This window comes from Artemia sp. Qi Xiang Cuo, chromosome 10 (genome assembly GCF_049724085.1).
Source record: "Artemia sp. Qi Xiang Cuo chromosome 10, ASM4972408v1, whole genome shotgun sequence".
Lineage (NCBI taxonomy): Eukaryota > Metazoa > Arthropoda > Branchiopoda > Anostraca > Artemiidae > Artemia > Artemia sp. Qi Xiang Cuo.
The window spans coordinates 19,040,773-19,112,861 of record NC_142803.1 but is presented as its reverse complement, the minus strand read 5'-3'; the positions used below and the strand labels follow the sequence as shown (position 1 = coordinate 19,112,861).

Sequence of the window (72,089 nt, the reverse complement as noted above, 5' to 3'; positions counted from 1 at the left end):
CTCTTCCCATAATAATTTTAATCCACGACGATAACGATCCCGTAGAAATAAACTAAAATTAGGGTTAGGATTTTTTCCAATCATAGTAGGGTAAGTATTCTCCCACTGATCACATTTATCATAGTGATAATTGGAGCACAGGTGCCCTCTAGGGTGAGAGTTACACTCCCCCCCAAGACATTAATTAAATCCTTTAATTTGTACTGAATAGCCTCTATGTAACTTACAAGGATTACATAATTTACACTTTTCACTATAGTCATCAATAATTGTACAATTCTCACATTGAGTCCAACTGCTAAGAGTGTACATGCACAATGGGCATATATAGAACATTTTTTGATTTCTGATGTCAACTCTCTCACAGCTAAAAAGAAACTGATTGTCTTTGCTCGATAAATTCAAAGTGTAGGAAAGGGAGAGGGGTAACTCTGTGACGTTATCTCATTCAAAGGAGGAGCCATCTACATGGGCAATGATTTCAAAAGTATATCCACAATATGATTCCGCCTTGTTCCAATTAATATATCAATAAATTGAGTATAAGCATTTGAATCACATTTTAAAAGTTTCATACAATAGTCCAATGGTGGAGAATCAGTTTTCATTATATTGTCAAGTGTTGCCTGAGAGAATGTCCTGCGTTGAAGTGATAACTCGAGAAAATCATCATCCAAAATCAAATGTTTTTCCATAAACACTAGATTTGATCTAATTCTCTCTTTCTCGAATTTATTCATTTTTCAATCCTTTCACTCTGACTGTTGACTCTAGACTGACCCTGATTCGTCAGCCCTAACCAGAAAAGCATGTACAATTAGTGATAGAGTTTTTTGTCTTCAATATGTTTCACTAATGCACTTAAAACACATTGAAGTCTATTCACATGTGCTGTATCAACCTTAGCAGCGAAATATAATTGATCTTCCATTTTAAATTTGCTCAATGATATCACATATCTTGCATATACTGCATCCCATTCCAGACAAAGCCGCAATCCTTTTGTAATTTCCATCGCAGTGTCTAGTGCTCTTGTTTTATTACCATCAACTCCACTATCAACTTCTAATAGGGTAAACATTCCACTCACCATCAACACAAATATACATCCAAATAAACTATTCTCTTTGAATTCTATTCACAGACTGATAAAACTTTAGCAAAAATCCTTTCCTTATATTCCCTCCGCCGCTACTATGTAACCAGCCCTCTGATTGGCTGAGAAGGAAACACATGATCTAACTGTTTCCGGGAAACTCATAACATTTGCTGAGAGCAACAACATGAAGGAAGTGTCATTGACCTGTCCCACATTAGACTCAATAATCCATCAAAGTGAGAAAGTTCCTGTTTTTTTATTCTCACTGACAAAAGCCATAAAACAGACATGAACTGCTGTTGACATCCAGAAAAACATCAAATAAATTGACCCACACACATAACCATCCAAGAAAACATCCATAAATGTGACAAAATTCCTGTTTTTTCATTCTCACTGACAAAAACCATAAACCACGTGGTTCTATGCCCATATATGGTGTGCATTGTAGGTGGCAGCATGTGTGTCGTCTGGGGCTGGTACCCCCCTCTCTACTCTCATACGAATTTTGTTTCCAAAATTAGGTCTCTTAACGAATTAAATAAAAAAAAACAAGTTCTTTCAACTGAAAGTAAGTAGCAGCATAAAAACTTAAAACGAACAGAAATTATTATGTAAATGAGGGGGTTTGCCCCCTAATCAAAACATTGCTCTTTACGCTAAAGTTCGAGTTTTGCTTCAATTCCTTAAGAATGATCCTTAAATCATAAAGGCCGTTTAATTAGAATTATACCCCGGCGTCACACCGATGAGAGAAGACCAGCGGCGGCGGTACCAAAACAGTGCGCCACTGCCGCGCCACCGGTAAGACTTCTTCGGCACGCCACTGGTAAGATGTCGGCGGCGCGCCGCCGGTAAGATGTCGACGGCGCGCCGCCGGTGCGATCAATGTGGACCGGAAACATTAATGTTTTCATCATTCTTTCTCAAATCACAGCTAAAATTTACAACAGATTCAAGCCTATTAATGAGTTCAAAAATTCACAAGTTGCTAACTGGAAACTGGTCTTCTTCGTTATTCATCAAGAGAAGTAGAAATTTGGTTCAAACGAAATGGCTGTGACGTTTCAGAACCCTTGCATAATACGAGTAGTTTAAGTGTCTATTAGCTATGTATTCTTAACATAAATAACTATCAAAATTAGTATTTTTTTTTTCCATTGAGCATTATTGCATACAAAACCGCAAATACCGTATCACAAAATTCGTCAGTTACGTATCTGGGTAAAAACTTTGAATATAGCTTTGAACTTAGAAGCTTAATTTTTTCAAAATGCCCTTTGCCTACATCTGTTTTGTCACCTTTAAAACAGTTGAAATGGGCAACTTCGATATTCATTGTTTTTATTGCTCTTTTGGATTCCTAAAAAACCTTCTTGTATTAAAAACTGGTTTTTAATAAGAATTTAAAGAAATGCATTTTAAAGTTTTTTTTGGCTTCTTTGTAGAATATATGTCATGTAGGCTAAGAATGAACTGCTGTTTTTTTATTGCTATTGGCTGCTCTTTCGGATATTATTCATTTTTTCTTTTAGGGATTCATTCCAAATTATAAACTCATAAATACCTAATAGCAGTCAAATTATAAACTGCATCTAAAAGGAGTAAATTTATCAAATTGAAAAATAAATGATGAACACTTCACATGAGAGTACTTCAATTACAGTGAAACAAAAAAACACTTAATGGTTTATTCGGTATGAAGAAAAATGAAGTGCCAGCTATTTTCTTAGGTAAAAATGAAAATCTCATCCGTTTTAAATGTAATTAAATGAAACAATATGTAGACTGAAGTAACTCCAGAAAGATGTTGAGATTTTATGCCTAGTTCGTCACTTTTAATCCAAGCAAAATGTTGGGACACTTAGTAACAGTTATTGAGTTTAAGCTTTGATTTCCAAATGCTCACAAAAACTGTGTGTGTGTGTGTGTGTGTGTGTGTGTGTGTGTGTGTGTGTGTGTGTGTGTGTGTGTGTGTGTGTGTGTGTGTGTGTGTGTGTGTGTGTGTGTGTGTGTGTGTGTGTGTGTGTGTGTGTGTGTGTGTGTGTGTGTGTGTGTGTGTGTGTGTGTGTGTGTGTGTGTGTGTGTGTGTGTGTGTGTGTGTGTGTGTGTGTGTGTGTGTGTGTGTGTGTGTGTGTGTGTGTGTGTGTGTGTGTGTGTGTGTGTGTGTGTGTGTGTGTGTGTGTGTGTGTGTGTGTGTGTGTGTGTGTGTGTGTGTGTGTGTGTGTGTGTGTGTGTGTGTGTGTGTGTGTGTGTGTGTGTGTGTGTGTGTGTGTGTGTGTGTGTGTGTGTGTGTGTGTGTGTGTGTATGTATGTATGTATGTATGTATGTATGTAAATATGTATGTATGTATGTGTGTGTGTGTGTGTGTGTGTGTATGTATGTATGTATGTATGTATGTATGTATGTATGTATGTATGTGTGTGTGTGTGTGTGTGCCTGTGTGTGTGTGTGTGTGTGTGTGTGTGTTTTCGGTGGGAGAAATAGTTAATATCACAATTGTGTTTTTTAGAAATCTATATCTGACCCAGCCTCTTGAGGGGCGGTGAGAGCAAAAACTAGAATTATCAGATCCCCTGCCAAAAGTTGTTATCAGACTAATCAAAATTTATGGAAAGTAAAAAAAAGGTTGTTAGTATGGCCTTTCTGATGTCTTGACAACTTTTATCTTCTGGTAGGAAACCTTAAACGCGAGTTTTACAATCCTCCCTCCTATACGCTCCTCTCATTCCCTTAGTAAATTTTATAAATCGTGGAGCTGACTATTAGAAACAGTAGGCTACTACAATATGGTAGAAAAATGTTAAAGGTGTCGTTGTAAACCTCTTGATCATATAAATGGCTCCTTGTAAGTTCATCTCGGTAACTCCATTATCAAAAATGACATGCATTGGTGCAATTTCTGGAGTAAAATTGGTGATCGGCATAACAAGGGCACTATACAAATTTACGAGGTTTTACTAACGCTTTACTGAAAACAGATCGTATTTGGCGCTATAAGATAATTGTAATTGAAGACTAAAATCAACTGATTTGTTTGCCAGCAAAAGACTATTAAGATCTTTGTGAATAAATATTTCATTTTCAGCAGGGTATTTAAGAACATTTCTGCTCCAAAACATGTTTTGCTGTACCGATTTTGTGTTTTCAGTAAATCGCTAGCTTTTTTCAGAATTCTACAAATCTAGGGCAATATCACGAGTTAGTTTATTTGAATTAATATTGCAGAGGTATGTTGCTTAAACTAAAAATCGACAATTTTCGCTCCTTTTAAGTTTTGCCTTCGCTCTTTTCTTCCGTCAGAAAAACCTTTTTTTTTACTAATTCAACAAAAATACGAGTTGCTTGTTGATACTCCATATGATCCAGGCAATTTGAAACCAACAAATAGGACACTTGTAATAATCAAACAGTTCGTGGTAACGAACTGTAAGTAAGGAGCGACCCGGCTCAATGGTAACCGAAACTCTAGAAAACCGGTTTTTGATACTAATAGCTACACCAAAAGAACTAAATTTCGATTCTAATTTAAAATATATAACTTTTATCAAGTTTATTCCTACCCATCAAAAGTTACTAGCCTGAGAAAATTTGGCTGATTTTCGAAAAAAGGGGGAAAGAACCCCTAAAGGCTATAGAATCTTAATGAAAATCACATCATCATATTCAGCGTATCAGAGAACCCTACTGTAGAGTTTTCAAGCTCCTATCTACAAAAATGTGGAATTTTACATTTTTTGCCAGAAGAAAGATCACAGATGCTTGTTTATTTTTTTTTTTTTTCCCCAGGGGTGATCGTATCGACCCAGTGGTCCTAGAATATCGTGGGAGGGCACATTGGAACGGAAATTAAAAGTTCTAGTTCCCTTTTTAAGTGACCAAAAAAATGGAGGGCAACTAGGCCCCCTCCCACGCTTATTTTTTTCACAAAGTCACCCGATCAAAATTTTGAGATAGCCATTTTGTTAGGCATGGTCGAAAATATGATAAATATGTCTTTTAGGGTGACTTAATCCCCCGAAGTTCCCAGAGGAGGGCTAAAAGTTATGAACTTTACCCAATGTTAACATATAGTATTGGTTATTGGAAAGTATAAAGAAGTTTTCAGGAGTTTTTTTTCTGGTCGTGGGAGGGAAGGGTGGGTCGGTGGTTATGTTGGAGGATCTGTTCATGATGGAAGTTTTCATGGGGGAAGGGAAATTGCCATGAAGGGGGCACCGGACTTGCCAGCATTATTTATTGGTTATTGGGAAGTATACAACCATTTTCAGGAAGGATTTTTTCTGGGGGGGGGGCTAGAGGAGGGGGTTACTCTGGAGAATATTTCCGCGGAGGATGTTTCTTTGGGGCAAGAGACATTTCTAGGAAGGGGGCGCCGGATTTCCAAGCATTAGAAATTAAATCGATCATTAGACGATCAGAAATTAAATAAAAAAAACAAGTTTTTTCAACCGAAATGTAAGAAGGAATATTAGAACTTAAAACGAACAGAAATTATAACGTATTTGAGGGGGTTCTCCCCCCAGTAAAAACCAACCACGTTAAGCTAAACCTATTTTATTGATATCAAAATAGCTATCTATTATAAATAAAAGGCCATTGTTTTTCAGGGGTTTGTGTATAAAAATTTTTTTTAACTTTTAACGTAAAGAGCGTGGTATTGACTAAGGGGAGAACCCCATCATATACGTAATAACATATAAGTAATAAAAAAACAACAAAAAAAACAAGCGATACGGCTCAATAGTAATCGAAACTTTTAAAAACGGAATTTTGATGTCAATAAATGTATCAAAAGAATGTGCTTATAATGCTGATTCTAAATATATAAATTTTATTAAGTTTAGTATTACTCATCAAAGGCTACAAGCCTGAGAAAATTTACTCGATTTTGTAAAGAGGGGGGAAGCATCCCCTACAAGTGAAAGAATTTTAATGAAAATCACACCGTCAGAATTCAGCGTATCAGAAAACCCTACTACATAGGTTTCAAGCTCATATCTGCAAAAATCTGCAACTTTGTATTTTTTGCCAGAAGAAAAATATCCGAATATAGAAGTTAGTTACGTAAGTTAATTTGTAAAGACATCCATTTAGCAAAAGAAAAGTAAAATTTTTATGCAAATAAAAGCTGCATTAACTAAAAAACGATCAGATATTAAATAAAAAAACAAGTTTTTTAAACTGAAAGTAAGGAGCGACATTAAAACTTAAAACGAACAGAAGTTATTCCGTTTATGAAAGGGGCTTTCCCCTCTACAACGCCTTACTCTTTTCGCTAATATTATACTCTCTCTAACAACTTTATTTTTTAAAACAATGAAAAAATTTAGTGTAAAGAGTGAGGTATTGAGGAGGGACCAGCCCCTGTCATATACGGAATAATTTCGGTTCGGTTTATGTTTTATTGTTGCTCCTTACTTTTTTTTTATTTAATAACTATAAGGGTTGGGAAAGACCGGATGAGTCCTACTTGGGATCCGGATGAAACGAACGATACGCAAACCACTCTGGCAGCTGTTTTTGTTTGAGTAAGCTAAAATCAGGCGTTACCCTGACCGTAAGCGCTAGTTTCGCATTCCATAGCTGTCCGTTTCCACGTTAGACAGGTATTCCGCATTACCCGAAGAAATTTAAGGGTTTTCTAAAGGGACAAGGCCATATTCAGGGGTAGGGGGCTTGAACCTTCGGCAACCTCACCCCCAAAAATGTTGGTCCGAGTCGTAGAAACGTAACAAAAATGCATAGCAAATTTTATGCGTTTTTTGCGTACCCCCTTCAAAATTCCGCTACAAGTAGGTTTTGCTGCATTACCGATAACTGTCTCTTTTGCGTTTTAAAATGCTTTAAAAAAGGACTGGTCAACAATTTGCGTTTTAGAATAGATTTTACCTTTCTTATTTTGAATATAATTTTCTATTGGAATGGCGGATCGTACCGACCTTTTTTTTTTTTGGTTTATGGGAAACACTGGTCAGACTTTAGCGTAAAGAGCAGGGGAGATAGGAGAATGGCAGCTCCTTTAAAATAGAGGATTATATATAGTGTAGGATTAAGGTGGGAGGCAACCCAATGGATATATAGGATTATTATTTGTTCGTTCTACGTAACGTAACTTCGCTCCTTACTTCCATCAAAAAGCTTTTGTTTTTTCAGTTAATCTGATACTGAAAAGGCAAAACACATCTTTATAAACTTTTGAAGGTTTCCTAATAGCTTAGCGTTAAATATTTTTCTTCTGTACGGCTTTATTTAGACAACTTATTTATAAATAACTTAGAGGTCACTATACAAAAACTTATATGTAATATATGTGTGCTCGCAGAAAAAGAGAGGGGTTGGGGTTATTCCCCTTCACCTTTTAAGAACTTTACGATCTTTTTTGGCATTATTACATTCTAAAGTAATGCGCCTAGTTTAGAATATTTTGAATCCCCCTTAACAGTATTTTTGTGTAAGTGCCTAGAATAGTCTCTCAAAATTTCCATGCCACAGGAACCAGAAAATGGAAAAGACGAAATGTATCTTTGACGCTAACATGACAGTGTTGCCATGCTTCTGGTATTATCGATCAATATGGTTTTCTGGTAGCTTCTAACACTCCACTGGGTGCCCTTATAAAGATAGAAAAAACAATAGTGGCCAAATTCTTGCTTTTTATTCTATTGTTTTACTATAGAAATCCTATTCTAAATGTGTAGCATGGCTCTGGGCTGGTGTTGAGATTTACCCGGTCATTTTTGAGAAAATCGGCCTCTATCCTTTTCTTCTATCTCTACTGGTATCGAAAGGATGGAGAACAACGCATACCGCAGGCTGATATCCGCCATTTTCATCCTCTGCTATTTCAACATATATCAGTTTCATTCTATCAACGGAAAGTAACATAATTTTCAATGAAAAAGTTACTTAACTCGTTGCTTTCGTTGCAAACCTGTCTCAGACCAACATGAACTAGTAGACAGAAGAAATCAAAGAGACACTTGTAAATTTCGCGTTAAAATATGCAAATAATAAATGTGGCATTGAGGTCAATGGCATTAATGACATGGCAATGCGCTGTATTGGTCCATACATTTTAGCAGAAACCGTTATTTTTACAGTCAGAAAGCTAGGGTCTTAAAAATAGAGTCAAATATAGAAACCTAGTTTATATAAAATTATAAAGGGCTGACCCTTGGGATGAGGGTGTTCCTTGCATAATCTGTCTTTTATTTTATCTGTCGTTGTTCAGGAATTACTGATACAATTGGTCGCACCATGTCTACGTTAATACAAGCGGTCATTCTGTAGAAGCGCCCGCTATCCCTTTTTTTATTCCACTAACAACTCACGGCTGCACACGGCCACATGAGACCAGCACACCTTCTCATGCTTCTCGCCTACGACAATCTATTAAAAGCTTTATTTTTTACCCTCTTCCCATGATGTCCCAAGTTCTTTTAAATCTCTCTTCATGACCTTTTCCTACCCTATTCAGGGACGAGTTGCTTTTCGTTATGACCCCTAAAATCTGGATTTCTAATCTTTTCAAAACCCGGATCCCTTAAAAAGATTTTCACCGTGAAAGCCTATTACGTCATTTGTGTTTGATTGAAAAATGTTTGTGCCTTCAGCAGTCCTTGGAAAGAACCAATAAAAATTATACTAATATTTGATATACAATGGCATTTATTTCTGAAAAGTCAGCAATTCAAGATTTTTTTCGGTATAATATTAATTTTTATTTTTCAGTGTTGCAAATGTAAAAGAAAATATTTTTAATACAATTCATTTTCAGTAAAGGAAAATGGCAGAAAAGGCTTTAACCTTTTGCGGTTAGTGTAGGGGGGGGGAGCAGCAGTCAAACTCCTTTTTCTAGTGATTTTTGTTCGTTTTAAGCCTAAGTTGAAAGTTCAATTTAACTTTTACTCATTTTAAGATTTATTTATTCATTTCTATTAATACGTGTTATCTATATGTTTACTATGATTGTTTATTTGATTTCTGTTCGATTTTGGTTTCATTTAATCTTTAATAATACTTTCTGCTGGTTTTGAATTTGAATTATTATAGTATTTTTTTCTGCTAGTCTTAAGTTTAATATTACTTTTTACTTTTCTTTGAGGAACCTATTTGTCGGATACTTTTATAATGAATATCTGTTTGTTTTTTATTGCCAAAGTTTTTTTTATTGGTTAATATAATGAATACTTCTCTAGTTTTTATGTTTCTGGCGTAAGAATTAAATATCTGATTCTAACATATTAGTTCTGATTAGTGTCTTTTAATTTATTTAAAAATCTCCTCAACATTCCCTGAAAATTTGGAACAAGTGCCACTAATTGTGCATGAACTATGATACCCTTACCTAAACCAGGATGTGCATTGTTATATTTGATTAAACTCAAGACCCTCATCAACATTCCCTGAAAGCGTCAATTGAATGCCCTCATCTATTCTGGCGATATTTCAGACATGCGATTTTGACAACCCCAATGCTTATGGTTTCTTTTGATTTAGTTCAAAATCCCATTCGGTATTTCCGGAAATTTCAAACAGTTCGTGGTAACGAACTGTAAGTAAGGAGCGACCCGGCTCAATGGTAAGCGAAACTCTAAAAAACGGTATTTTGGTAACAATAGATACATCAAAAGAATCAAATTTTAATTCTGATTTCAAATATATAAGTTTCATCAAGTTTAATCTTACCCATTAAAAGTTACGCGCCTGAGAAAATTTGGCTGATTTTCGAAAAAAGGGGGAAAGACCCCTTAAAAATTATAGAACCTTAATGAAATTCACGCCATCATGTTCAGCGTATCTGAAAACCCTACTGTAGAGGTTTCAAGGTCCTATCTACAAGAATGTGGAATTTTGCATTTTTTGCCAGAAGAAAGATCACGGGTGCGGGTTTATTTGTTTGTTTGTTTTTTTTCTTTTCCTCAGGGGTAATCGTATTGACCCAGTGGTCCTAGAATATCGTAGGAGGGCTCATTGGAACGGAAATTTCAGGAAGAATTTTCTTCTGGTGGGGGGGCTGGAGGAGGGGGTTACTCGGGAATATCTTTCCGTGGAGGATGTTTCTTTGGGGCAAGGGACATTTTTATGAAGGGGCGCCTGATTTCCAAGCATTATTTAAAAAACGATCAGAAATTAAATAAAAAAAAACAAGTTTTTTCAAATGAAAGTAAGAAGCAACATTAGAACTTAAAATGAACAGAAATTATTACGTTTATTAGGGGGTTCTCCCCCAAGTCACTACCTCGCTCTTTACGCTACAGTTATTTTTAGTGCTTTCAAAAGAGCTATCTATTCTAATTAAACGGCCTTTGTGATTCAGGGGTTTAAGAATAATTTTTTTTTTTTAACTTTTAACGTAAAGAGCGTGGTATTGACTAAGGGGAGAGCCCCATCATATACGCAATAACATATACGTAATAAAAAAAAAACAATAAAAAAAACAAGCGATACGGCTCAATAGTAATCAAAACTTTTAAAAACGGAACTTTGACGTCAAAAAATGTATCAAAAGAATGGGCTTATAATGCTGATTCTAAATATATGAATTTTATTAAGTTTAGTATTACTCATCAAAGGGTAAGAGCCTGAGAAAATTCACCTGATTTTTTAAAGAGGGGGGAAACATCCCCTAAAAGTGAAAAAATTTTAGTGAAAATCACACCGTCAGATTCAGCGTGTCAGAAAACCCTATAACATAGGTGTCAAGCTCATATCTGCAAAAATCTGCAACCTTGTATTTTATGCCAGAAGAAAAATATACGAATATAGAAGTTCGTTACGTAAGTTAATTTGTAAATTGCGTTAGAGGCAAATTTAGAGACAACCATTTAGCAAAATAAAAGTAAAATTTTTATGCAAATTTTGTTTACTTATTCAATGACGGTGAGCCAAAATAAAAGCTGCATTAACTAAAAAACGATCAGAAATTAAGTAAAAAAAACAAGTTTTTTAAACTGAAAGTAAGGAGCGACAGGAAGTTATTCCGTATATGAAAGGGGCTGTACTGTCCTCAACGCCTCGCTCTTTACGCTAAAGTTTGACTCTGTCTCACAACTTCATTTTTTTAAACAATAAAAAACTTACAACTAACTAACTAACTTACTAACTAACAGCACTATTATTATTATTATTATTATTACACATGTTAGTATACTCAATGCACTTTGACCTACATCAGCCCCAAAGCTTCATCCTCTCATTTCGAACGAGCATATCATTTCATCCTATTCACATTAGCTTTTCTTTGTTGATTCTCTATATATTTAAACATTTCTGCTTTCTCTGTATTTTCTATATCCTGTCAATTCTATATCTATCAATGGTGTATCTAGGATCTTTGTTCGGAGGAGGGGGGGGGGGTTTATCTGTTTTCGGGAGATTTAAAAAAAAACTTTCAGAGGATTGCACAAAAATTTGTTAATGATACATTTTTTTAAATTTTTTTACGACAAAAATTTCTGGGGTGGGGGTAAACACAGTGACGAAACATTTATTTTAATATTTTACATTATCCAAGCTATGCGCTCTGTTTTAAATCATTAAATAAAAATCTAGCTCTTCAAATAAAGTAAAGAGCAACTTAAAAGCTTCCAGAAACTATTTCAAAAGAAGATGAAGCTGCCAGCCCTTCAACTCCCTCTCTTAGTACCAAGGAGTGCTTATGTTTTAGAAAAAGCAACATATTTTCCACAGTTCTGTTCATAAAAGTAATTTTTCTTTAATAATAAAAAAATATTGTAATCACTTGGAAACAAATTAATGTTTAGCACCAGAATTAATGTCCCAATAAAATGGCCGGTCGAAAACAAATCTAATTATCTAATCTCAAAAATAATAAACAAAGATTGGTGTCATGAGACCGTTTTAGTCAGTAATGAGTGCCTGATAGCGCCAACCTGAAAATTACCGGTTCACATTATCAGTGAAAAAAAAAACCATAAAAACTTGTCATTTAGTCTCTGAATTTACATGCGTAAGGATGACTTTTACAATTGTGCAAATTCCGGTATTCTTGAAAAGCAAAAGAAACTGCTTTCTTTTAGTATTCATTGGGATTATTAGTCTATGCGCTGTTTTTCAGTGGAATATTCAGGATAAGTCCAAAAATATACATTTTCTCCTGAGTGATGTTAGAAGGTCAGTCTATGATTACTGCTATTCTTTAATGAAGCGTAAAATATACGTAAGCGCTTACTCAGGAATTTGATATTCTAACTCTACAGACGATGATGACTGGCTATGTCGTCGTAATATCTAGAACTTTTATATATATTTTTGTTTCACTGTCTATTAAGAGGACCTATCCCTATTTGGAACTCTTATTTGTTTAAACCCAGGAATTTATTTTGACCAAAAATATGCCATTAAAAACTGAATCTATCATGAGAAAAGCCCCTGAAGCCCTTATCAGGGGTGGATACAGGATTTTTTTAGGAGGGGGGGGGAATAGGTTGATCTGATAAATCAGCGATAGGAGCAAGTTTAATTAACGCAAATTTGCGTTAGTTAAGTAAATTATACTACTTTAGACTACGTTAGGGGAGGTGGGGGCAACCCAATCGCCCCCTGGGTCAGTTACTGGCCCTTATTTCTGTATAAGTGCCTGAATATAGGCTGTCTTCACAAAATAAAAAAATCTATTAGAGCAAAAATGTCTGTTTATGAAAATTAATGAAGTTTGATCGTTAAAGTTAACCCAATGCTGTAGATACATTTAGGCTTTAATAAGCCCTTGAAAGAAAAACACTTACGGACACTTTTCGAGAGATATCTACTGGAAAAAATTGCTTCTTTAAGGTCTTATAAAAATACCTCCCCCCACCCAAGTGAAATTTCTATGGTTTAGTTCACACACAGCGGTATTATAAAACAGAGAAAACTTGGGTTTAAAATCGAATACTACATTTATGTTTGTAAATTGCAAATAGTCTCAAAGACCCATATATATATATGCATATATATATATATATATATATATATATATATATATATATATATTATTTGAAAAAAAACTACGTTTTCTAAAGAGTTAAAGAGGCTGAGTCACAAGTTCGAACCTTAAAACGTACAGGGATTAGGAGGTGCAGTTGGGGGGATACCGCCCCCAAACCCCCGCTTCTGTATATGAAAGGGGCTGTGCCCTCCTCAACGCCTCGCTCTTTACGCTAAAGTTTTTATTGTTTAAGAAAAAAAGAGTTGTAAGAAAGTCAAACTCTTTATAACGTCAGAAAGTCAGAGTTGTAAGAAAGTCAAAACCCGAAACTCTTTATATATATATATATATATATATATATATATATATATATATATATATATATATATATATATATATATATATATATATATATATATATATATATATATATATATATATATATATATATATATATATATGTATATATATATATATATATACATATATATAGTATAAAGAGCCCGGAGACTTCGCGGCCGAGCCCCAGCACGCGGCAGGCTTCTACATACGGATTCTCATTGTCACTTGTCTTCTAACCGCAGATAATTTGAGCCTTTACTTGATGTCATGACATCACCGAATGTTCAATGAAGCCACCCTGGGAAAAATACAAAATTGTTTCTAGAAGTTGTGTTCTATTTAGATCACTTTTATGGCCAGAAATGCCAATTTGTCAGTTGTAAAACAAAAAGAAAACTATATAGCCAATTTTGAGGCCTTACCCCGTCTTGGCAACGTGACAGGCTTGTTTATATTGATTCTTATTATCAAATATCTTGCAATCACAGACAATGTGAGCTTCTTTTTGATGCCATGGCGTGGTCAGTGGTGAGATACAACCACCAACGTAATATTTATTTTTCACTTTCATTTTCGACTCGTTCCGATTTTTGCTGCTGCTTGTCTTCTAACAGCAAAATTTTATGTTTTTCACTCCATTTTTGACACGTTCTGATACTTACTTTTTTGCGATTGTTTGTAATTCTTACGACTGATTATCTTTTAACAGCATATTTCCTTGTTCTTGCTGGGGAATGTCTTTTGACCGTACATTTCTTTGTTGTTCACTTTTGTTGTTGAATAGTTTTAATTCTTGTTGCCGCTTATCTTCGAACCATATGCTTTTTTGTTCTTTACTTTTCTTTTTTACTCGTTGTAAATGTTGCTGACGGAAATATTCTGACTGTCTATGTTTTCAAGGCCGTATTTGCACATTAGGGGGGGAGGGTAAAGTATAGCATATATGAAATACGTAACCTAACCTAGGTACCTCCCCCCAAAACCCCACAAAACAACAGTTTAAATATCGTAAACGCAATAAAAAGTACAATATTCTTCAGGTAGTGAGACAACTTCCAACGATTTATCTAGTCCATATTTGTGATTTTTAAAGGCATGATAAACATTGATGACCTTATCCATGTCAAAACCCTAAACCTAATCATAATTGCTTTCATTTTTAATTTGTTTGGTTCATTTTACTTCGGCTGGTCTTTTGTCATTGTGAAATACATATCGCCGAACCTTTGTTTTTATGCGAGAATATCCCAAGATATCAATTTTCCCGAGAAAATATGGAGCCGTTTTCGAGAAAAAAGATAAATAAATAATTATTACTCGTGTATAAAGATAGTATATATATATATATATATATATATATATATATATATATATATATATATATATATATATATATATATATATATATATATATAGTGCCGAGAGCCCGGAGACTTCGCGACCGGGCCCCGGCACGCGGCAGGCTTCTACATATGGATTCTCATTGTCACTTGTCTTCTAACCGCAGATAATTCGAGCTTTTACTTGATGTCATGACATTAGCAATTTTTCGATAAAGCTGCCCTGGGAAAAATACGAATTGTTTCTTAAAGTTGTGTTCTATTTACATCATTATTGTGACCAGAAATGCCAATTTGTCAGTTGTAAAACGAAAAGAAAACTATATAGCGAGAAAGTCGGTCTGAGATTTAACTCCCAAAAGTCGGAAGTTTTGCTTTATAATTGGAAGAATGACCCTCCTAGTAATATCACACTAGGTGATTGCTCAGTAAAACCAGTTGATAAAATAGTATATCCTCATTACGTTCCTCATTACAGCATACCCGTTCCCTCCTGATCTCACATCTTGAACGGCGAATATCCAGCTCCTATGCTTTGATCGTTAAATCCACTCTGAGATTTAACCGTCCACTACTGGCAAGTATTTACAACGCTACCGCTGTGCCACATATATTATTATATGTGACCCCTTTCTGGAATTTATTGGCAAACCGTGAAAAGTCTAAAATCCGCTCTTTATTTTTCCGTTTTGCAAAGTACCTACTAAAATTGCCACCTTGGACAAAAAATAGTTTTCTGATTCGGCGCTATAACCTAGCGGACCCAAATCTAGCTGTTGAGACACTTATTAGCCGGCAAAAAACAAAACCAGCAATTCTAAAGCACGAGTGGGCAAGTTTGCTTGTTTGATTTTCCCTCTTGCTTCCCTTTTTATTTATTTCTTTTCTTTTTTTTCTCCTTTCAAAAGTTGTTGTCTTTGTTGCTATTTTCGAAGAAGTTGTTGTTCCTGTTGTAATCTTTGAGTATGCTATCTTTCAGTTTCCACTTTTCGTACTATTTTGTATACTATTTAAGAAGTTGTTGCTTTTGTTGTTTTTATTATCGTTTTGTTTCCTCTTTTCGTATTTTTGTACACTCTGTCATTGTACATTTATTGTATACGACGGGTTTTCAATATATATTATATTATTATAGCCGATTTGGAGGCTTTACCCCGTCTTGGCTACGTGAAGGTAAGTTTCTATTGATTCTTACTGTCAAACATCTTGCAACCGCAGAGAATGTGAGCTTCTTCTTGATGCCATGGCGTCGCCAGTGGTCGTCATGGCGTGCTGTTTGTCTTATAACAGCAAAATTTGATGTTTTTCACTCCATTTTTGACACGATCTGATACTTGCTTTTTTGCGATTGTTTGTAATTCTCACTACCGCTTATCTTTTAACTGCATATTTCTTTGTTCTTGCTGTGGAATATCTTTTGGCCGTACATTTCTTTGTTGTTCACTTTTGTTTTTGAGTAGTTTTAATTCTTGTTGACGCTTATCTTCGAACAGTATGTTTCTTTGTTCTTTACTTTTCTTTCTTACTTGTTATAAATGTTGCTGACGGAAATATTCTGACTGTCTATATTTTCAAGGCCGTATCCAGGGGGGTAGGGTTTTTGACCCCACCCCCCGAAATGTTTGTCTGGCTCGTAAAAGGTAACAAAAATGGACATTAACAAAATGTGTATTGTTTTTTTTGTGTGTGTACCCCCCCCCCCCCCCCCAAAAAAAATTGGGTAAAACCCCCTCGGAAAAAAATCCTGTGTACGGCCTTTTATATTTGTTCTTCATTTTCGTTTATCATTCCTTTAGACTTTTTTCAATACCCTTTGCCTTAGTTGCTCGGACTGGTGTTGTCATGTTTGATGATCAAGGTTGTTCTTTTATCCTCTAGACATTATGAAATAACTTAAAAGGCCTTTTATAAATAGACTAATTACTCTTTTTATTTTATACTTAGCTGTGTTCCATTTGTAATGTTGCATGTGTTATATATATAAAAAAGATACGCTCACTCTTTGGGGGGGGGGGTGTAAATGATGTAATCAATTTTCTTGAAATATAATCATAAATATGCTGTCAATCATATGATTTTTCTTGTCAAACATATGTTTCCTGTGTAATTTTGCCTGTATCATCTCGATAATTTTTTTTCATAAATTTGGCACACTAACATTTTCTGTCCTGAAACAATGATCTAGGTAGGACACGACTTTTGGGAAAATTACTTTTTTCCCATTCTAGCATCCGTAATAGTTTTTCTGTAATTCCTTTTTAAAATTGAAATTGATAGACAGACAAGACAAAAGGTTCGCCGGCATGAGTTAATATTAGCGATTAATATGTCTATCTTTTTTTAATTGACAAACCAGACAAAAAAGTTAGTAACCAATTATTACCAAAATTATAATGGTTGACACAAGATAAGTTATTCCATTATGGTCTTGGGACTCTTTTTTTTTATTTAAGTGTTTCTGCAGACGTGGAAATTTCATTGTTTGTTTGGTTTTATTTTTGCCGACCGTGAAATGTTATGGCATTTACTTTGAACAAGCCAGAAATAGAACAAAATCTTGCAGATTCTGCACTTACCAGGTATACCCGTGGGAGAGAGAAATTGACCTCTAGAGTTTGAAACTTTTAGCTATTATAGAAAATCTCACAGTCAGCCTCTATCCTATTCATCTCACAGACAATCTCTAGCGTATTACCTCTGACTCATTACATATATCCCTAAAAACATTACGCTTTTAGAGACAATTTATTAGAGGCGACCATTTACAGATAATTTAGCTATTAAGAGGTTTTTCAGCACAGAAAAAATCCCACCAAATCAGACCAAACCCAGAAGAACTATTCGTTCATCAGAATCCAGTGCAAATGCTGTATCAAACAGTTCATGGTAACGAACTGTAAGTAAGGAGCGACCCGGCTCAATGGTATATAAATTTCATCAAGTTTAGACCTACATATCAAACTTTAAGTGCCTGAGAAAATTTGGGTGATTTTCAAAAACATGCGGAAAGACCACCTAAAGGCTATATAACCTTAATAAAATCCTACCATCACATTCCGAGTATCAGAAAACCCTCCTTTAGAGTTTTCAAGCTCATATCTACGAAAATGTGGACTTTTACATTTTTTGCCAGAAGAAAGATCACGGTTTGCCAGAAGAAAGATGCGTGTTTATTTGGTTTTTTTTCCCCAGGGGTGATCGTATCGACCCAATGGTCCTAGAATATCTTGGGAGGGCTCATTGGAACGGAAATTAAAAGTTCTAGTTCCCTTTTTAAGTGACCAAAAAAATGGAGGGCAACTAGGCCCCCTCCCCACGCTTATTTTTTTCCCAAAGTCACCCGATCAAAATTTTGAGATAGCCATTTTGTTCAGCATGGTCGAAAATATGATAAATATGTCTTTTAGGATGACTTAATCCCCCGAAGTTCCCAGAGGGTGGGATAAATGTTTTGAACTTTACCAAATTTTAACTTTTAGTTTTGTTTTTTGGTATTTATACATATGTTTTCTGTTGTTTTTTTTTGTGTTTGTGGTTGGTAGGGTTGGGACGGGGGTTATATTGGAGGATCTGTTCATGATGGAATTTTTCATGGGGGAAGGGAAATTGCCATGAAGGGGGCGCCGGACTTGCCAGCATTATTTATTGGTTATTGGGAAGTATACAACCATTTTCAGGAAGGATTTTTTCTAGAGGGGGGGGGGCTAGAGGCGGGGTTACTCTGGAGAATATTTCCATGGAGGATGTTTCTTTGGGGTAAGAGACATTTCTATGAAGGGGGCGCCGGATTTCCAAGCATTATTTAAAAAACGATCAGAAATTAAATAAAAAAAAACAAGTTTTTTCAACTGAAATGTAAGAAGGAATATTAGAACTTAAAACGAACAGAAATTATAACGTATGTGAGGGGGTTCCCCACCAAGTCAATACCTCGCTCTTTACGCTACAGTTTTTTTTTAGTGCTTTCAAAAGAGCTATCTATTCTAATTAAACTGCCTTTGTGATTCTGGGTTTTGTGAATCAAATTTTTTTTTAACTTTTAACGTAAAGAGTGTGGTATTGACTAAGGGTATAACCCCCTAATATACGTAATAGCATATACGTAATAAAATAAAAACAATAAAAAAACAAGCGATACGGCTCAATAGTAATCGAAACTCTTAAAAACGGAATTTTGATGTCAATAAATGTATCAAAAGAATGTGTTTATAATGCTGATTCTAAATATATAAATTTTATTAAGTTTAGTATTACTCATCAAAGGCTACGAGCCTGAGAAAATTTACTCGATTTTTTAAAGAGGGGGAAACATCCCCTACAAGTCAAAGAATTTTAATGAAAATCACACCGTCAGATTCAGCGTATCAGAAAACCCTATTACATAGGTTTCAAGCTCATATCTGCAAAAATCTGCAACTTTGTATTTTTCGCCAGAAGAAAAATATACGAATATAGAAGTTAGTTACACAAGTTAATTTGTAAAGACATCCATTTAGCAAAAGAAAAGTAAAATGTTTATGCAAATAAAAGCTGCATTAACTAAAAAACGATCAGAAATTAAATAAAAAAAACAAGTTTTTTAAACTGAAAGTAAGGAGCGACATTAAAACTTAAAACGAACAGAAATTATTCCCTATATGAAAGGGGCTGTCCCCTCCTCAACGCCTCGCTCTTTACGTTAAAGTTTGACTTTTTCTCACAACTCTATTTTTCAAAACAATAAAAAACTTTAGCGTAAAGAGCGAGGCGTTGAGGAGGGGACAGACCCTTTCATATACGGAATAATTTCTGTTCGTTTTAAGTTTTAATGTCGCTCCTTACTTTCAGTTTAAAAAACTTGTTTTTTTTATTTAATCGTTTACAAGGCTATAATTTCCTCGAGGGGCGCGCTTCTCAAAATAACCCTGCAGTGCTGTTAGAAGTCAATGTTTTGGTTAGGAAAACACAAAAAGGTCCACCCTAATACCACTAAGAGGCTACATAAGCAGGACTACCCTGTCGGTGATATGGATTGAGAAAGAAATTTATGACGGAGCGGTGACCCCTGATCATTCCAAAGCACAGGAACAGCTCCAACCTCTTGTACCCAGTCTTCACATCGGGGCATATATATATATATATATATATATATATATATATATATATATATATATATATATATATATATATATATATATATATATATATATATATATATATATATATATATATATATATATATATATATATATAATATATATTACAGGCCATATGTACTTCAATACTTTGTTGCTCTACTAACGTTGGTGCTGTGTCTTTATTTAACACAAAAAAGTGCTTGGAATAAAAACTCTAGACGATATTTAAATTTATACTTTCGAGAATTACTATGAAAAGGAAGGAAGGGGCAAGTCCTTTACCCCCTGCTCATAACACTAATATGTCGCTAGTGCTTTGCTGAAAAAAAAGTCTTTAATAGTTTCTTTTACAATTTCGAAAAACTTTTTTTAATTCTGGGAATGTTATTTATCACGAAGCAATAACATTTGGTGCTAGAAATTATGTGCCAATGGATTAGCTGACAAATAATGAAAGCATATAATCTTACACAAAAACGATGGAGTAATATTTGTTTTGTGAAACTGTTCGAGTGAATAATGAGCTTGTGATAACATCCAATTTAAAACTACAAGTTCAAATGACAAGAATAAAAGGAAATTTCCTTTAGTTTTCAGATTTATGGACTCAAACTTCAATGCTCTCGAAAAGCAAGAAAAAAACGAAACATCTGGTATTTTTGTGAATTTTCTATACACTGTCTATTAAAAAGGATTTTATCCCTATTTTGAACTTTTACTTTATCGTCATGGAAAGGCAGTGTGGTCTCCGAAATTATCTATATCTTTTTAGTGGATTCCAAAATATATGAAGGCTCATACGAGTCAGTTTATTTTAGTCAGGATGATACTACCACCACTAGTACTAACAATTCATTGCAGAAACAGGCCGCCTTAAGCCAGCCCGGCTACACACGCTCATTTTTTACCCCAAATTAAAATTACATAACAATTCTTTCCTAAAGAAAAAATAATAAATATCTCATAATTCTCTCCATAATAATTAAAATTACTGGTTGAACGATATCTGATTACCCGAAAAGTTAGTGAGCTAGGTAAATGAAACTTTCACGGATAAATCTGCACTATCAACTGTGGAGTAAGAAAGTTTTGCCTTATCTCCCAACATCCTGATCTCCCCGTCTCTAGGGCCACGACTGGAAAAATATTATCCTGTGCAAACGAAAGTTTTAAAATTAATCTAAAGCCAAAATCTCTGGGATACAATTTTCATAATCCCATTGTATCAAAGTACCATTATTTTCATCATCTCAGAAAAGAATTCCAGAAAAACCATTCCCAAATTCAAAACTAAAATTTTGTGCTTAGGCAAATAAAACTTTCCGTAATAGATCTTAAAGCCAAAAATAAGATCTAGTCAAAAATAATTATTTCGAAAACAGACAGCAAAGATAAAAAACAAAGTCAAATTTTGAATTATGTGGTTTTGTGTATTAAAAAAAAATTAACTTAGAAAACAACAAGTTGTTTCAGCTGAAAGTATAGAGCATCATTAAAACTTAAAAAGAAAAGAATTAAGAAATTATTACGTATATGAGAAGGACTGTCACCTCCTCAAAACCTCGCTCTTCAAACTAAAAAATTAGTACTCTAAATATGTTCTTATTGTCTTAATTAAATGACCCTTGCTTTTCATGAGTCGTTATTAAATAATTGGGACATAATTCCAGAATTATAAAAAAAGCGCGGTGTGAGAAGAGATTAAACCCCATTATTTACCTAATACATTTTGTTCTTTTTTAAGTCTATTATTGCTTCTTACTTTCAGTTGAATTCATTTTTTGAATTTAATTTCAGATGCTCTTTAGCAATTATTATCTTCTTCTTCTCTAACTTCTTCTTTGATTCGGAGTGCAAGCTTGTATACTTTTTTTTCAAGCAAAATTACTACACTAAGAACTGCAGTTCTTTGAAAGTAAGCGTGAATTTCTGTAGCCTTTTTATTTGTTTCTTGTTTGAAAAAAAAATAAATAAATAAAAAAAAACATGGCGTTTGCAGCAATATTAATTTGCGGTAATATTAGCCGTGGTCTATTTTACCAATTTTATCAGCAATGACATTTTGACTCTTTTTTTGTGTGCGTGTTTTTTTATTTATTTTTTTTTATTTGGGTTCAAAAATTTCAAGATTATTTTTAGTGAAAAGGCACAACCTGTACATTTTTTTTTTTTTTTTTTTTTTTTTTTTTTTTTTTATCTGAGTTTTCCAAATAAAAATCACGGTTGTTTTGAATTTTTTTTGCTCTTCTGAGTAAAACTGCACAGTTCTTGGTGCTAGTGTTCCTGAATTGCAGCTAAACCTATGTTAAACTGCGGAAGTTACCAGTTTTCCATACTCCTTCCCTTAGACAGTAACTGATAACAGTTTATAGGGACTTGAAAAGTATTTCTTTGAACCATTTTCTCATTGATTCACAACTCGTCGAATGTTTTTTCAAATCATAAAGAGTAGCATAGTCTGTGGTTGTTTCAAAAATAGAGCTCTTGAAACTGAGAATAGCATAAGCAAAAGAGTAGAAATAAATTAGAAAACTTCAATCTAAGAGAATTTTACCGTTTGAACAAAAATCCAAACTAATGTGAAATGGCAATAACTATTTCGATATCAAAAGCTTCAAATCTTCCATTTTGGTAACGAAAAAAACATAGTCGTTATTTGTAACATATTTTGAGAACTAAAGTAATGAGCCGATGGGAAGGGGGTTGATTTCCCGCAGGACAAGTTGAGCTTACCAAAAAATAATGAAAACAATCAAAGAGTTATAGTGTTTAAAGTTAAAACATGTATGTATGATTTCTGTTGAAATTCGGTTTTTATAAAATCAACAAAATGAGCAAAAATTAAAACTATGATTGCAATCACTTAAATTTGTATCCAACCGGTTATTGACTTATTGGCAGCAAACCAGTCCGTGTTTCAGTTGTTGACCCATCGACCAAAAGCAGTGTCAACAAAATGTACTTCAGAGAACGTTTCGTCTGCGGTAATTTAAAAAGCGTTATTTGGCGGTGTTTCCGCGTTAAAAGCCCTTTTGGAAAACTTAATTTTACATTCCATCATTCTCCAACCAAGTTCCTTCGAATAATTCTGTCTCTTTCATCGTATCTTTCGTGGTCCTCAAAATTTTTGGAATCTTTTCCTCTTTTCTTTTGCGGTCCTCAGAATTTTTAATATGTATAATATATATATAGGTACTGGTGCATTAGATGGTCACTTCTAAAAAGTCAAGTTTGGTTAATGCTAATGAAATAAAATAAAATAGGATGAATATATAATAGTTTAGAAACAAATTTGGGCTATATATTTGCACATTAGGGATGGGGGGATTAGTTGGGTAAAGCATATCATATATTAAATACGTAACCTAACCTAGGTACCTCCCCCCCTTAAACCCCAAAAAACAACAGTTTAAATATCGTAAACGCAATGGAAACAAATTTGGGCTATATATTTGCACATTAGGGGTGGGGGGGGAATTAGTTGGGTAAAGAATATCATATATTAAATACGTAACCTAACCTAGGTACCTCCACCCCCCCCCCCCCCTAAACCCCAAAAAACAACAATTTAAATATCGTAAAACGCAATGAAAACTACTCTGCATTCCATTTCTTAATAGCGGTTTCTTTGAAAATAACCGGTCTCTGGCGGGTTTCTTCTGTCATTGCATGACTGGTTTCCTTGCATAGTATATAAATGTGACCATCTATATATAGCATAGTATATAAATGTTACCGTGAACATCCGATATCTGGTTAATGTCTACAGAAATCTCTTTTTTTTTCTGCTTGGTTTTAATTACCTTTGTGAGTCAGGTTCTCCAGTCTTACGCAAGCAATGATGGTAAAAGTTAAAGCAATGTTATGTTAATTTAGGTTAGATTGGGTAAAATTTGGTTATAAATATCAAAAATGAGTTAAAACCTAACCTAACCTGTCATCATCATACCCTGCATTAAACTAAAAAGTTGATTGGCAATGCTGACTCATTCCAAGGCGAAAAAAGTATTTCAGACATTCACCAGTGAATATCGACATTCACGGTAACACAGGCTTTGGTGGCAGTAAAATACAAGGAGCAAAATTAATTACTGCTGTAAGGCCATCTCCTTCATTAGTAGGTCTTAAATATATTTTTTTGTTTTTTACATGAGGTGTAGTGATGAAGACGAAAGGGATAATGACAATTTTGCTAGAAGCAGGAAAAACATGACTCAGCACATGCAGTCACGAATGCAGTATTCGCCCTTAATTTAGATGGAAATATTCTTGATCAGTGGGCGGAATTCAGAAAAAAAACAGATGCAAGTTGGATGGAAAACACAAGAGAATAAAGCAAAAGATTGTGTAAACATACATTTTCCAAGGGGAGAAAAGAGATACGGATGGAAGTAGGATATAGATACGGGTAGCTAAATTTCTTAGGTAACTACGAGTAACTAAATCTTCTGGTCCCAGAAGAACCCATGGATAGCAGAACTATAGATCTAGCTCTAATTATGAGAGGTAGCTAGGAAAGTATAATCTTAACTCCTTTTTTGTTTTATTAATTACTATTTATAATTATTCTTATATTTATTATTTCTACTATTATTATCATCATTATTTTTTATTTTATTGTTATTTATATTTTAATTGCATTCCTTTTTAGTTTTATCTTTATTCTAATTATAGTTTTAAACATTTTGTTTTAGGAAACTCACTTCAATAGAGTTTTCCACAGAGCCGACTTGTGAACCAAAACGAAAGATAGGATTTCTGAAGATGCATAAATGCGCCAGCACAACCCTTCAAAATGTTTTTTTTAGGTAAGCTTATTATGTTCAGCTTACTAAGCTTATCTATATTTCAATCTTTTATTTAAAGGTAAGATTTATTAGGTCAATTTAGGCAATCTTATTGATTAAGTAACATTTGGCATCCTTTTTTAAAAATCTGTTTTCCAAATGCCTTATCTCCTTTAAATTACTCAATGCATAATAATGTGAAAAAGCAAAACAAAATCATCCAAAACTATACAATACAGGGCCATATCCAGAAAAAGTGGCTATGGAGTTCGAATCCCCTCCCCCTCAAATTGTTTTTCTAAGTCGTAAAAACGTAACACAAATGAAAATAAACACATTTTTGATAAGTTTTTTAATTGTTTTTGTAATCCCCCGTCAGATATGCGTCAGATCTGGACGACCAGATCTGACTGCAGAGGGAGGGCTGCAAGATTGATTGTGGGCACCAAAATATCCCTGTTTTTATCCTACTTCCATTAGAAGCTGATTATGGAATGGCAACTATTATTTCGATTTATCTTAAGAGTAAAAGTTTATTTTACAAATCTAAGGAAATTTTGAAAAGAGCCAGAAACCCCACGAAAATGGTGTCGGGTCAGAATGAAAAACATGCCATTGGAGTCATCATGGTCAGAAAACCCATACAGATGAATTAATGCCCCCTAATTTGAGCAACAGGGAAAATCCCTTTTTTTGCCTGGGATGCACTAATGTATCTCCCTTTTTTCATTTTTTCGTCGCAAGGTGTTTACGTTGAACTAGTGCTTTTAGGATGTTTAGAAATGGCTCATTTGAAAGAAAATCACCATAACTAGTGCCCTTCATCAGTAACAAAAGAGATCATGTCACAACGAAAGGATTTATCTGCCATTTTGTGCCGTAAAATATAAGTTTTTTTCCAAAGAGGTTGAAATGCCAAAAAATTTTAATATTCCCAATCGTTATGATCGAAAACCCTGAACTGGAGGTTTTTATCCCCATCTAGAAAAATGTTCTTTTTTTGCATGGTTAGCATGCACCTCAACATTAAATTCTAATTTCTTTTTCTGTATGTGCTTATGGATTACCGCAAGATCTGAGAGAGTTGTTTAATGGTTCATTTAGAAGCTAATACCTCCTCCTACGTGTTCGAATAGTTCTGTCTTAATGACTTCATCGTACAGTGCCATTGGAGTGCAATAGCTTGAAAGCACAATAACGGTGCCAGTATAGTCTCTGTGGCCGAAATGTAAACTGCAAGTTTACAATCCGTCTTTCGTAAGCTCTCCCACCCAGCCACCTTAGTAAAGAAAACCACAAAATGTGTCAAACAGTTCGTGGTAACGAGCTGTAAGTAAGGAGTGACCCGGCTCAAACTAAAACTGAAAAAAATCGATATTTTGATATCAATAGATACATCAAAGGAATATAAGTTTTACGCTGATTTCAAATATATAAGTTTCATCAAGTTTACTGTTACCCATGCAAAGGTATAAGCCTGAGAAAATTTGCCTTCTGAAAAAAGGGCGAACTTTCTGAAAAAAGTGGAAACAATCCCTAAAAGTCATATAATCACACCATCGGATTCAGAGCATCAGATAACCCTACTGTAGAGGTTTCAAGCTCCTATCTGCAAAAATGTGGATTTTGCAATTTTTTTTGCCAGAAGAAAGATCACGGATGCGTGTTTATTTGTTGTTTTTCAAGGGGTGATCGTATTGACCCGAAATATTGACTTTCGAAATTCAAAGGGAAATTGAAAGTTCTAGTCCCTAAAGAACTTTCATTTTTTCCAAAAGTTACCCAATTAAACTTTTGAGATGGTCATTTTGTTCAGCATAGTCAAAAAATCTAATAACTATCTCTTTTAGGATAACTCAATCCCCCACAATCCCCGGGGGTAGGGCTGCAAGTTATGAACTCTACCCGTTGTTTACACATAGGCTAGTTTTGGTTATTGGGAAGTATACAGCCATTTTCAGGAGGGGTCTGGTGGAGGGGTCGGGGGACGGGGTTACGTCGTAGGACTTTCCATGACGCAATTTTTCATGGGGGAAGAGTATTTTCCATGAAGGAGGCTCCGGATTTCCCAGCATTATTTAAAAAACGATCAGAAATTATATTAAAAAAAAGTTTTTCTACTTAATGTAATGAGCAACATTAAAAAAACAGAAATTATAACGTATATGAGGGGTTTTGCCCCCTTGTCAATGCCTCGTTCTGTACGCTAAGGTTTTTTTAAGACTTTCAAAAGAGATATTTATTCTGATTAAACGGCCTTTGTGATTCAGATGTCATTCTTAAAAAATAGGAAAAAAATTCCAACTTTAGCTTAAAAAGTAAGGTATTGAGGAGGGGGAGAACCCTCTCTATATGTGGTAATTTTTGTTCGTTTTAAGTTTTAGTGCTGCTCCTTGCTTTCAGTTGAAAAAAAACTTGTTTTTTATATTTATTCTAAAAGAAATTTGATAAAACAAATGTTATTTGTTTATTTTCATTTTCAGGAAAATAATTCAGCTTTTTATGTGCAGATACTCAACGATTCAAGTAACAACACTCCCCTCAGACTATTTAATTATGTGACAAAGTTGCACATATCTTGAAGGAAATTTAAGGAAGGTAGGAAATAAAACCTACAAAAATAGAAAAAAAAATTCTTACAGAAATTGAAAATTGATTAGAAATTATTGTTTCGCAGATTACGTAAGAAATGTCTATAAAACCAGCTAAATACATTAACTCATGACACTTTCCAATACTTGTAGAATTACAAGAACTTGCTGGAGATTTTTAGAGAATTAAAATGAAAAGGATATCAATATTATTGTCGGCAAAAGATTACTGGCAGACTTATAAACTATGTTTCATTTTTCGTTGCGTACTCATGGAATTTTCTACTTCTAGGAGCAATGACACTCATTAAGGAATATTAGAAAAATGTATTTTTCAAGATTTTGAGGGGTATTTTTTTCAATTTATTCAACGAAAACTCCAAAAAAGCCATCTTTCAATGAAAATACCTCAACAAACATTTTTTAAATCAAGTGGGAAGGTACCTACCACAACCATTTGAAGCCTATGCTTTAGAAAACCATGTTTTTGTGAGGTAATTTCTGTTTTTTTTCTGGGAAAATATAACGAATCCATTTATCTGAGTTAGTTGTGTAGGTATATCTAGTGTAGGCCTAATCTACAAAGCGACAATTTTTATTCGTTGTAAGTTTAAAATTCATTAAATTTAAATTTACTATCAAAAGTTATAAGTCTGGAAAATTTGCCTAACTTTCAAAAAAGTACAAAATACCCCTAGGGGCAAGCGATCATGATGAAAATTAAACCATCGAATTCAGTTGCCTATATGAAAGAACCCTATTAGGCTATAGAAAATAATGAAAATACCTCAACAAACATTTTTTAAATCAAGTGGGAAAATTCATTAAATTTAAATTTACTATCAAAAATTATAAGTCTGGAAAATTTGCCTAACTTTCAAAAAAAGTACAAAATACCCCTAGGGGCAAGCGATCATGATGAAAATTAAACCATCGAATTCAGTAGCCTATATGAAAGAACCCTATTAGGCTATAGAAAATAATGAAAATACCTCAACAAACATTTTTTAAATCAAGTGGGAAAATTCATTAAATTTAAATTTACTATCAAAAGTTATAAGTCTGGAAAATTTGCCTAACTTTCAAAAAAGTACAAAATACCCCTAGGGGCAAGCGATCATGATGAAAATTAAACCATCGAATTCAGTAGCCTATATGAAAGAACCCTATTAGGCTATAGAAAATAATGAAAATACCTCAACAAACATTTTTTAAATCAAGTGGGAAAATTCATTAAATTTAAATTTACTATCAAAAATTATAAGTCTGGAAAATTTGCCTAACTTTCAAAAAAAGTACAAAATACCCCTAGGGGCAAGCGATCATGATGAAAATTAAACTATCGAATTCAGTAGCCTATATGAAAGAGCCCTATTAGGCTATAGAAAATAATGAAAATACCTCAACAAACATTTTTTAAATCAAGTGGGAAAATTCATTAAATTTAAATTTACTATCAAAAATTATAAGTCTGGAAAATTTGCCTAACTTTCAAAAAAAGTACAAAATACCCCTAGGGGCAAGCGATCATGATGAAAATTAAACCATCGAATTCAGTAGCCTATATGAAAGAACCCTATTAGGCTATAGAAAATAATGAAAATACCTCAACAAACATTTTTTAAATCAAGTGGGAAAATTCATTAAATTTAAATTTACTATCAAAAATTATAAGTCTGGAAAATTTGCCTAACTTTCAAAAAAGTACAAAATACCCCTAGGGGAAAGCGATCATGATGAAAAATTAAACCATCGAATTCAGTAGCCTATATGAAAGAACCCTATTAGGCTATAGAAAATAATAAAAATACCTCAACAAACATTTTTTAAATCAAGTGGGAAAATTCATTAAATTTAAATTTGCTATCAAAAATTATAAGTCTGAAAAATTTGCCTAACTTTCAAAAAAAGTACAAAATACCCCTAAGGGCAAGCGATCATGATGAAAATTAAACCATCGAATTCAGTAGCCTATATGAAAGAGCCCTATTAGGCTATAGAAAATAATGAAAATACCTCAACAAACATTTTTTAAATCAAGTGGGAAAATTCATTAAATTTAAATTTTCTATCAAAAATTATAAGTCTGGAAAATTTGCCTAACTTTCAAAAAAAGTACAAAATACCCCTAGGGGCAAGCGATCATGATGAAAATTAAACCATCGAATTCAGTAGCCTATATGAAAGAACCCTATTAGGCTATAGAAAATAATGAAAATACCTCAAAAAACATTTTTTAAATCAAGTGGGAAAATTCATTAAATTTAAATTTTCTATCAAAAATAATAAGTCTGGAAAATTTGCCTAACTTTCAAAAAAAGTACAAAATACCCCTAGGGGCAAGCGATCATGATGAAAATTAAACCATCGAATTCAGTAGCCTATATGAAAGAACCCTATTAGGCTATAGAAAATAATGAAAATACCTCAACAAACATTTTTTAAATCAAGTGGGAAAATTCATTAAATTTAAATTTGCTATCAAAAATTATAAGTCTGGAAAATTTGCCTAACTTTCAAAAAAAGTACAAAATACCCCTAGGGGCAAGCGATCATGATGAAAATTAAACCGTCGAATTCAGTAGCCTATATGAAAGAACCCTATTAGGCTATAGAAAATAATGAAAATACCTCAACAAACATTTTTTAAATCAAGTGGGAAAATTCATTAAATTTAAATTTACTATCAAAAATTATAAATCTGGAAAATTTGCCTAACTTTCAAAAAAAGTACAAAATACCCCTAGGGGCAAGCGATCATGATGAAAATTAAACCATCGAATTCAGTAGCCTATATGAAAGAACCCTATTAGGCTATAGAAAATAATGAAAATACCTCAACAAACATTTTTTAAATCAAGTGGGAAAATTCATTAAATTTAAATTTGCTATCAAAAATAATAAGTCTGGAAAATTTGCCTAACTTTCAAAAAAAGTACAAAATACCCCTAGGGGCAAGCGATCATGATGAAAATTAAACCATCGAATTCAGTAGCCTATATGAAAGAACCCTATTAGGCTATAGAAAATAATGAAAATACCTCAACAAACATTTTTTAAATCAAGTGGGAAAATTCTTTAAATTTAAATTTACTATCAAAAATTATAAGTCTGGAAAATTTGCCTAACTTTCAAAAAAAGTACAAAATACCCCTAGGGGCAAGCGATCATGATGAAAATTAAACCATCGAATTCAGTAGCCTATATGAAAGAACCCTATTAGGCTATAGAAAATAATGAAAATACCTCAAAAACATTTTTTAAATCAAGTGGGAAAATTCATTAAATTTAAATTTGCTATAAAAAATTATAAGTCTGGAAAATTTGCCTAACTTTCAAAAAAAGTACAAAATACCCCTAGGGGCAAGCGATCATGATGAAAATTAAACCATCGAATTCAGTAGCCTATATGAAAGAACCCTATTAGGCTATAGAAAATAATGAAAATACCTCAACAAACATTTTTTAAATCAAGTGGGAAAATTCATTAAATTTAAATTTACTATCAAAAATTATAAATCTGGAAAATTTGCCTAACTTTCAAAAAAAGTACAAAATACCCCTAGGGGAAAGCGATCATGATGAAAATTAAACCCTCGAATTCAGTAGCCTATATGAAAGAACCCTATTAGGCTATAGAAAATAATGAAAATACCTCAACAAACAGTTTTTAAATCAAGTGGGAAAATTCATTAAATTTAAATTTACTATCAAAAATTATAAGTCTGGAAAATTTGCCTAACTTTCAAAAAAAGTACAAAATACCCCTAGGGGCAAGCGATCATGATGAAAATTAAACCATCGAATTCAGTAGCCTATATGAAAGAACCCTATTAGGCTATAGAAAATAATGAAAATACCTCAACAAACATTTTTTAAATCAAGTGGGAAAATTCATTAAATTTAAATTTGCTATAAAAAATTATAAGTCTGGAAAATTTGCCTAACTTTCAAAAAAAGTACAAAATACCCCTAGGGGCAAGCGATCATGATGAAAATTAAACCATCGAATTCAGTAGCCTATATGATAGAACCCTATTAGGCTATAGAAAATAATGAAAATACCTCAACAAACATTTTTTAAATCAAGTGGCAAAATTCATTAAATTTAAGTTTACTATCAAAAGTTATAAGTCTGGAAAATTTGCCTAACTTTCAAAAAAAGTACAAAATACCCCTAGGGGCAAGCGATCATGATGAAAATTAAACCATCGAATTCAGTAGCCTATATGAAAGAACCCTATTAGGCTATAGATGTTTCAACTTCCTGTGTACAAAAATGCTAGATTTGCCATTTTTTCCCCAAAAAATGATCATTAATGTTAATTTGTTTGTCTATTTTTTCCCAGGGATGATCATATCAAACCGATGGCCCTGAAAAATTGGGAGAAGGCTCATTTTAATAGATATTAATAGTTCTAGTGCCATTTTCAGAAGCAAAAAGATTGTGCTACAGCAAATTAGCGTTCTTTGTCATTTTCTCAATCAACAATTCAAAAATCAACAATTTTGCCCAAAGAATGTGTAAAAAGGCATCGATTGGAAACTCTGAGATAGAAAATCGATCTAAAATTATCAAAAACTATACATTGAGCTTAATAGTTACATAATTGGTAATGTAACGCTATGGTACTTTCGTTCCTATAGATACAGGTAGTCTATATAAAATAAATTGTTAATATAATCATTTGTTTTAAAGCTTGATCATGCTATGTTGATTCATTGAAGGCTTGATAAATTATGTAGAGTCATATGTAATTGTATATCAGCTATTATGAAGGAGAGTCGGTAGTTCTTTGTGTAGGTGGGAGCAATTTATAGTTTGTCTAAGGCCCAGTGAGCCTGAAATACACCCTAGGCACTGGTATCAGGAACTTTGGTTTTACTTAAATTTAAATAGGAATATTGCTCATCTCTTATTTATGAAAATTTTAAAAGTCGTCTTGTTTTTCGGGTGGGCAAAGTTCCCTGGCCCTCATGTCGTATGTCCATAGGAGACGTTTGAAAAAAAAAAAATTAAAAAAAAAAGTGTTAAAAGAACTGTTCTTGAAAGCTGTGGAAAAGATTACCTCTAATTCTTTTGACTAAAATAATTGAAAGGGTGTGCTTTTTCAGGGTTTTCGAAACATTGCTATACGAATATTAAAATTAAATATAAAAACAGGGTTGAAGGAGGGTGTTGTATCACCCCCGATATATCCAAGAGCCTTTGATAAAACAGTCCGTATTTTATATCAAAGTAATCGAAGAACAACCCTTGTCAATAGAAACCTGAACTCTTACAAATGAGGTTTTGATTAAAGTATACGTAATAATAAAATCCGTTTCTTGTGCTGATTGCAAATATGGATAATCTATTAGTTTTAAGGTTTCTCATTAAAAGTTATTAGTACACTGAAATTGACGGATCCTCGAACTAGGACTTGCACTCTATTAAAAAGGGGTGCGGTCTTGATGAAAATCATGCAAAAAAACTCGACATGTATGGGAACCCTAAAGCAACTGTAGACAAATTTGAAGTTTTTTACTTTTCAAGAGAAGGACTCTCCAGTATCTGAACCTCAATAGCCTGTATACCTGGATAAGACATAGAACTTTCTTAACCATTTCGAGTGTCCTTTCAAAAGAACCCTTAAAGATCTATAGTGGTGTATTTCAGTAACAAAAAGATCAGGTAAGAGGCACGAAATTGCCACATTCTAGCATTTTAGCCAGTGAAATAGTAACTTTAGCCCAAATAGGGCAAAAATGTTATCAGGCAATGATTCTGAGCACCATTGAAACGGTATTTACATAATTCCCTAGTCTCAGAGGCTATTGTATCATTCGCCCTAAAAATAAACTTAGCCCATTAAAAATGAGCCGTTACCATAAGCTGTTTATCCAACTAAATAACGACTCTAGGGCATCACATAGTTGAAAATTATCTATTAGGGTATCTGCTAATAGATTCTCTTATGTAGAGGGGGGCACTTGAGTCCAACAAAATCATTTTAGGGCCATATTTTCCAGCAGGTGTGTGTGTATATATACATGTAATAATATATGTTTATATGTAAAATTTCATTTTTGACAATTATACTTTAATTCACTTAAAATATAATTTTTGACTAAAAGTGCCAGATTTGTAAGGGCTGTAGCTCTCTTCACACATAGGTTATTCCTGAATATGGTATTAAAACGAACAGAAACTATTCAAATAAATATTACGACTTTTTTTTCAAATAAAAGCAAAGAGAAACATTAAACCTTAAAACAAAGAGAAAATATTCCAAATATAAGGGGGTTGCCTACTCCTCGTGCCCCCTCCCACTCCTAAAGATTGAATTTTGTCACATACTTTATGAGATACTGCTTATGTACAAGGGCAATCGGAATAGAAAAAAAGAATTTCCTCAGTATCTCAGGAATCAATCAGCTTAGTGAAGTAGCCTACATTTGCTTTAAACAATACAATTCTTGCTTCAAATGTTCTAAAAGGCTACCAGTAGCATATTTGTAGCACCTACAAATGTTTTCAGTAATATAAAGCTTTATAATATAAAGTAATATAATGCTTTATAATATAAAATGATATAAAGTAATATAAAGCTTTATAATATAAAGTAATGTAAAGCTTTATTGCAAAAAAAAGAGGTTAAGCAGTAGATAGCCCTCCTCATATTCGAACTACTGCTCTTCTTAAGCTTTATGTGGTTGTTTACTTTTACTTGAAAAAAAATTTGTTTGTTTATGTGCAAGTTCCTTTTAGCACTTATGCACAAGAATGGAGGTTTTGATACACAAAAATGGAGGTGTACAGGCCTATTTCTTCACGAAACATCTTAAAAATTTCCCTCACGTTTCTCATGTTTTCCGATTTTTTCTAGGCTAAGCATCTCCCTCCTCCCGAAAATATAGAATCTCTCTCCTCCTGAAAATGCATCTCCCTCCTCCCGAAAATGTAGCATACCTGTGCGCACTGTATCTGCACGGGTAGATGGCGGAGTAAGTATGACTCTCTTGTTGGACAAGTACTTGTTTTGTTAGTTTTTGGAAAGGCACGCCAGCCTGCCTAGAGTCTCAGGAAGGTTGACAAAGAATTTAAAATTGACATAGGACCATTAGATTGCGTGGAATGACAGGCAAACAAGGCACGCCCGCCTAGGGTCTTAGGAAGGTTGACCAAGAATTTCGAATTGACACAGGACCATTAATTTTGGAATAACAGACAAACAATCGTTTAAAGCCATCTTCATCTTCCAAATAGTAGCTATTCATTGCTTAAGCTCAGCCCCGCATTCTGAGTAAATTGCCCGTGTGTACTATAGATAGATAGATAGATATTTATTGCAAAACAAAAGCCTCTTTGGGCCATGGCAAAAACAAACACAATTGCATATTAAGTCAAAATACATGATAATCACATATATAACAAAAACTAAGCATAGCCCACAGCAAATAAAAATAAAATTACATAGCAATTGCAGCACAAACGCACACACAATACTGTAAAACTAACTCACATAATTACACACAATGTCACACACATAATAATAATAATAATAATAGTCGTGTATTCAAAAGCCTTTCTACAGGGCCATATACACTATACATCAAGATCAAATATGACAGGAAAACAAAAGTAAAACTCCCTTCAACATTTTTATTCCAAACCATAACAAATCTTCTTCACAATAGTTCCTTTCTTATCTTTAGTGCCTGATCAACAAATCAACATAATCTACACATGAGGCTAGGTACCGTCTGAGACAACATGCCCCGAATTGAAAAATTACACAAAAACATATATTTACACAAAAACATTTTCAAACAGTTCGTGGTAACGAACTGTAAGTATGGAGCGACCTTGCTCAATGGTAACCGAAACTATAGAAAACGGAATTTTGATACCAATAAATACATCAAAAGAATCAGATTTTAATGCTAATTTCGAATATATAAGTTTCATCAAGTTTAGACCTACCTATCAAAAGTTACGCGCCTGAGAAAATTTGGCTGATTTTCGAAAAAAGGGGCAAAGACCCCCTAAAAGCTATAGAACCTTAATGAAAATCACACCATCATATTCAGCGTATCAGAGAACCCTACTGCAGAGGTTTCAAGCTCCCATCTGCAAAAATGTGGAATTTTGCATTTTTTGCCAGAAGAAAGACCACGGATGCGTGTTAATTTTTTTTTTATTTTTTTCCCCCAGGGGTGATCGTATCGACCCAGTGGTCCTAGAATATCGTAGGAATGAAAATTGGAATGAAAATTAAAATTTCTAGTGCCCTTTTTAAGTGACCATAACAAATGGAGGGCAACTAGACCCCTCCCCCCCTCACACTCATTTTTTTCTCAAAGTCACACGATAAAAATTTTAAGATGTTCATTTTGTTCAAACTAGTCGAAAATTTAATAAATATATATTTTAGGATGACTTAATATCCCAAAGATCCCAGGGGACGGGCTGCAAGTTATGAACTTTGTCAATTGTTTGCATATTGTATTGGTTATTGGGAAGTATACGGACATTTTCAGGAAGGATTTTTTTCTGGTGGGGGGGGGGGGATGGAAGAGGGGTTTAATAGGGAGAATATTTCCGTGGAGGATGTGGTAAGGGACATTTCTACGAAGGGGGCGCCGGATTTCCAAGCATTATTTAAAAAACGATCAGAAATTAAATAAAAAAAAAGTTTTTTTTAACTGAAAGTAAGAAGTAACATTAGAACTTAAAACTAACAGAAATTATTACGTATATGAGGAGGTTCTCCCCAAGTCAATACATCGCTCTTTACGCTACAGTTTTTTTTAGTACTTTCAAAAAAGCTATCTATTCTAATTAAACGGCCTTTGTGATTCAGGGGTTTAATTAATTTTTTTAACTTTTAACGTAAAGAGCTTGGTATTGACTAAGGGGAGAACCCCCTCATATACGTAATAACATATACATAATAAAAAAACAATAAAAAAAAACAAGCGATACGGCGCAATAGTAATCGAAACCTTTAAAAACGGATTTTTGATGTGAATAAGTGTATCAAAAGAATGGGCTTATAATGCTGATTCTAAATATATAAGTTTTATTAAGTGTAGCATTACTCATCAAAGGCTACGAGCCTGAGAAAATTTACCTGATTTTTTAAAGAGGGAGGAAACATCCCCTACAAGTGAAAGAATTTTAATGAAAATCACACCGTTAGATTCAGCGCATCAGAAAACCCTATTACATAGGTTTCAAGCTCTTATCTGCAAAAATCTGCAACTATATCTGCAACGTATTTTTTGCCAGAAGAAAAATATACCAATATAGAAGTTCGTTTCGTAAGTTAATTTGTAAATTACGTCAGAACCAAATTTAGAGACAGCCATTTAGCAAAAGAAGAGTAAAATTTTTATGCAAATTTTGTTTACGGTGAGCCAAAATAAAAGCTGCATTAACTAAAAAACGATCAGAAATTAAATTAAAAAAAAACAAGTTTTTTAAACTGAAAGTAAGGAGCGACATTAAAACTTAAAACGAACATAAATTATTCCGTATATGAAAGGGCTGTCCCTCAACGCCTCGCTCTTTACGCTAAAGTTTGACTTTGTCTCACAACTTTATTTTTTAAAAGAATAAAAAACTTTAGCGTAAAGAGCGAGGCGTTGAGGAGGGGACAGTCCCTCTCATATACGGAATAATTTCTGTTCGTTTTAAGTGTTAATGTCGCTCCTTACTTTCAGTTTAAAAAACTTGTTTTTTTTTTATTTAATTAATGCATAGAACGAATTGTAGGAATGTCATATCTATTTTTTTTTATTTTTAGGAAAATAAATAATAATCTTTTCATCATTTCATCATAGTAGGCTTGTGACAAATTATAGACAATAGACGAATAAATTAGAAAAAAGAGCAGGTGGTAAATGATTGCTTAAGGCGTAGGGACAGTGTTGATCTGGTTATTCAAATCACACTACATTAGATAAATTAGTTGCAGATAGTGATACTCATGACTGAGTGTAAAAATAGTATCTTTGCAATTATATTGCATTTAAATTGTAATTGTACATATAAATTATAACCTATCTTTGTAAAATGTATTAGTGAAAATCTAAAAGTATTGCAAACCGTAATGTTTAATTGCAAGCGTGAAATATCTTAAAATTGTAATTTAAAATATATTGCATATTTTAATTGTGTCTATATTGTAATTATATCTTACATTTAAATCGTATTTTATATTTATGAACTTCTTATACGAACTTTAAATTTAGGCAATTTATTTGAAATCTTCATCAAAACCTGTCACAGGCAAAAAGAAATTATTTTGGCTGAAAAAGAGCCAAAATGCGATCGAGAGAAAAATTTGAGATAGCCAATAGGTTTGGAATTATCGGACAACTATGAACTTTGCTTCGTAATTTTAGAAGCCATAATACCATGCGGTGATGCATTCGTACCTAAAAATGCACATATTCTTTACAAAATAAACAGTTAATATAGCTTTATTTAACTAAGTCATGCAGATACACAAGGTGGGAGGCAACCGAGCTTTATTTTCAAACCGACAAATTTCAATCAGATAAATAGGCTAATCAAAGATTTAGATGGAGGGATAAAATTTAATAGCTAATCTTCCCTGATTCTGAGAAATATGGCTGGACTACGCTTGTAACATGTATGCTGCGGGGTAATGGCTCTCCTCTTATTGTAAAAATATTTTAAGATAATTGGGAAATTAGATTATTAGAAATTAGATTAGATAATTAGAAAATTATATATATATATACATATATATATAATTTTACAAAAATAAAATTATTATGCTTACCTACACAAAAAAGAGAGAGGGGTGGGTGATCGTGAGCACCATTGGAGACTCTTTGTTTTACTAGATGGGTGGGGTCAAGTGTTACCTACCAGTCTGTTGTTTTATCATGATTCAAATGGAATATGCTCCTTCTATTTCCATATATATATATATATATATATATATATATATATATATATATATATATATATATATATATATATATATATATATATATATATATATATATATATATATATATATATATATATATATATATATATATATATATATATATATATATATATATATATATATATATATAATGGAAATTGCATTATTTTTCAGTTTTTTGGTGAAAATTTACATTTTCTTGCTACAGGAACCTTTCTTTTAAAACTTCTTCCCACTCTTTTCTCTAGAAAAATTTCCAATAGCTTTTCCCCCTTAAAAAAAAAAGAAAAAAAAATGTAAGCTCACAAATGTGTCCGAAATTATTACCTGAAGAATACCTGAAGAGGTTTTCGCACATTGTCACCTTTGAAAAATGAGTCAAATATTCCTTACTGTAAATTGCATAAGAGCCCAGAAGCGGTAATTACAAGAAAAACGAATATGGGAATTAAAAAAAAATAAATAAATAAAAAGCTTTGGAATCTAAATTAAGTTGCTTTAAGGACAGCTGAAAATGATTCGCATTTTTCTTTTCCGCAACTTTTCTGGCTCGAAGCCTAAAATACTTGTTTAGAGACTATATTGAATAAGTTTGGCGCTGCAGGGCGCCATCCTTTGCGGTTTTATGCCAAACTAACTTCAAACAAAAACATGATTTGTAGGTTTGTAGCTTAGTTGATGCAATCTTACTAGTTCTTCTGATCAGTTTTTTTTGGGTCTCTTTTCACGCTGTGTAACCACTAATATGGTTAATTATAATTTTACGTCCAAAATCAAAAGACATTCCCTGAAAAACCCAGTTACGAACGAATATTTTTCTAAGTGTTTTCACAATTTTGCAGGAATACGAAACACCCAATAGATGCATTAGGACAGTATTTTCTAAACTAGGAGGCGCCTCCTTAGGGGGGCCACAGACTAGTCTAAGGGGAGGTGCAAACATTAGTCAGGATTGACAAAAAAATCTAATGAAAATTAAAACTACGCAGTCGTACAAAATAGCTTAACCCTTTCGTGATGCTGCTAAACACTCCTTTCAGGACGATGAATTAGACGATCTTTGCGAATAATTATTTTCTCAAATACGCACTACAAAATTCACATTACAAGTAGAAGAAGGAGCTGAAGTAGCTAAAACCGCATATTTAAGGGTTTTTTGCGCCGTCAAACCGAAAACTGTTAGCTAACATTTTTCCCAACAACCGTTTTTCCTTCGTCCAACTAAAAATTGTTACCTAACATTGTTAGAGGATTTCTCTAACAAATAGAATACTTCCTGAAGGAAATTGTTGGGGATTTTAAAGCAGAATATTCAAAAATAAGCAAAATTGGTACTTTTTATGCTTATAATAATGATAGAGAATCGAGGACTGCTACTATTTCTTATTTTTTTTTCCTTTCTCCTTTTAGTTTTTTAGAAATTTCTTTTCTGGTAATCTCATCGAAAAAAAATCAATTTTTCCGTTGAAAAAACAGGAAAACAACGAAATGGCCACGTAGTAATAGCAATTTCATAGAATCAAAAATTTAACAATTTCCCTTATGCAATCAAATTAAATTTTTTACTAGGTTTATCCACTTCCTCCACACATGGGGTAATTTATGTAAATGCAATAAACATTTACTTTAGGAAAGCTTAAGCACTGGTGTTTTAAGTTTCACCTAGATTCAATGTACTTTGCCAATTAATAAATATGTTTCGTCACCTTTGTTTCACTTGCTGGCATTAATAGTTGTATTATTTTTCTATAAGATATGAACACTTTGAAATATTCTATTAATTGAATTTCAAAGCTTTGGTGTCAGTTGGGTACTATCAGGCTGAGATAAACTCAGAACAACACATCTTGGTGAGAATTTTTCTTTGAATTTTCTGTCCAATATCATGTTTCTGCGAATTGTGAGCTAACTATTTCTGTTAGCTAACAATTCTGTTTCAGCCGTCCAAACAAATTTTTGTTAGCTAACATTGTTAGCTAACAGTTGGACGGCAAAAAACCCTTTAATTGGATATTTTCGATGTGTTGAAGAAAACAGGTTAACTGAGGATATATTTTTTTTTTTACAAACTCATTCCTGACAAAGCCACATCCAGTAAAATCCCCACGAAATTCAGTATGAGAAAATATGAGTGAGGAACTTAAAGACGTCTCTTCAAAAGTAACGAAAGCCACAAACTGCATAAAAATATTTTATTATAAGTGAGATTATTTACAAAGCTTTGTGACAATATTTGAACTATTTATACCTCCCTTTTGTAGTATTGTGTAGAATGCTGGATACCTCGTGCCAATTCAGAGGATATATTAACTCAAGGTGGAAATTACAATTTTTATTGAAAAGAAACTAAAACGAGGACGCATGTATGTTTAGGGGTTTAATTTTTATTATTAAACTGACATGTTTAGTGGATATTTTAGGAAAATTAAGTTTTTGAATAAATCGATGCAAGGACCAAAGATCCATCTATTGATTCAAAAAGATAATGTGAAAGCATTCATAAAACATAGAGCAATCAAAGGCAAATTTGGCAAAGCACCCATCAAGACTGAGGGGGAGCCCCCAAGATTCTATAATAAGAAGCTCTCGTCTTAGCGGTTTTAAATATAAAAAAAACAAGTTTTTTCAACTCAATGTAAGAAGCAATATTAAAAATATAAAATGAAAAGACCTTTCGTTCTGCTTTTGAAGTACTGCCCCTCTAATTCGTTTACGGGGGACCCTCAAGATTCTATAATAAGAAGCTTTCGTCTTAATGGTATTAAATACATAAAAAAAATTCAACTCGAAATAAGGAGCAGTATAAAATATAAAACGAACAGAAACTATTGTGTGTAAGGGGGGGGGGGGGTTGCTCCGTCCTCAAAACCTCCTTCTTCACGCTGTAGTTTTTCGTACTTTTCAAAAAGCTTATTTTGTTCTAATTAAACGACCCTTGTGTTTCAGAAGTTTTTATTAAAGAACTGGGACAACATTTAAACTTTATCGTAAACATAAGAGGTGTTGAGGAGGGGGCAACCCTCCTTATATACGTAATAATTTTTATTCATATTAAGTTTTAATGTTGCTCCTTTCATCGAGTTGAAAAAAGCTAGTTTTTTTAATATTTAATTTCTGGTCGTTTGTTAAATAATTCCGGGAAATCTGTCTTCATCTCCATTGAAAAATACCCCCAGGGAAAAATTCTTTAGATACTTCAATCTCGGGGAAAATTTACCCCGGAAAATTACCCTTAACGTCTCCACACGTAAAATTGAGTCGGTAAAGGGAAAGTAAGACAAACAAAAAGAATTTCGTATAGGAATATTTTTCAAATTCCGCCTATTTAAATTTCCCCTGAAAGTTTACCCCCCGGAAACTTGCTGTAAAATCTCCAAGCAGAAAATTACCCCCCCCCCCCACCCACCCGAAAGTTGTACGCCCAATTCCGAATAACTTACACTACACGCACACAATGGGAAATTTTATAACTTAAACACCTTTCCCCAGGGGCCATGGGGGATCTTATTTCAAAAGGCATAGACTTTCTTTTCCGTTTGAATGAGCCCTCTTTCAATGTTCTAGGATAATTGGGTCGATACAATCACCCCGGGGAAAGAACAAAAAAATCTTGCGAAAGTGCATAAGGCTGTTTCTCTTCCTCATGCACTATACCTGATTTCTTCCTTGGGCATTTTGAACCAATCGGATAAAATAGAAATCAGGAGTGCTTATTTTAAATATTTAAAGTTCCTTTTCGGGTTCCTGAATGGACTAGGAATATACAGCTTGTCAGATCATCTTGATGCTGCAGATAAGATTTTTTCCAAGCTTACAGAATATCCGTCGAACCACCCTTGGAAGGAGGGTGGTTCGCTTTTTTGTTTTTATTCTAGTTTGCTGTTTTTGGTGTGTTATTATCATTTTTATATTTTATTTATTTTTATGGTTCACTTAAAGAGGTTTACCATCCCTTGAGTGGCTTATTTTTCAAAATGTCTGGTTTATTCGTGTTTTTAGTCTGTATTTGCTCCTCTTTTTGTATCTGTGTCTTTTTGTCTTTCTTTTTGTTACTCTCCATTGCCATGATTTGTATTTCTGATGGGTTATAAAGTACATTCATTCACTCATTCATTCATAAATTAAATAAACATGCATCCTGATCTTCCTTCTGGCAAAACATTCAAAATTCCACATTTTTTCAGATAGGAACTTGAAACCTCCACATCGGAGTTCTCTGATACGCTGAATTTGATGATGTGAACTTTATTAAGATTCTTAGACTCTTAGGAGGTGTTTCCCCCTTTTTTAAAAATCTGGCAAATTTTCTCAGGCTCATAGCCTTTGGTTGGTAACACTAAACTTAATGAATCGGCCATATTTGGAACCAGAATAATAAGCTCATTCTTTTGATAAATCTTTTGACATCAGAGTTCTATTTTTTAGAGTTTCGGCTGCTATTGAGCCGAGTCGCACCTTAGTTACAGCTCGTTACCACGAACTCGTTGACAAAAATATATCTCTTAAAAATTTTTTTAACCCCAGGTCTTTAAAGCATTACGATATTGAGACAACTATACACAACCAGAACAAATATCGTTGAGTAAATAGCACACGTGAATACACACGTGACTGAATCTCCGCTATAAAACCAAAGGTTAAGACACTATTAACTAACACAGCTGTCAGTTTTTTTCGTTATTTCAAGATAAATTCAAGAATTTAAGGCACAAATTTTATACCCAAATTCTTGGAAACGTTTACAGTTGCTTTCTTTCATTTCCTGGCATTTTTCATTGGTAGAAACACATATTTCATTTCATTTCACGAAACAATTTTGTTTTATAGATATTTATTTCAGGTATGCACATATAAATGACCTAAACGTCATTCTACCATTGAAGAGGTGGAATTATCTTGGCAGCCCAGATCTATTCTCCATAAAGTTGGTCGAGCAGACGCCGTGGCATCATCTAGGCTACGACATAATGGCTTTACATACAAGATGGCACCATAATTCAATTAAGCAGGCTTTATCTGGGGACCCTACTTTTGTGACCATAGTTAGAGAACCGGCTGAACTATTTGAATCCCTTTATGGCTACTACAATTTTTTTAATTTCTTCAAAAATCTGACGTTCTTCCAGTTTTTAGATAAGTTAGAGGATGATGGATTTGAAAAAAAGAATGATAGGTTTATGAGTAAGATTGGAAGGAACCAGATGCTTTTTGATCTTGGTTTTCCTGTAAAAGATTATGATAATGAAGAAAAGGTGAAAAACTTTGTAGAAGAAGTTAAAAATAATTTTCATTTAGTAATGGTTACTGATAAAATGGACGAATCCATTGTTTTATTAAAACATTTATTGTGCTGGGACTACAAGGACTTAGTAATCTTGAAGTTAAACGCCAGGGCAGAAAGCAAGAAAAACAAATTGTCTCTGGCTCAAACAGAAAAATTACGAAAGTGGTTAAAAGCAGATAATTTTCTTTATCTGACGTTAAGGGAAGTGTTTGATAAGAAAGTAGAGGAATTTGGATATGAAAAGATGGAAGAAGAAAAAAAGAAATTATCATCAATAAGGAATCAAATAATGGAAGAATGTCTGTCAGGGAAAAAGGACTTAACCGGAGACAGTCTAATTAAAGCAATGAGGTAAATATACAGTTACATAAATGGACTGTCATTTCGTCCAATGAAAGCACGCTACTGAATTAAAGCGATTCTTTGGCACTTTCTGATAGAGCAGAAAAAAAAAAAAGAAAAAAAAAAAAATACAACTGACATCACAAAATTACCCGGCAGAAGGGGAAAAATTCAAAACAAACTTGAAACTAATTTTATTTCAGTTCGTTTAAACTAGAATTTGATCAAAAGTTTTAGTTTTTTTTATCAAGCCTGAAATTATCTAAAGTAGGTCTTTTTGATTTTATTTTAATATTAGAGGATAGTTAAGACAAAGTCAAAATTTTTTTTTAAAGTTAAAAAAATGAGGAAATATGATTTTGAAAAGAGCTTTTTGATTTTGCTGGGTAATGCTAGAGTACGTTAGTTATTATTACCAGAGACTAAACTGACTTTTTCCGCTTTTTAGTCTCATATAGGCCTACTCTTTGCTTTAGTCAAATTTCTCAATTAGTTTAGTTTTACTTCCACTTTTCTTTTAAGTTATTATTTATTTTGCACCAAATTTTTTTTCATTATGATTATAGATGAACTACCTCAGTTTTTTTTTAATTCGTCGCTAACTTCAGGGGAGGTAAGGTAGGAAATACTTTATCCTCCTTAGTGTTCCCCGTTGACCTGATGTCTTGTTTAAATATACGATATGTCTTTTAGCTAAAGTGCCATACCTTTGTATTTAAAAGGTTATCGAAAAATGCTACATTTAAAAAAAAATTCTAAAATATAGCTATTAATAGGCGGTGTAAAATAAAAAGGAATTATAGCTCAAGATATAAATTCACTCGTATATTTAAAGACTTGTAACAATACTATTAAGCTATTACACTGTCCAACAAAATAAAAAATTTGCCTATTAAAAAGAATAAAGTTTTTATGGCTTTAAAAAAGCTTAATATTTCAATTCAATGGCCCTTGTGTTTCACCAGTCGTTCTTAAAAAAATGGTGCATGAACTAAACCTTTACCCGAAGAAGGTAGGGGCTAAGGAAGCCCCCCCCCCCACATATACGTAATAATTATTTTTTTAAGTACCTTATTATTATTTCCCCTGCTCTTAGTTGAAAAATCTTTTTTTTTTATTTCTGACCGTTCTTCAAATCATGACGAGGCCTAACCTAAATATGATGCTGGGCACCGGTCCCATAAATCCTGATTTCTTGCTGATAAATTATATATAAATATATATATATATATATATATATATATATATATATATATATATATATATATATATATATATATATATATATATATATATATATATATATATATATATATATATATATATATATATATATATATATATATATATATATATATATATATATATATATATATATATATATATATATATCTATATATATATATATATATATATATATCTATTTTTTTTTTTTTTTTTTTTTTTTTTTTTTTTTTTTCTATCTGTCTTTTTTTTTTTTTTTTTTTTTTTTTTCTCTCTCTCTCTATATATATATATATATATATATATATATATATATATATATATATATATATATATATATATATATATATATATATATCTATATATATCTATCTATATATATATATATATATATATATATATATATATATATATTTATTTATATATTTATTTTATATATATATATATATATATATATATATATATATATATATATATATATATATATATATATATATATATATATATATATATATATATATATATATATATATATATATATATATATATATATATTGATAATTGTAAATTGAATGGTTGTTTCTTGTTTCCCGCTTTTTCTGTTTTTTCTGCTTAAGAATTTAAGATTTTAAATTGCAGGTAAAAATTTTGGACAAAATTGTCAAACTAAGTCAAAATTTTCGATGAAAGTAGTTTTGTTGAATAAGCGCTTAATAATTTCTTTACTTCAGAATTTTGCAAAAACAAAAAGGGGTATTATTGTTAATATGAATGGAAATTCTATGTGGCTTTTGATCTTCTACGTACCGTAAGCTATTGCAGCCTCTAAAATAGGATGTTCTGATTTTTGAATACTCTAAATTGCATACATTTGTTTGATTACATTGAAACAATGTACATTAATAGGAAAAGAGAAATATTACCATTTTAAACCACTGAAAGCCAAATTTCTTGCAACATTTGCCAACACTCCTCCCCAGAGTTTTCTTGCGAGGCTCACGATGCCTCATCGCGCCTTATCTGGCTGTGTCATCGTTTTAAAAAACAAGTACTGCTTCTTTCAGTTTGGTTTCATTGCTCCCGCATAGTTTTTCAGGCTGTCAGGCTGATCGTGCCATGACAATTCATTACTTCCACCAAATTTTTAATTAAGCCAATATCAATATGTAGTGGAGGCAATTTGACTTGCCTTGGGGATATTCTCATATTATTCTATCAAACCAACTACATGGGTTAAAGGAGTGGAAGGATATTTGTTTCCATTATTTAGTAACACTCCTTTCAAATTTCTTTTCGAAGATTCTATGAACAAACGCCAATTCTTAGGCTTACGTCCAACAACCAGTAACTGGAACAAATTCTAACCGTCTAAAGCAGGAAAATAGGTTCTTCCATTTAGAAAACAAATTCTAAAATTTCCTTTGGTATTTGGCGGAAGAGACTTAAATCGGCGCCACCTTGCAGCAACTTCCAGGCTACAATCTGAAGGCGAGTAGTTCTTTATTACTTTTACATAAATCAAGATCCCGAATAAAATCATTATAATCTTTCTTTGATTGAAAGTGAGGTTAGTTTATTGTATTATTTCCCAAAAATCTGTATTGTTCTTTAATTCATTCTGAACATCAGGAACACGTTCAATTACTTCGGTAAGAGTTGTGCAATCTGGTGGAGTTGGTAATGGAAGTTCTGGGCCATGAATCAATAGTTAAATTGCTGAATCTAAGAAAAACGTGTTTAGACTTCTAACTTATTTTAAACATATTTGTCAAAAGATTTAGCAATCTTTTACATGATCCTTAGGTTTCCGCCATGTCATAGGGACTTTCAGGTTAGGTTGTTGCCAGAGAGACATTTTAGCAGACAGATTTGCGGGGCCCATCACTTGTTCTGATCCATTTTACAGGAAAAATCACACTTGCAAGCTCTTCTAACTAAAGGAGTAAATTTTCGCTCTCCATTTTTATAGTGAGCTCAACACACCTGTAACATAATTTGTTTCTATCATTAAGACAGTTTCGATACACATTTTGTATGCACTAAATACTTTATAAAGCACAAATCAATGCGATGTATTATTAAGTCGTAAACGTTTTAAAAATATAAATGCACCTCCACTAATAACGGTCCCTAAATTATTATTCAAATTATCGATTTAATTACTACTACTACTACTAACAACTCACTGCAGCACCAAGCCGCCTGAGGCTAATTTTTTTATTGTTTTAAAAAATAGAGTTGTGACAAAGAGTCAAACTTTAGCGTAAAGAGTGAAGCGTTGAGGAAGGGAAAGTCCCTTTCATATACGGAATAATTTCTGTTCGTTTTAAGTTTTAATGTCACTCCTTGCTTTCAGTTTAAAAACTTGTTTTTTTTATTTAATTAACATTAAGACATGCTGTACATATGTGAGACTCTAACCAAACTGTCTCTTCGGCAAACCCTCCCCCTCCTCCCAGTTCAGAAAAAAAAATCATGTATAAAGAGATTTAATTGAAGCCTTATCTGATAAAAATCCGTTAGCGAAACGACCATAAAGGTAAATAATAAAGATTTCTAGATCAAACTAAAAGGCTTTCTAGATTTTCCACTTGTTTTAAAAATAGCTTGATTTCACCTATTTTATAGTTAAATAAAATAAATATTTCACATTTTTCTTATGTATACTCAATTAAGTTTATGTAGTTCATTTCTTAACTCCATTTCTATTTGACTGGTTGAAAATAAAGAGTTTTCCAAATTTTGACATCAGACAGTTTCGCAACTTGTATTCCAACTTTTATCTCCTGTGCACTAAATATGGAGTAGCTTAAGTAAGACAAAGACCAAAACTTTGATTCTTGGCTAAATCAATTTGGCCATTACAATTTTTTGGCTAACTCTGTCAATAAAAGCTAAACCAATTTTGTTTTTAAATTTGGCAACTTCATCTGTACTTCGGCTCATTACTTTGAGCAATTACTAATCAATACCTAATGTACCATAAGATTTAAACTTTGTTTTTGGCTCTTTCTTGGCTAAACCCATTTGATTAAATTGTTTTCTTTGACAAAAATGACGAAACCAGCCAAAAAGAATTTTTGTTTAGCACATTTTTGGGTAAACTGTATTTTTACCAGCCACTAATTTTCGTTTGACCTTTGTTTATCACAGTATTCTGAATCATAAACCGTTAAACGACAAAAAATCACTAGTACATATTTAATTTCATTCCACTCCAATAGATCACAAGAGCTGAAGTACCAACATTTCTATTCTACCTCCTTTCATTTTTGGGGTAGGTTTTCGAAAAGGGTTCTATTAGGACCACTGCTTTTTTCAATCCCGTGGTTAATAGCATAGCTGAGGACTTTTTGCGCAAATGGAAATTTTTTGACGAGTTATCTGTCATGGAAATTTGCTATAAAAAAGTTTTTATTAGCCTCCTTCAAAAATTCTACAAAGTCTCACTATTAAGTCTCACTATTAGCTTTTATGTATCTTCCTTGTTTTCCTCGATCCTAGAACCCTCGTCTTTGGTCTCAATTCGTAAGATTATCATTAAACCATTCTCCAAAAAACAATTATACTATTTGCCTCCATAAGAACTCCGCCGTTTTTTTCCATCCCAATTGTCTCTAGCAAGATTGTTGGTGGTACTTCCTCACTTTTACTTCCCAATTATGACCTAACTCCTCGATTTTGTCATTTCATGTGATCTCAAGTGACGTATACATTTTTGCAATATTGGCAACATTCTAAAATGATGTGTTTTAATATTATATTTATTTCTTTTCAACAAACTAGTTTTTACTTTTTAGATTTTGTTTAAATTCTCATTATAAATATAAAAAATAATATAATATTCGAAATAAACCAATGAATCGATCTCCTCACTTAAACTCTGAAGTAAACTTCAAGTACCTTAAAGGTGTATGTCTACCTTCTTTTCATCAGAAGAATTTTCTAGTACAGCTTTCTTGTTTGGTATCAAGACAGGTGTCTTCTAACCGAACCTTATATTCAAATACGATTCATCTAGAAGTATTATCTAAGAACTAATGTATATAATGAGCGTAAAATATCTCTTCCTCCTTACAATTGCAAGCCTTGGAGCTAAGAAAAAAAAAACAAAAAAAAAAACTATGAAGCGACAGCAGTTGCCTGCGTTTTGCCAAGTCTGTATTGACTAACTCCCGTTTCTAGTCTTTTTTTTCTGAGCACTACAACTGTTTAAATCCTGTTTTTTTTCTATTCAGTCTAATGAGAAGTCCAAATATACCCATCGGCTCCCAATATACCCGTCCTGCTGAAAGATAAAGACAAATCGGCAACTTAACCATGACAAAGCATCTAAATAGCAATGCCTTCCTCTCTCTCAACTCCTTCTTCTCTCTCTCATTCACTCTCTCTCTCTCTCTTTCTCTCTATTTCTCTCTGTCCTCTTTCTTCTTTTTCCTTTTTCCCATTAGAATGGTCCTCAGTCTACTATTTGTTTGTAAATTTTAGGGTTATGAATACACTATTTGTATTTTCAGTTTGTTCGTCGCTTGATTTTTTTTTTCCGTTCTTTGTATGTTGATGTGACTCTTCTGTAAAATTTGAATTCAGCTCCTGCATTGCTGGACTAGTCATTTTCAAATGAAATTTTATCATATCTTATCAACCCCCCCCCACCCCCTTCTCTCAGGGAATACTGTGAGTAATTTGTAGACATAGATGTAGTTAGATGTTAGTGTTGAATCTCTGTACATTTCAAAAGACCATTTATATTCTACGTACCGAAAGAAGTGAACTTAGAAATTTCATATCCTCTTCAAAACATATGACGGTATATTTTAAATACCGTACATATGTTTTGAAGTATCCTCTTCAAAACATATGTACTATATATTTAATCAAAATGTAGTATGATAAAAATAAATTTAAAAATATACTCCTAAAATAGATCTGTTAGTTGCTGTTATAAGCCTTTGGTTTTCGTGCGTAAAGCCTTTGGTTTCTGGGTTTCATTGACCTGAATTACAATTCTTATTTAAGTTACAACAAATAATTTAGCAGCAAGCTATTGCACAATTAAATAAAAAAAACAAGTTTTTTTTAACAGAAAGTAAGGAACGACGTTAAAACTTAAAACGAACAGAAATTATTCCGTATATGAAAGGGGCTGTCCCCTCCTCAACGCCTCGCTCTTTACGCTAAAGTTTGACTTTCTCACACGTCTATTTTTTTAAACAATAAAAAACTTTAACGTAAACAGCGAGGCGTTGAGGAGGGGACAGCCCCTTTCATATACGGAATAATTTCTGTTCGTTTTAAGTTTTAACGTCGTTCCTTATTTTCTGTTAAAAAAATTTGTTTTTTTTATTTAATTTTTGAATGTTTTTGAATTAATGCAGGTTTTAATTTTGGCTCACCGTACATGAATAATTAAAACAAAATTTGCATATTACTTTTACTTTTATTTGGTTAAATGGCTTTCTCGAAACTTTTTTAATTTTATTTACCAACGTTTTTATTAGTAATAAATATACGTAACTTACGATTTAACTTACGTAACGATCTTCTATATTCATATACTTTTAATACGTAAATTAGGGGGCTCGCCCCCTAGTCAATACATCGCTCTTTAAGCTAAAGTTCGAATTTTGTTCCAATTCTTTAAAAATGACCCCTTAATCACACAGGCGGTTAGTTAGAATAAAAAGCTCTTATGAGAATACTAAAAATCTTTGGATTAAAGTCCGATTTAGTGACTAGAGGGTGAACCCATTCATACACGGAATATTTTTCTGTTTGTTTTAAGTTTTGACGTTACTCCTTGTTTTCAGTTGGACCACTTGTTTTTTTTTATATTTAATTTCTGATATTTTTTTTTAATAATGCAGGGAAATCCGACACCCCCTTCATAGCAATGTCCCTTCCCCCATGAAAACTTCCTTCGTGGAAAGATCTTCCCAAATAGCCCCCGACCCAACCACCCCTCTACTACCAGACAAAATCCCCTTTGAAAACGTCTGTATACTTCCTAATAACCAATACTATATGATAACATTGGGTAAAGTTCATAGCTTTCAGCCCTCCCCCTGGGGACTTCGGGGGATTAAGTCATCCTAAAGGACATATTTATCATATTTATAACCATGCTGAACAAAATGGCTATCTCAAAATTTTGATCAGGTGACTTTGGGAAAAAAATGAGCGTGGGAGGGGGCCTAGTTGCCCTCCATTTTTTTTTGTCACTTAAAAAGGGCACTAGAACTTTTAATTTCCATTCCAATGAGCCCTCTCACAATATTCTAGGACCACTGGGTCGATAGGATCACCCCTGGAAAAAAAAAACAAATAAACACGCACCCGTGACCTTTCTCCTGGCAAAAAAATGCAAAATTCCACATTTTTGTAGATAAGAGCTTTAAACCTCTACAGTAGGATTCTCGGATACGCAGAATATTATGGTGTGATTTTCATTAAGGTTTAATAGCTTTTAAGGGGTGTTTCCACCTTTTTTCGAACATCAGCAAAATTTTCTCAGGCGCGTAGCTTTTGATGGGTATGATTAAACTTGATAAAACTTATATATTTGAAATCAGCATTAAAATTTGATTCTTTTGATGTATCTATTTGTATCAAAATACTGTTTTCTAGAGTTTTGGTTACCATTGAGCCGGGTCCCAATAACCAATAGCCTACTATATGTTAACATTGGGTAAAGTTCATAACTTTCAGCCCTCCCCCTGGGGGCTTTGAGGGATTAAGTCATCCTAAAAGACATAGTTATAATATTTTCGACCATGCTGAACAAAATGGCTATCTCAAAATTTTGACCAGGTGACTTTGGGAAAAAAATGAGCGTGGGAGGGGGCCTAGTTGCCCTCCATTTTTTTGGTCACTTAAGAAGGGAACTAGAACTTTTAATTTTCGTTCCAATAAGCCCTCCCACGATTTTCTTGGACCACTGGGTCGATACGATCACCCCTGGGCAAAAAAAAAAAAAAAAAAAAAAATAAATAAATAAACATGCATCTGTGATCTTTCTTCTGTCAAAAAATGGAAAATTCCACATTTTTGTAGATAGGAGCTTGAAACTTCTACAGTAAGGTTCTCTGATACGCTGAATATGATGGTGTGATTTTCATTAAGGTTCCTTATCCTTTAGGGGGTCTTTCCCCCTTTTTTTAAAAATCAGCCAAAGTTTCTTAGACGCGTAACTTTTGATAGGTAAGATTAAACTTGATGAAACTTATATATTTGAAATTAGAATTAAAATTTGATTCTTTTGATTTATCTATTGGTATCAAAATTCCGTGTTTTAGAGTTTCGGTTACCATTGAGCCGGGTCGCTCCTTACTTATAGTTCGTTACCACGAACTGTTTGATATTTGTTAAACAAGATGTATACTTAAAAAATAAACGATTTTAGTATTTAGGCACTTACTCGCTGCTGATGAAGTCTTGATTTGAGAATCACTCGCCGGTTGGGATCAAGGGCGTATCCAGTTTTTTTTAATCTTTAGGGGGAGGGGGTATTTTTTTAGGGGGAGGGGATAAAAATAACTGTAGAAAATCATAAACATTTTTTTTTATTTAGAGTTCTTTATGTTTAAACGAGTCAAAAAAATTTGGGGGGAGGGGGCAAGAGCCCGGTACCCACCCTCCGTGGATACTGCTATGGTTGTAAGATTGGAAAAAATTCATTCCTTGAAATGTGCACAGCTTTCTTTTTGAAACGTGCACGGCTTTCTACAAATTTCATGATTTGGATCTCTTGCTAGCAATTACTGTTCACATTGTTGCTAACAATTGTCACATAATCTTTGGTTTGTTTGGCCTTTTGCAAGACTTTGTGCTCTTTTTCTTCAATTTTTAAATGTTTCTAAGATTCTCCCGGCCCCAAAACCAAAGAGTATGGGTAATTTAATGGAATCTTTCACACTTAGGAGTTAGTGCCAGTGGCAGTGCAGCATTATCTAGTAAAATGAATTTATTCAGATTATACTTAAAGCTTATTTCTTTAAAATCTGGGTTAGTGAATAGCTACGTCCACTTTTATCCAGCCAAATTTCGGAGAGTTGGGACATATTCTCTATTAAAGTGACTTTCGATTTCTTAGAAAATAGCTAAAGCTAGGTTAGTATAAACTAAACTAGTCTTAAAAATTGTACTGACGCACGTATTGTTCCAATTTGCAAAAGTACTTTCTGTATTGTCAGTCCTAAGTAAAGCCGGAGTAAAAACCGGAAAAAAATGATGTGTCTAAAATTTTGTCCCGGTTCTCAGAATAGTTTTCACGATTGCTAAGAATTGCTAGATAGTACTAGCTATTTTCTCTCTCAGAAAAGAAATTTCAGTTTCTTCTCCTATCACAACATGTTCAGTGTTGCCAACGCGGAACAATTGTACCGTTCTTTGTGCAATCTAGGGTCCTGGTACAGTATGGTACATCTAGGCACTTTTTGGCACAATACAAATTCTTTGGTACATTTTGGTTTAACTTGATGTTTTCTGACTCGAGTATAAATTTTTTTTTGTCGTATTAGCTTCTTCAAGTTTTAGTTTATCGAAAATTTTCTTCTTGATAAGGCACAATTTTAATAAGCTTTTCAGATGGTACAAATTCGTATTTAGAAGTACAATTTTAATCAGAAAACTGTTACAGTCTATTTCAAAGTGTTAGCCAAACTGAATATGTTACTTATTCTAAAGTTGTTTTTTTTTTCTTTTGGAATAGTCAGTCGATTAATACTAAATTCTAGTATTAAGCGGGCCACCAAAAACTGCCTTTGGATTTGTTCGTTTAACTTCCTTGAGTTCATTTGACTCTGTTTAAATTTATATATATAGATAATAGTATATTATCTACAAAATATAGTGTACACAATTTGATAATGTATTATAAACAATATAACTGTTGTTTCTAATTGTGACTGTATTTTGCCCTTATGAATCCCGTTCGTTATGGTAATCAAACGCAATTGACCTCTCCCATACATAGTAGAACATGCATAAGAAAGAAAAAGACAGCTTTATTTTTTATGGTTCGTCATTTAAAGATGGCATAGGAGCATGCTTTATAAATTTGTAATTGATGGCGCTAAGGTAGTGAAACTATACCTTTGCTCTGATATTCAAAAACTTCCAAGATTTTGAGGGAAATTGATGGTAGTATTTAAAAATGGGGATTATGAAATATAATTTCAATTCAAAATATCAAACCAAAACGGAGAACACGTTACTCTTAAATTGTCTTCCCGAAGATTAATTTAACGAGTTGGAAAAAATTCGCTCCACTTTCTTTGCTTTCCCAAGGATGTTTCATTTTCCGAGTTATATTGTTTTCCTTTTGAAGACCCTTTTGAAAAGGCACGCTATAGTATGGCAATAATTTATCGCCAGTATGGTGCTGTATTGCCAATACATTATGACGTTATACCGCGCTGTAGTAAAGCAACAACTATTGTTTTTGGTCTACCACCAATTGCAAACAATCTGTTTCTAAAAGAAAGGTTTCTTTTTAAGTTACCTCTTCTTTTTTTTCAGAAAGTATTTGGAATAAGCCTGAATTCTTTAAAACTCTATGGTGTTTGGCGGGATAGGGACTTCAAGTTTAATTCGAATTTATTAACATTTATTAAATCGGTTCTTTGTACATTATACGGTGCCCACGAAATAGGTCAAGTTTGGTTAACGCTAATGAAATACAATAGGATGAATATACAATAGTTTAGAGAGAAATTTAGGCTATAGTTTTGTACATTAGGGGGGTGGGGGTAAATCATAGTCTACATTAAATACTTAATCTAACCTAACCTAGGTACCTCCCCCCCCCCGCCACCCCCAAAAACAACAGCTTAAATATTGTAAACGCAATAACAAATAACGCTTTGCGAACAATTTATATAGCAAATACCGGTTTGTCTGGTTTCCTTTCTGGTTTCATTGTACAGTATATAGCAATGGGTACCGTATAATACATAAGTACCATTAAATCCGATAAAATTTGACATCCTTTCTGCTGAAATTTTTTCCTCAACTTAAAGGTTTCATTTTTCATTGAATTTCCAAATTTGAAGCTCAAGTCAACTAAAAACAATATATCTACAATAACATAAGCTCGAAATTAGACATAAAGACAAAAAACTATAATTGGTTGTAATTAGAATTAGGCCGAATAAGAAATATAAATTATACAAGAATTAAACGGAATTAGACAAGCTTTTGAGCTATGGACCATGTTTAAATTTAAATTGCTTAACGTAGAAAAATAATTTAGTTAAGCTTGGGTTTACAATTCCGAAATTTACTTTTAGCAGCCACATTTCAACTCAGTTGAAGAAAAAATTTTAGTGTATAGGTGAATATTCCTTTCACTGCTAGGTTCCCAAAATTTTGTTACAATACTTGAGGATAAAAAAAACAGGAAACACTGACTTAGGTATGTTTGTGCATTGTACAACAGAGTACTTCGGACTCTTTTAGACTCAATATTTGAAATAATTTAATTATACCAAAGCCAAGTTTTGAGACGTAAGCCAATGTTTTCATTTAATGTCCACCGGGTTGATTCAGCGTTTTGAGCCTCATATCTGACTGACATTAAAGTCATTTCTTTAACTTGAGGTGAACAAGAAACAAAAGAACTTGTTTAAATTCTAGCTGATAATAAGGGGAGATATGTTGACATTAGCCACTGTGGCAAACTTGCTAAAATTATTGAAATAGGTTCAAGAAAATGTAGCAGAAAAATTGAAATGTGAAATGATGGCATCTTGAGCAAACAGAATCATTGTCTTAATTTTGACTAAACTAAAAAGAAAGAAAAAATAAAAAAATAAAATTCAAATACAGTTGCTCTTTATCCAGTTCAGCTGAAAATTTTGAAGGAGGTTATTGAAAGTACATCCTTCATAATATTTTTTTTTGATTAGGTAAGTCACTGGTGCCTCTAGTGGTGGTTCAGGACTGACAAACCTGGAGTTTAGGTGTTAGTGGCTTTTACTTAGAATCAAAAATTTACCCACAAATTCCTCAACTATTATCAATTATTGAATTCTGTATAAGCCAAAGTCATGCCTATCTCTTCTATCGGGATTTGTTTGTTTTTTTTTGAAAAATTCTTCACGCTAAAGCGCTATTGCAAATCTTAATAGAAAATAAAAAACCTGGTAACGTGACACTTTTTACCCGTCAATTTTTTCCATGAATTAGTCAGCGCTATTAAAGAATACATGATTAAATAATCTAGGTAGCGCTGGTAAATTATTTAAGCGGCTTACAGACTACTTATCGTCTTTTTTTGGCTAAGTGGTTAAGTTACGTTACATTAAGTATAACCTTTCTCACTATACAGCTCCTTTCACATTAAGATAACATAAAAAACACAAAAGGGTTAAAATGTTTGTCTGAAATCAAATCATAACTATCAGCATAAGCAAAATATTCTAAAACTTAAGATGTGGAATAGAAATAGCGTGAAAGATTTTTTTTAAATAATTGACTTACTTGAATTAAGTCCCATCCATCCTCGAAGGTTGTTTTGAGGCCTCGTCACTCACCGTGTTATTGATATGGCGTCTGTATGAGCATCCATCTTCAGTCAGGCGTTCAATTTGTCGCAGGTTGAGTGTAGAGAAGTTCTCGCAGGTTGAGTGTAGAGAAGTTGTCTTTCCATCTCTTCAAGGGCCGACCTCTGGGGCATGAACCATGCGTGCTACCATGGAAAATTATCTTCGGAAGACGGGAATTTTCCATACGCTGGATTTGGCCTAGCCGCCTAAGTTGTTGCAGTTGTATTTTGTCAAGGATGGTGTGTTTGATCTTGAGGTTTTTAAAGAGCCTAATATTAGAGACCTTGTACAGGTACGTAATTCCCGCAATACGGGGAAGTGACTTTGTTGCGAATGCGGATAGGTGAATTTAATCATCTGTTTTGAAGACCAATGATTCACAAGCGTAACTGGCAATGGGGATAATCAGTGTGTTGAAGAGTCTTGTTTTTAGTAGTGTCGACAATTTTTTGTTCCTCCAAATCGGCATCAAGGCTTTAAAGCTAGAGTTGGCAAGTGCCAAGCGTCTCTTAATATCTTTTGAGTACTTGTTATCGGACGTTATAAGGCTACCTAGGTAGGTAAATCTTCGACCCATTCTATGTTGTCATCACCGAACTGGAGGCTTAAGCTTTCTTTGTTTTGCGGCTTTCGTGAACAGAGCATGGTTGATTGGATGTTGTTAGCCTGAGACTGAAGGTTCCCAAGGTTCCTATTTATTTGGTCTATGTCGTCTGCATAAGCTAATTTATTAAAAAATATTCCCTCGTTGAGGACACTTGACGAGTTGTCAAGGAGTGATAGGACGGTGGTAAGGAACAGGTTAAACAGTTCCGGCGAAAGCAAGCAACCCTGCAGCACACCAGTCGATGTTTCAAAGCTATCAGAAAGGCCCTCTTCCGTCATGACGCGGCTTCTGAAATTTGATTACATATCGGTGATTCAAGATACTAAGTTTTGTGTTATACCAAAGTGGAGAAGAATGTGCAACAGACCTTCTCTCCATATGAGATCGAAAGCTTGCTTAAAGTCAATGAAAAGGTCAAAATACTACGTCCAAGTTCAAGATATTTTTCTAAAATCCAACGGACCGGAAATATCTAATCGATTTTTGACCAGTTTGGGCGGAAACAGGAATGATATTCTGGAATAACTTTTGAAGCTGTGGCTCTTATACGTTCCAGCATTACTCTAGTGAGTATTTTAGTGGCGTGGCTCGTAAGGCTTATAGGCCAATATTTATCACATATTGGTTTCGAGCCTTTCTTATCGAATGGAACTATTGTTGTTTCACACCATTAGGAGGGGAATTCACCTTCTTCCCAAGTAGCAGTTGCAATTCTTAGGTATAGGTCCACAAGGGGATCGCAATTTATTTTTAGTAGCTCCGGTCGGATTCCATCTGGGCCTCTGGGCCTGCAGCTTTGTTTGTCCCTAAACCCTTGATAGCCGATTCTATCTCAGAACGAAGTGGGGATGGGCTTGGGCATGCGGCAATTAAGGGGAGGCTGTTAAGCACCGCTGGGTCTGGGAGGATCGTTGAGTTAATTTTGCTCTCAAAGTGTTCTTGCCATCTGGTTCGGATTCCGTCTGTAGTTTAGATCTGGTTACCATCTTCATCGAGAAAGGTACATGCTTTCAGTCCCTTTTTTTGGTTAGTTCCTGCACTCACCTGTACATGAAGTCAGTGTCACCTTTCTTGAATGCAATTTCGCATTGCTCACATAGTTCCCTTATAAAGGAGCGGTGAGCACAGCAAGTCGCTTTCTGTACCACACGCTTCAATCCTTTGTAAATATCCCAACTTTCTCTATCTAGTTTGTCAGTGAGGTTGCGTTTTCCTTCGCATAGGGAGATTATCTCATCCGTGATCCAAGGATTTCTAGTCTGCCTTTTAGACTCCCAGGGTCAACTGGGTGACATCACATATAACCTGCTAGATACTCTTCACAATATTATTGATGTCATCCTTTGAAAAAGTTAGCGGGGATGTAGAGAGGAGTTCAGAAATTCTTTCGGGAAGAGCAGTGGTGTATTTTTGTCGGATATTTTTTGGTTTTTTAAGAGGTCTTCTCTGAATAAGGGGGGCTTTTTGGAGAGTTTCGTCGCCGCTTTTAGACGTAGTTTAAAGGAAGTCATAAAAAGCGACTGGTTTCTATCGAAGTCACCGCCGGCTGTGCACCCATGACAATTTGAGCATTAATCATCTGTGCTAAAGTCAGGTGCGTATACTTGGATGATTGTGAGATTCGCTGGTGAGCCTTTCAGGTGGATCCTGATCAGACGTTCCGAGATGGGTGTTGCTGCGATTAGTGATCTCCTAGCCTTACTGGAGAGTAGGAGGCCAACTCCTTGTTGGTGTTTCCCATCAGTGCGTCCTGACAGTATAAGAGTAGCATCACCAAGCTTTTCTTCACCGGTGACTGGGAGGTGGGTTTTGGATAGGCCGACTATGTCCCAGTTGTAACGGTTTATCTCTCTCAGGAGGAGTTCCTTTTTTCCTTGTTTTGTAAGTGTTCTGATGTTGAGGGTACCAATTGATAGAGTCTATTTAGGTTATAAAATGGCCTCCAAGGGTAGAGCTGTCGAAGTTGAGGTATTCGCACGATTTACGGTCGTCGTACCGTTGGCTACCCCGGACGTGGTGGCATTGTCAGTTTTCCCAGATGTTATAGCATCGTCAATTTCCCCGGACGCGGTAGCACTGGTTCTCATATTCATTTGTTTGTTCATAATCATCATAAAAGTGAAAAAGGGTTTCTTGGCTGACGTCAGGACAGCGGTAAGCCACTCTCTGTCCCTAGCAGTGGCCAACTATATCTCCCACTGATAATGTCCTGCAAAGTGCATATCCTCCTCCTCTATTTATGTCCCCCACGTGAGGGTCTTCCAGTGTTATGTCAAAACCCCCAGAAACTGGCTCCCTCCTTGGTCCGTGCCTCCCATCTCCATGGAGGTATCCTATATATATATATAGGACGTTTTCCTATCTGCCACCTGGGGACGCGCTGAGTGGCCTGGGGGAGGCACCTGCTGAGAAGGTAACTCAGAATAAAAATAGTTCTTAATTACTAATTCAGTTTTCAATTTTTTTTCCTAATATGTTGACTTTTTTATAGTTTTACTTAAAGCTCCTGCTCAGAAGTTAAGCCAGTTTAGGGAGAACCAGACGTCAGTGCCATTAGGTCGTCTCCAGGGTAGCCTGTACTTTATAAGGATTTGGGTATCGTTGATGTTCATAATCCTGGTAGTGGGTCAGCCGTGGATGAGGTCCATCAATTTTGTGTACGGTATACCTCTGGGTTGTTTCCAGCCGTTGCAGTTGGGTTAAGGTTGGATTTGAGTCGGACGGGTGTTTGAGCAGGTAGGCAAAGTAGTTGACCATAACAGCTCTCATCGATAAAGATTTGAATTACTCTGACAAGGTTGTCAATTTATTGGACCGGAGGATCTCAAAGTTCTCTGCCATGTCAAACCAACTAATGCCTTCAACTTTTTGAAGATATTTCGTCTTAACAGAATCCACCTTCATCATTTGCGTCTGAGTTGTTGGTCAAGTCTCTAACGAGTACAGTATAGCACCACCTATCAAGGCAAAGTAAACTCGTGCTTTTGTGAGGTGGAAGATCTAGACTTTATGATATATCGTTCTCAGAAGATGGCCTATGCAGCGTAGCATAAAAGTTGGTGACTTAAATTCTATGCAGAGCATAAGTATTTTTAGAACTCGTTAAGTTACTGGCACAATTTTCCCGTTGAGATTATGTAACATTGCACAAAGTCTTAGGCTAAGCTAGTTTGAAAGGTTCAATGGTTTGATGTGAAAATGTATTTCATTGTAATAGTAAGCACAAAGATGAATATATTGGAAAAACCTTGTTATAAAATATTTCTTTTCTAAATGCACGAAAATCAGTAAAAACAGTAAATCTTTATATAAAAACATGAGATGATTTAGAGCGGTTTTTTCACCGGGAGTCGTTCTCAAATATTTATAAAATATGAGTATTGTTCCCCCCCCCCTCTCTCATATTTTTAGTTTTACAAAAATTAAAAGAATTTCGCATACTGGAAAAGAAATAACTTTTTTTTTATAGTTTTTAGTACATTTAGACATAGAAGTGTTCTTTTTAGTTAATCTCTGGATCTTCTTCTATTTAATGCGAATATAGAAGTTTATGCTTTCCTATTTTCAAAATCTAACTTATAAATAGAGCTGGATACTACTAAGCATCTTTGCCAAAGTATCAATACTTTCAGGTATCGTTTCGAAGCATCGATACTTTCATAAAGTATTTTGACACCCTGTGATTCTATTTGTGTGCATTCGGTATATAAACTTCTACTTTGGAAAGAGTATTAAACTTTTAAAGCCATTTAAGTGTGCACTTAATGTGGCCACGAGTTATTCGTGGCCACATATTTGAGTATATGTTTTTCATGGCCTCAATATGGAGCATATGATACTCTAAAATGTGGTTAGAACTTTTAGATTGGTGTTGCAGTGTAGCATACTTGTATCAACTCTGAAGTATCAATACTTTGAGAAGTATTGGCTGTTGATACTAGATACTTTTTAAACACCTTCACCTCTACTTCAATTTTTTCTCCCAAAACTGCACCAACTTCTATTTCTAACAACTAATAGTAAAAATATTGATATTACATGACGAATACCCCGTCTGTAAATGGGTAAGAGATTTTCTTTGAAGACTTGGTATTTTCAGTCACTGTCAAAGTAAAGGGTGATGTGGGCACAATTTATTGTTTTTGGTTTATTTTAGACCAGGGCAATTTGTATTGAAGGAGTTATCGTTGAAACTTTGAAAGAGGCTCATTCGATTAAAAATTACAAGTTGTAGTGTCCCTTTTATAGTCGAAAGTGATTGAAGGGCAACCAGCTCCCCCCCCCCCCTATGCCCATCATTTTCCCAAATACATCCAATAGAAATTTTGAGATAGTAATTTTGCTAGTCGTAGTTGAAAGTCAATTATTAATGTCTTTGAAGATGACAACCCCCTCCCAAACCCTCAGGGCAAGAGTTGTAATTTATGCCCAGATGAACATAAGGCTCTTACGGAAAGAGGGCCCGTACAAACTTCTGAGGGGTCTTATTGGATTGGTAATCAAAAGTTCTAGTGCCCTTTTTAAGAGTAAAAGAGATCGGAGCTCAAGTAGCCCCCCTCCCTCACGGCTTATTTTTCCCAAATGCATCCGATAGAAAATTTAAAAAGCTCATTTGTTAAAAAAAAAGTCCAAAGATCACATAGCGAGGTTTTGGGGTTGAAAAAAAAACCACGAGTTAGGGGGCAAGGGTTCTAAGTTATTCCCTGGGGGTATACAAGGTTCTTATGGAAGGGGTGGTTGTGTGAACTTTAAAGGAGGCTCATTTTACCGGAAATTTAAAGCTATAGTTCCCATTTAAGAGTTAAAAGCGATGGAGAGCATCTAGAACCCCTCCCCCCAATTCCAGACACTCTCTTTTCCACAAATGCGTCGGATCAAAATTGTGAGATAGCCACTTTGTTCACATTAGTCCATATAACAATGCCTTCAGGGTGAACATCCCCCGAGGGCTAAGGGACAAAAGTTGTAAGTTACGCCCCGGGGTGTATAAAGTCCTTATGGAACGGGTGGTCAAAAAGCTTTGGATCAGATGGGGCGCATTTGATCGGAAGTCGGAAGTTCTAGTGCCTTTTTTAAACGTCAAACACGAATGGAGGGTAAGCAGCCCCTCCCTCACAAGCCCATCATTCCCAAAAACACAGTCCTATCAAAATCTTAAGAGAGCTATTTTCTCAGCATTCTTGAATGGTCCAGTAATTATGTCTTTAGGGATGTAAACCTCCTCACAGTCCTCAGGGCAAAGGCTGTAAGCTAGGCAATTCGATCATTGTTTACATATAGCATATGCTATTGTGAAAGGCGTGCATGTTCGAACTTTACTTTCCAAAAAGAAGAAGGACATTCGAGTAAGCCTTTAAGAAAATATTGAGGAGAACGTTAAACTAAATAACAACACGTTATGTGCATACGGATTGTCAAAAGGGCGTAACTCAGGTATAACTGGGTATATTAATTTGGAATTTACAGAATTTACAGTTAGATGATTTTCAGGTAGCCCCACTTAGCTTTTAGTTTTAAGAAGCAAGGATGCATAAGGTCAACTTCCATCTGCTATTCTTAGTAAGGTTAGATGATTTTCAGGTAATTCTACTTAAATTTTAGTTTTAAGAAGCAAGGATCCCTAAGCTCAAAGCACATCTGTTATTCTTAGCAAGGTTAGATGGTTTTCAGGTAGGTCTACTTAGCTTTCGGTATTAAGAAGATAGGATGCATAAGGTCAACTTGCATCTGTTATTCTTAGCAAGGTTAGATGATTTTCAGGTAGGTCTACTTAGCTTTAAGTTTTAAGAGGAAATGTTACATAGGCTTAACTTGCATCTGTTATCCTTAGCATTGTTAGATGATTTTCCGGTAGGCCTACTTAACTGGCCTCCCCCAGGCCACTCAGCGTGTCCCCAGATGGTGACAAGGGAATGCCCTACAAATATGTAGGGTACATATAAAGTTTTAAAGTTTAATATGTAGGGGACATATAAAGTTTTTATGGAACAGGTGGTCAAAAACTTCAGATCAGATGGGGCTCATTTGATCGTAAGTCAGAAAATCTAGGGCCCATTTTAAGAGTCAAAAACGAATGGAGGGTAATCAGCCCCTCCCTCACAAGCCCATCATTCCCAAAAACACAGTCCTATCAAAATCTTAAGAGAGCTATTTTGCTCAGCATTCTTTAATGGTCCAGTAATTAAGTCTTTAGGGATGTAAACCTCCTCATAGTCCTCAGGGCAAGGGCTATAAGATAGGCAATTCGTTCATTGTTTACATATAGTATATGCTATTGTGAAAGGTGTGCATGTTCAAACTTTACTTTCCAAAAAGACGAAGGACATTCAGGTAAGCCTTTCAGATAATGTCGAGGGGAATGTTGAACTAAATAACAAAATGTTATGTGTATACGGATTCTCAAAAGGACGTAACTCAGGAATAACTGGGTATATTTAATTTGGAATTTACAGTTAGATGATTTTCAGGTAGACCTACTTAGCTTTTAGTTTTAAGAAGTAAGGATGCATAAGGTCAACTTCAACAATCCTTAACAAGGTTACATGATTTTCAGGTAGTTTTACTTATCTTTTAGTTTTAAATTAGCAAGGATGCCTAAGCACAACCTGCATCTATTATGCTTAGCAAGGTTAGATGATTTTAAGATATACCCACTCAGATTTCAGTATTAAGAAACATTGATATATCGGCTGAACATTCATCTTTTGTGTTTTTTAATTCAAGAGAATTTCAAATATATCTTAAAATATGGTAGTTTAAGGAGTATTGATTAAACGACTAGCGCAACACCTGTTATGATATTCCTGTCTAGAAAATTTTCATGTAGACCTACTAAGATGTTAGTTTAAGAAGTAAGGATGCATAGGGTCAACTTCAACAATCCTTAACAAGGTTACATGATTTTCAGGTAGTTTTACTTATCTTTTAGTTTTAAATTAGCAAGGATGCCTAAGCACAACCTGCATCTATTATGCTTAGCATGGTTAGATGGTTTTCAGGTAGGTCTACTTAGATTTTAGGATTAAGAAGTAAGGATGCATAAGCTCAACATGCATCTGTTATGCTTAGCAAGGTTAGATGATTTCAGGTATGTCTACTTAGATTTTAGTTTTAAGAAGTAAGGATGCATAAGTTGACCCTATACCTTTTATTCTTAACAAGGCTAGATAATTTTCAGGTATGTCTACTTAGACTTTAGTTTTAAGACGTATTGATGCATCGATTAAACTTACATCTGTTATCCTTAGCAAGTTTAGATGATTTTTAGACATGCCTAATAAGATGTTAGTTTTAAGATGTAATGATTTATCGAATGGAACTGCATGTGTTATTCTTAGCCAGTTTATATGATTTTCAGGGATGTCCACTTAGACTTTGGTTCTAAGGTGCATGGGTATGCAGGCTCGAGTTGCTATTATTGTTTTTCGTAATGCTATAGATTTATCATGCAGGTGCACTTATGTTCTGGTTTTAAGAAGCATTATTAAGTAGGCTCAACTTGCAACTATTATCTTTAGTAATTTTAGATGCTTTTCAGGTAGGCCTACTTAGCTTTCAGTTTTAAGAAGCAATGTTGCATAGGCTCAACTTGTATCTGTTATCTATAGCAAGGTAGGACTACTTAGCTTTTAGTTTTAAGAAACAAGGATGCATAAGCTCAACTTGCATCTGTTATCCTTTGCAATGTTAGATGATTTTCAGGTAGGCCTACTTAGCTGGCCTCCCCCAGGCAACTCAGCGTGTCCCCAGATGGCGATAGGGGAAAGGCCTACAAATATGTAGGGTACATCCGTAGGAGGCACTAACCAAGGGGGGACCTTGTCCCTGGGGGTCCGTAATACAAACTGGGGCACCCTCACCTGGGGTTATAAGTGCAGGTGGAGGAAGAAGAGGGTATCCTACTCAGCAGATGTATCCACAAGTCTCATGAGCTACAAACATTCTCCCAATAATGGGTTAAATTGCATGGTGATGCAGAACACCATCGTGGGAGGATCCTCTATAGGAGGACAACTGCGGCAGGGAATAAGATCCAGATATTTGGACAACGGCCTCTGCGAAGGGCTGTCTCAACCCTTTCGGGGTACCTGCAAGACTGGGGATCTTGCGGTCAATTCTAATCCCACTTGAGGAGTGGTGACCCTTGAGGAAATTATAGCCTAATAAACGACACAGCATTCGCACGGGATTCTTATCAATGGATATTTCTTCTGGGCTTAGTTTGTTTTTAAGGGCGTCTTCGGGCTGAAAAACCTCTTCCTAGCTGATTTATCTACTTTGGGCTGCCTCCCCGTAGTAGCATAATATTTGTAGGCATGAATATATAATGAGTCGGAGGTAATAGGCTTGAGATTGTCAGTGCAGGATTTCGACTCTTGTTGATAGAAGAGCATCGCCAAGTGCTGAAAACGATGCTGTGACCAAGATGGGCCCAGAATTGCACAAAGCCTCCGTTCATGGAGGTCCAAGGGACTTCTTGCTTTCCGGTTCTAAGCCGGCTTAAGCACTTCGGTGTAGACTTGAGAAGATATATGATCCCAGGTCTGCACTGGTATCTGGGATCATTACTTTTTAGACTGAGAGATGCCGTGGACAAAGTTTTAAGAGAAGAACAGTGTGGTTTTAGAAAAAGGAAGAGGATGCGTCGACCAAATTTTCACTCTTAGGTTAATAATTAAGAAGTGCCTGAGTTGTTAAACACCTTTGGTCCTAAGTTTTATAGATTATGAGCAAGCATTCTATTGATAGAAGAGCTATAGCAAAGGGTTTATCCTTTTATGGTATACCAGACAAATGCATCAAAGTTAATAGTGCTATGTACGAGAATAACACGGCTGCAGTTAAGGCAGGAAATGAGGTTAGCAGTTGGTTTTATATTAAATCAGGAGTTAAGCAGGGCTGTATTCTATCTCCCTTTATATGGATTATTTTGATCGATTTTGTATTAAGGAGCACAGGAAAGGCAATGACAGACCACGGAAATAAATGGGGAGGAAAAAGTCTCCTGGACTTAGATTATGCTGATGATTTAAGCATCATAGAGGAAAGTGTGAGCAAATGAATGAACTTCTAGATGTTATGCGAGTTCAGGGTGCTAGAATAGATTTGAAAATTAATGTTAAGAAGACTAAGTCACTGAGCCTAGGAATGAGCGAAGATGAAAAGGTGACGGTGGGTGATGAAAAGATTGATCAAGTGGGCAGCTTCAATTATCTTGGTAGTATTAGTAGTAAAGATGGTGAGAGCAGTGAAGATGTTAAAAGTAGAATAGCCAAGGCTCAGGGTGTTTTTTCAGAAATAAAAAAAGTTCGGTAGAATAAGAAGATAAGTCTGCAAACCAAGACTAGTATATTAGAAGCTACAGTGATGACAGTAGTCAAATATGGCTCTGAAGCTTGGGCGCTTTGGAAAGCGGATGAAGATTTGCTAGATGTATTCCAGAGAAATTGTTTAAGGATTGTTCTGGGTACCCGGATGACTGACCGTATTTCAAAGAATAGGGTGTACGAAAAGCGTGGTTCAATACCGCTCTCTAGGGCTAAAATGAAAGAAAGGTTGAGATGGCTAGGGCACGCTATGCGGATGAAGGATGACAGATTGCCGAAGATTGTTCTTTTCATTCAACATTCTAGGGCTAAAGGGAAAGCAGGTCGTCCTAATCTGGGGTGGGAGGACGTCATGAAGAAAGATTTAAAGGAAATGGGAAGTTCGTGGGAGAGTGTAAAAAGGGAGGCTTTGAATAGATAGGTATGGAGGAGGAGCGTGCCTAGCTGTGTTGGCCTCAGGTGGCTTGGTGCTGCGGTGAGCTGTTAGTAGTAGTAGTAGTAATTTACACGAAATGATAAGAAAGATGATCAAAAAGGCAAAAATTTGCATGTTATCCCCACTACTACAACTACCACCACTACTACTGCTACCGCTGCTGCTACTACTACCACACTACTTTATTCAAAGAGTTCGTGGTAACAAACTGTAAGTAAGGAGCGACCCGGCTCAGCGGTAACCGAAACTCTAAAAACGGAATTTGATACCAATATATACATCACAAGAATCAGATTTTAATGCTGATTTTAAATATATAAGTTTCATCAATTTAGTCTTACCCATCAAAAGTTACGTGCCTGAGAGAATTTGCCTGATTTTCGAAAAAAGAGGGAAAGACCCCCTAAAAGCTGTAGAACCTTAATGAAAATCACACCATTATATTCAGCGTATAAGAGAACCCTACTGTAGAGGTTTCAAGCACCTATATACAAAAATGTAGAATTTTGCATTTTTTGCCAGAATAAAGATTGCGGATGAGTGTTTATTTGTTTTTTTGTTTTTTTGTTTCCCAGGGGTGATCGTATCGTCCCGGTGGTCCTAAAATATCGTGGGAAGGCTCGTTGGAACGGAAATTAAAAGTTCTAGTGCCCTTTTTAAGTGAACAAAAATATAGAGGGTAACTAGGCCCCCTCCCACGCTCATTTTTTCCCCAAAGTCACCTGATCAAAATTTTGAGATCGCCATTTTGTTCAGCATGGTCGAAAATATTATAAATATGTCTTTTAGGATGACTTAATCCCCCAAAGTCCCCGGGGGGAGGGCTCAAAGTTATGAACTTTATCCAATGTTAACAAATAGTATTGGTTATTGGGAAGTATACAGACGTTTTCAATGCGAGATTTTTTCTGGTAGGTGGGGTTGGAGGTGGGACGGGGGTTATATGTGAGGATCTTTCCATGAAGGAAGTTTTCATGGGGGAAGGGACATTGTTGTGAAGGGGGTGCCGGATCTCCCATCATTATTAAAGAAAAAGATCAGAAATTAAATAAAAAAAAAGTTTTTCAACTGAAAGTAAGGAGCAACATCAAAACTTGAAATGAACAGAAAATATTACGTACATGATTGGGTTCACCCCCTAGTCAATACCTCGCTCTTTAAGCCAAATTCTTTAGTACTTTCATAAGAGCTATTTATTCTAATTAACGGCCTTTATGATTAAGTAGTCATTTTTAAAGAATTGGAACAAAATTCGAACTTTAGCTTAAAAAGCAAGGTATTGACTAGGGGGCGACCCCCCTAATATACGTATTAAAAATCTATGAATTTAGAAGTTCGCTACGTCAGTTAATTCGTAAGTTACGTATATTTTTTACTAATAAAAACGTTCGTAAATAAAATTAAACAAGTTTCGAGAAAGCCATTTAACCAAATAAGAGTAAAATTAATAATCAAATTTTGTTTTTAATTATTCATGTGTAAAGAGCGAGGCGTTGAGGAGGGGACAGCCCCTTTCATATAAGGAATAATTTCTCTTCGTTTTAAGTTTTAACGTCGTTCCTTACTTTCAGTTAAAAAAAACTTGTTTTTTTTATTTAATTAATATAATGAAGGGAAATTTGAACTATATCAAAAGACGCTATTTGCATGCACATCGTCAAAAGAGCGAATCTCAAGAATAGATTTGGGCATTAATTTGGAACTTTCAGAGAATACTAAAAGGGAAAGATCATATGACCAAAAGGAAATATATACAGGCTATTACTAATGCTACTATCAATTCTACATATACTATTAATTCAACTACTACTTTTAATTGCAAATACTTGTAAAGGCAATATGTTAGTACTTCTGCTGCTACTAGTACTACCGGTATTTCTATTATTAATACTACTAGTAATACCAATACCACTAGTTAGACTAATATTAAAACTATGCCTAAGGGTATGAAGGTAATATTTTCACAATACGCCAAAACAATCTTTTTCCATAAAACAAGTTTTTCAAAGAAAAATAAAGAGCTCCATTAGACCAAAAATGAACAGAAATAGATTAAAATAATCTTCCAAGCATAGAACTACCACAAATCACCATCAATAAATAAATGAACCCCAAAACAAACAGAAATAACAATTAATAACCGAGTCAAACTCAAAACGAGCAGAAATTAACAAGAATAGGGCTGAAAACCTTCATGTCTTATCAAGTCCAGAGCATAATTGGCACTTTAGAAAAAAAAACAATTTACCTTGGATTGTCAGTTTAATATACATATAGGCTACTGTTATTTCTTCCTTAAAGTACTAATATATTTTTATTTATTAAAGTCAAGAAAGTGAAAACATTTGAAATGTATATTGTTTTCAATAAATTGCAAATTATCTTCTAATCTTGAGAAGGCATGGGAGTTGTCTTGCTCGTTTTTAATTTGAATCTTTTATTTATTGTAATTTCTGTTCGTTTTTGGGTTTATTTCTTTATTGATGGTGATCTATGGTAGTTTTATGCTTCTAGGATTTTTTTATTTAATTTTGGTCATTTTTGGTTTAATGGAGCTCTTTATTTTTCTTTGAAAAACTTGTTTTGTGTAAAAAATTTTATAAATTAATTATTTTGAAGAGTCCCCTACCTAAACAGACTAGTTAAATAGAATTGTTTTAAATTAAGGTGAATAATATTCCAGAAATTAGATGCTTACCTTTGAAATGGTCTTATATACTACAATTAAACAATTAAAAATTGATATTGTACAACAATTCAATTATATATGTTCGTAAAATTAAATAAATTAATTGGAAAATTAATGAAGAAAGTCATTACTCTAGATTTACAGGAAGGAAGAAAGGTGACAAAAAGTAACAGAAGAAAAAGGGAAGAGAAGTCACACTCTGCCATCTAAATTTTATAACCTAGTTTACCATTGAATGCCAGAACATTAATTCATGATGAAAATGAAAAACAAATATTTTCAGGTTGTCAATTGTTGTAAGCAATCCACTGTCTGCAGGGTGAATTTTTTAGAAAATCAACTTTTTATCCTAAAACTCTGACTCCAAGAGCCGTGAATTTCCTCCCCTAGCAATATTAAGCAAATTAATAATTAATATAAGCCATATTTAGTAATATTTTATTGCCAATCTCCAATTTTCGTTGGTTCTTTTTAAGGTTCAAAAAACATTAGGTACATTCGAAGTTACAAGAAAAGTCCGAAGAACTAGGAGTTGTTTTCACTCGACTAACCTCACTTAAAAAAAAGTCTATAATTGAGACAAGAGCTTGTTGATTCTTCAGATAAACTAAACCTTTAGCTCAATTATTATCTTTATTTTCTTTCGTCTACAACTGTTTCACAGTTTTTAATCTTTTCACAGGAAAAGTGCAGGATGTCGACTCTATGCAATGGACGAATATGATTTTTTGGATGAAATCAAAGCAGCTCAGTGGAAGCGAGCAGACAAGGCAGTGTTGCAATCACTTGGATCAACACAAAACAGCCTAAATTAACTATCAAAATTTGGTGATTTTAGAAATGTTTTTCGCAGTAATATAGCTACGGGTCTGGGTGTACATGCACCTAAATCTTGCAAATTATAAGAACATGTGCCTTTTGCATAGGTGATCGCTAAGCAAAAGCCTTCTATTCTACCTCCTTCTCGAAATGAGGAGGTACTTCTCATACCTTCTTCACGAATTCTCGCCAAGACAAAGGATCGATAAACCTCAAATTCTTGTTTCAGATAATAATCATCCGTAGAGTGCCCTAATTTATTTATGGAATCTAAATAAACAATTCAATTTAGGATTTTTGTTGTATAGCAGATTAGTTTTAAGGCCGCCGGTCTTAACTGGTTGCAATTGATTAGCAGATAAGGTCGTGTGAAGATAAACGCATACAGTCAGAAGGATCCAAAAGAAAGAGAAAACACTTTTTTGTGAGGATAAGATAAAAATATCCCCTGTGCCCCTTCTCCTTGTCTCTGTCTTCTTCAGAATAAAATTTGAGATTTTCTTGCTTTATAACAAAACTGAAATAGCCCTAAAAGTTAAGATTTATACCCTGCCTGTGATACAAAACAGTATAAACTTACCAAAACTATTGACTTTTTAAATATTCATTTACGAAGATAATTACCCCCCCCCTCCTTCTGCGTAATCAGATTTTTATATATATACACGTATAAAATACCCTTGTATTGATTTTTACTCAAGCAAAGCAACTTTAGGTCAAAACCAATGATATCCTCATTTTTTACTTTTTACTGAGGGAACAGAAGCCCAACGCCAAGATCAACCCCTTTATTATGAATCTCATGGCCTACCTACTGAGATAGCTAGGATTACTAAAGCATTTCACCGGAAGCTGTGTTTTCATTTAGTGTTTTACGGACAAACAGAAGAATTTATCAACCAAAATAAATGCGAAATACCATTATCATTGGCTGATTCCTTTGGCTGATTTTCTTGCAAAAGATGCAAGATGGAAACTGGAACTAGCGGATTTCTCACAAACATGTTATCTCTATAGGTTAGAAGACTGGCATTTATAATGGTAGGTATTTAATACTATTTACCATTTATTTTTTTTCTTACCATTCATAATTACCTGTTACCAATGTTATTAATACATACAACCTAGCTACTAATGATATATCATTCTAACTTGCTTCTGTCATAGCTCGTTATTGATTAATAAATCATCTTTTTTATAATATTAAATAGAAATAGTTTTTTTTTAAATGAAATCAGAATGTGAGGTTACAAATAAAAAATACCGAAAATATTCCGTAAATTAGACGGGCCTCATACCCAAACCCAGAAAAGGCTAGGGCTTGACTTTTTACCCATCCAATTTCCCATATAGCTGAACAGTTTTTCTTTAAGTAACAGTCAAAGCTCAGCGATAAAAACCCATGAGCTATGGAGGGGACAGCCACACTCATATACGAAATGACTTTGGTGTGTTTTAAGTTTCAATGCCGCTCTTTACTTTTATTAAAAAAAACATATAATTTTGGTTTATTATTTTTCGCCTCTTTTTAATACCATACCCGGGATACTCTAAACATGAGTAGGTGTTCCGTCCGCTCAAGTTGCAATCTTTACATTAGAATTTAACTTTTGCAGAACAATGTTTTGAGAAACAGATCTCATTTAGTGCATTGG

General features: G+C 34.1%; 1 protein-coding gene across 1 annotated transcript; it reads left to right on the top strand.

Moving 5' to 3' along the window:
* The first annotated feature begins 11,998 nt into the window (after positions 1-11,998).
* Positions 11,999-70,728, top strand: LOC148947544 (galactosylceramide sulfotransferase-like). The gene is made up of 4 exons (XM_089095299.1): positions 11,999-12,239; positions 24,529-24,642; positions 43,002-43,796; positions 70,298-70,728. Exons 1-4 carry the CDS (start codon positions 12,082-12,084, stop codon positions 70,428-70,430), a joined length of 1,200 nt encoding a protein of 399 aa, XP_088951425.1. The 5' UTR covers positions 11,999-12,081; the 3' UTR covers positions 70,431-70,728.
* The last annotated feature ends 1,361 nt before the right edge of the window (positions 70,729-72,089 follow it).

What these genes read in the sequence shown, in the direction of transcription:
- LOC148947544 (XM_089095299.1), top strand. Translation starts at nt 12,082, where the DNA reads ATGACTTTTACAATTGTGCAAATTCCGGTATTCTTGAAAAGCAAAAGA. An exon ending in CTCCTGAGTGATGTTAGAAG is followed by an intron (nt 12,240 to 24,528) that starts GTCAGTCTATGA and finishes ATTTTGTTTTAG; the next exon opens with GAAACTCACTTCAATAGAGT. An exon ending in CTTCAAAATGTTTTTTTTAG is followed by an intron (nt 24,643 to 43,001) that starts GTAAGCTTATTA and finishes TATTTATTTCAG; the next exon opens with GTATGCACATATAAATGACC.